General features: G+C 35.0%; 2 protein-coding genes and 1 long non-coding RNA gene across 4 annotated transcripts; 1 reads left to right on the forward strand and 2 right to left on the reverse strand.

The window, feature by feature from the left end:
- Positions 1–15,024: 15,024 nt before the first annotated feature.
- Positions 15,025–17,717, reverse strand: LOC119075850. Its single transcript, XR_005087485.1, has 3 exons — positions 17,570–17,717; positions 17,162–17,332; positions 15,025–15,316 (listed from the first exon to the last, which is right to left on the reverse strand). It is a non-coding gene; the product is annotated as an uncharacterized LOC119075850 (long non-coding RNA).
- Positions 17,718–21,028: 3,311 nt separating this feature from the next.
- On the reverse strand, positions 21,029–24,647 carry LOC119075852 (zinc finger protein OZF-like). Its single transcript, XM_037182405.1, has 9 exons — positions 24,484–24,647; positions 24,089–24,418; positions 23,978–24,027; positions 23,865–23,898; positions 23,520–23,795; positions 23,367–23,450; positions 21,822–22,106; positions 21,417–21,764; positions 21,029–21,358 (listed from the first exon to the last, which is right to left on the reverse strand). The coding sequence occupies exons 1-9, from the start codon at positions 24,500–24,502 to the stop codon at positions 21,108–21,110; spliced, it is 1,677 nt and encodes a 558-aa protein (XP_037038300.1). The 5' UTR covers positions 24,503–24,647; the 3' UTR covers positions 21,029–21,107.
- Positions 24,648–24,901: 254 nt separating this feature from the next.
- Positions 24,902–38,498, forward strand: LOC119075851 (protein kinase C). 2 transcript variants are annotated; one of them, XM_037182403.1, is made up of 12 exons: positions 24,902–25,875; positions 26,453–26,646; positions 31,637–31,691; positions 31,751–31,869; positions 31,931–32,004; positions 32,312–32,343; positions 34,537–34,607; positions 34,681–35,367; positions 35,429–35,656; positions 35,723–35,975; positions 36,052–36,191; positions 37,567–38,498. In XM_037182403.1, exons 1-12 carry the CDS (start codon positions 25,725–25,727, stop codon positions 37,726–37,728), a joined length of 2,166 nt encoding a protein of 721 aa, XP_037038298.1. In that variant the 5' UTR covers positions 24,902–25,724; the 3' UTR covers positions 37,729–38,498. The 2 variants fall into 2 exon arrangements, with proteins under 2 accessions (XP_037038298.1, XP_037038299.1); XM_037182404.1 differs by lacking the exons at positions 24,902–25,875; positions 26,453–26,646; positions 31,637–31,691; positions 31,751–31,869; positions 32,312–32,343 and having other exon boundaries at positions 31,935–32,004; positions 37,567–38,057.
- Positions 38,499–72,089: the final 33,591 nt, after the last annotated feature.

Here is a 72,089-nt window from a genome sequence, read left to right on the forward strand (position 1 = left end):
TAATCAAACCATATATCCAAAATTTCATGCGATTCTGAGAGAAAAAATTTTTAATTTTACTTTTTTGGCCATACATTATGACCAAAAAATGGCATTATTACAAAAAATTCTCTCCAAATTCCATGAAATTTTAACTGTATGTATGAAATGCTAATCAAACCATATATCCAAAATTTCATGCGATTCTGAGACAAAAAATTTTTAATTTTACTTTTTTGGCCATACATTATGACCAAAAAATGGCATTATTACAAAAAATTCTCTCCAAATTCCATGAAATTTTAACTGTATGTATGAAATGCTAATCAAACCATATATCCAAAATTTCATGCGATTCTGAGAGCAAAAAATTTTTAATTTTAACTTTTTTGGCCATACATTATGACCAAAAAATGGCATTATTAAAAAAAATTCTCTCCAAATTCCATGAAATTTTAACTGTATGTATGAAATGCTAATCAAACCATATATCCAAAATTTCATGCGATTCTGAGAGAAAAAATTTTTAATTTAACTTTTTTGGCCATACATTATGACCAAAAAATGGCATTATTAAAAAAAATTCTCTCCAAATTCCATGAAATTTTAACTGTATGTATGAAATGCTAATCAAACCATATATCCAAAATTTCATGCGATTCTGAGAGAAAAAATTTTTAATTTAACTTTTTTGGCCATACATTATGACCAAAAAATGGCATTATTAAAAAAAATTCTCTCCAAATTCCATGAAATTTTAACTGTATGTATGAAATGCTAATCAAACCATATATCCAAAATTTCATGCGATTCTGAGACAAAAAATTTTTAATTTTACTTTTTTGGCCATACATTATGACCAAAAAATGGCATTATTAAAAAAAATTCTCTCCAAATTCCATGAAATTTTAACTGTATGTATGAAATGCTAATCAAACCATATATCCAAAATTTCATGCGATTCTGAGAGAAAAAATTTTTAATTTAACTTTTTTGGCCATACATTATGACCAAAAAATGGCATTATTAAAAAAAATTCTCTCCAAATTCCATGAAATTTTAACTGTATGTATGAAATGCTAATCATACCATATATCCAAAATTTCATGCGATTCTGAGACAAAAAATTTTTAATTTTACTTTTTTGGCCATACATTATGACCAAAAAATGGCATTATTAAAAAAATTCTCTCCAAATTCCATGAAATTTTAACTGTATGTATGAAATGCTAATCAAACCATATATCCAAAATTTCATGCGATTCTGAGAGAAAAAATTTTTAATTTAACTTTTTTGGCCATACATTATGACCAAAAAATGGCATTATTAAAAAAAATTCTCTCCAAATTCCATGAAATTTTAACTGTATGTATGAAATGCTAATCAAACCATATATCCAAAATTTCATGCGATTCTGAGAGAAAAAATTTTTAATTTAACTTTTTTGGCCATACATTATGACCAAAAAATGGCATTATTACAAAAAATTCTCTCCAAATTCCATGAAATTTTAACTGTATGTATGAAATGCTAATCAAACCATATATCCAAAATTTCATGCGATTCTGAGAGAAAAAATTTTTAATTTTACTTTTTTGGCCATACATTATGACCAAAAAATGGCATTATTACAAAAAATTCTCTCCAAATTCCATGAAATTTTAACTGTATGTATGAAATGCTAATCAAACCATATATCCAAAATTTCATGCGATTCTGAGAGAAAAAATTTTTAATTTTACTTTTTTGGCCATACATTATGACCAAAAAATGGCATTATTACAAAAAATTCTCTCCAAATTCCATGAAATTTTAACTGTATGTATGAAATGCTAATCAAACCATATATCCAAAATTTCATGCGATTCTGAGACAAAAAATTTTTAATTTTACTTTTTTGGCCATACATTATGACCAAAAAATGGCATTATTAAAAAAAATTCTCTCCAAATTCCATGAAATTTTAACTGTATGTATGAAATGCTAATCAAACCATATATCCAAAATTTCATGCGATTCTGAGAGAAAAAATTTTTAATTTAACTTTTTTGGCCATACATTATGACCAAAAAATGGCATTATTAAAAAAATTCTCTCCAAATTCCATGAAATTTTAACTGTATGTATGAAATGCTAATCAAACCATATATCCAAAATTTCATGCGATTCTGAGAGAAAAAATTTTTAATTTTACTTTTTTGGCCATACATTATGACCAAAAAATGGCATTATTAAAAAAAATTCTCTCCAAATTCCATGAAATTTTAACTGTATGTATGAAATGCTAATCAAACCATATATCCAAAATTTCATGCGATTCTGAGAGAAAAAATTTTTAATTTTACTTTTTTGGCCATACATTATGACCAAAAAATGGCATTATTACAAAAAATTCTCTCCAAATTCCATGAAATTTTAACTGTATGTATGAAATGCTAATCAAACCATATATCCAAAATTTCATGCGATTCTGAGACAAAAAATTTTTAATTTTACTTTTTTGGCCATACATTATGACCAAAAAATGGCATTATTAAAAAAAATTCTCTCCAAATTCCATGAAATTTTAACTGTATGTATGAAATGCTAATCAAACCATATATCCAAAATTTCATGCGATTCTGAGAGAAAAAATTTTTAATTTAACTTTTTTGGCCATACATTATGACCAAAAAATGGCATTATTACAAAAAATTCTCTCCAAATTCCATGAAATTTTAACTGTATGTATGAAATGCTAATCAAACCATATATCCAAAATTTCATGCGATTCTGAGAGAAAAAATTTTTAATTTAACTTTTTTGGCCATACATTATGACCAAAAAATGGCATTATTACAAAAAATTCTCTCCAAATTCCATGAAATTTTAACTGTATGTATGAAATGCTAATCAAACCATATATCCAAAATTTCATGCGATTCTGAGACAAAAAATTTTTAATTTTACTTTTTTGGCCATACATTATGACCAAAAAATGGCATTATTACAAAAAATTCTCTCCAAATTCCATGAAATTTTAACTGTATGTATGAAATGCTAATCAAACCATATATCCAAAATTTCATGCGATTCTGAGACAAAAAATTTTTAATTTAACTTTTTTGGCCATACATTATGACCAAAAAATGGCATTATTACAAAAAATTCTCTCCAAATTCCATGAAATTTTAACTGTATGTATGAAATGCTAATCAAACCATATATCCAAAATTTCATGCGATTCTGAGACAAAAAATTTTTAATTTTACTTTTTTGGCCATACATTATGACCAAAAAATGGCATTATTACAAAAAATTCTCTCCAAATTCCATGAAATTTTAACTGTATGTATGAAATGCTAATCAAACCATATATCCAAAATTTCATGCGATTCTGAGACAAAAAATTTTTAATTTTACTTTTTTGGCCATACATTATGACCAAAAAATGGCATTATTACAAAAAATTCTCTCCAAATTCCATGAAATTTTAACTGTATGTATGAAATGCTAATCATACCATATATCCAAAATTTCATGCGATTCTGAGACAAAAAATTTTTAATTTAACTTTTTTGGCCATACATTATGACCAAAAAATGGCATTATTACAAAAAATTCTCTCCAAATTCCATGAAATTTTAACTGTATGTATGAAATGCTAATCAAACCATATATCCAAAATTTCATGCGATTCTGAGACAAAAAATTTTTAATTTTACTTTTTTGGCCATACATTATGACCAAAAAATGGCATTATTACAAAAAATTCTCTCCAAATTCCATGAAATTTTAACTGTATGTATGAAATGCTAATCAAACCATATATCCAAAATTTCATGCGATTCTGAGAGAAAAAAATTTTAATTTTACTTTTTTGGCCATACATTATGACCAAAAAATGGCATTATTACAAAAAATTCTCTCCAAATTCCATGAAATTTTAACTGTATGTATGAAATGCTAATCAAACCATATATCCAAAATTTCATGCGATTCTGAGACAAAAAATTTTTAATTTTACTTTTTTGGCCATACATTATGACCAAAAAATGGCATTATTAAAAAAAATTCTCTCCAAATTCCATGAAATTTTAACTGTATGTATGAAATGCTAATCAAACCATATATCCAAAATTTCATGCGATTCTGAGAGAAAAAATTTTTTATTTAACTTTTTTGGCCATACATTATGACCAAAAAATGGCATTATTAAAAAAATTCTCTCCAAATTCCATGAAATTTTAACTGTATGTATGAAATGCTAATCAAACCATATATCCAAAATTTCATGCGATTCTGAGACAAAAAATTTTTAATTTTACTTTTTTGGCCATACATTATGACCAAAAAATGGCATTATTAAAAAAAATTCTCTCCAAATTCCATGAAATTTTAACTGTATGTATGAAATGCTAATCAAACCATATATCCAAAATTTCATGCGATTCTGAGAGAAAAAAATTTTAATTTTACTTTTTTGGCCATACATTATGACCAAAAAATGGCATTATTACAAAAAATTCTCTCCAAATTCCATGAAATTTTAACTGTATGTATGAAATGCTAATCAAACCATATATCCAAAATTTCATGCGATTCTGAGACAAAAAATTTTTAATTTTACTTTTTTGGCCATACATTATGACCAAAAAATGGCATTATTAAAAAAAATTCTCTCCAAATTCCATGAAATTTTAACTGTATGTATGAAATGCTAATCAAACCATATATCCAAAATTTCATGCGATTCTGAGAGAAAAAATTTTTTATTTAACTTTTTTGGCCATACATTATGACCAAAAAATGGCATTATTACAAAAAATTCTCTCCAAATTCCATGAAATTTTAACTGTATGTATGAAATGCTAATCAAACCATATACCCAAAATTTCATGCGATTCTGAGAGAAAAAAATTTTAATTTAACTTTTTTGGCCATACATTATGACCAAAAAATGGCATTATTACAAAAAATTCTCTCCAAATTCCATGAAATTTTAACTGTATGTATGAAATGCTAATCAAACCATATATCCAAAATTTCATGCGATTCTGAGACAAAAAATTTTTAATTTTACTTTTTTGGCCATACATTATGACCAAAAAATGGCATTATTACAAAAAATTCTCTCCAAATTCCATGAAATTTTAACTGTATGTATGAAATGCTAATCAAACCATATATCCAAAATTTCATGCGATTCTGAGACAAAAAATTTTTAATTTAACTTTTTTGGCCATACATTATGACCAAAAAATGGCATTATTACAAAAAATTCTCTCCAAATTCCATGAAATTTTAACTGTATGTATGAAATGCTAATCAAACCATATATCCAAAATTTCATGCGATTCTGAGACAAAAAATTTTTAATTTTACTTTTTTGGCCATACATTATGACCAAAAAATGGCATTATTACAAAAAATTCTCTCCAAATTCCATGAAATTTTAACTGTATGTATGAAATGCTAATCAAACCATATATCCAAAATTTCATGCGATTCTGAGACAAAAATTTTTTAATTTTTCTTTTTTGGCCATACATTATGACCAAAAAATGGCATTATTACAAAAAATTCTCTCCAAATTCCATGAAATTTTAACTGTATGTATGAAATGCTAATCATACCATATATCCAAAATTTCATGCGATTCTGAGACAAAAAATTTGTAATTTAACTTTTTTGGCCATACATTATGACCAAAAAATGGCATTATTACAAAAAATTCTCTCCAAATTCCATGAAATTTTAACTGTATGTATGAAATGCTAATCAAACCATATATCCAAAATTTCATGCGATTCTGAGACAAAAAATTTTTAATTTTACTTTTTTGGCCATACATTATGACCAAAAAATGGCATTATTACAAAAAATTCTCTCCAAATTCCATGAAATTTTAACTGTATGTATGAAATGCTAATCAAACCATATATCCAAAATTTCATGCGATTCTGAGACAAAAAATTTTTAATTTTACTTTTTTGGCCATACATTATGACCAAAAAATGGCATTATTACAAAAAATTCTCTCCAAATTCCATGAAATTTTAACTGTATGTATGAAATGCTAATCAAACCATATATCCAAAATTTCATGCGATTCTGAGAGAAAAAATTTTTAATTTAACTTTTTTGGCCATACATTATGACCAAAAAATGGCATTATTACAAAAAATTCTCTCCAAATTCCATGAAATTTTAACTGTATGTATGAAATGCTAATCAAACCATATATCCAAAATTTCATGCGATTCTGAGAGAAAAAATTTTTAATTTTACTTTTTTGGCCATACATTATGACCAAAAAATGGCATTATTACAAAAAATTCTCTCCAAATTCCATGAAATTTTAACTGTATGTATGAAATGCTAATCAAACCATATATCCAAAATTTCATGCGATTCTGAGAGAAAAAAATTTTAATTTTACTTTTTTGGCCATACATTATGACCAAAAAATGGCATTATTACAAAAAATTCTCTCCAAATTCCATGAAATTTTAACTGTATGTATGAAATGCTAATCAAACCATATATCCAAAATTTCATGCGATTCTGAGACAAAAAATTTTTAATTTTACTTTTTTGGCCATACATTAACTGTATGTATGAAATGCTAATCAAACCATATATCCAAAATTTCATGCGATTCTGAGAGAAAAAAATTTTAATTTAACTTTTTTGGCCATACATTATGACCAAAAAATGGCATTATTACAAAAAATTCTCTCCAAATTCCATGAAATTTTAACTGTATGTATGAAATGCTAATCAAACCATATATCCAAAATTTCATGCGATTCTGAGAGAAAACATTTTTAATTTTACTTTTTTGGCCATACATTATGACCAAAAAATGGCATTATTACAAAAAATTCTCTCCAAATTCCATGAAATTTTAACTGTATGTATGAAATGCTAATCAAACCATATATCCAAAATTTCATGCGATTCTGAGAGAAAAAATTTTTAATTTAACTTTTTTGGCCATACATTATGACCAAAAAATGGCATTATTACAAAAAATTCTCTCCAAATTCCATGAAATTTTAACTGTATGTATGAAATGCTAATCAAACCATATATCCAAAATTTCATGCGATTCTGAGACAAAAAATTTTTAATTTTACTTTTTTGGCCATACATTATGACCAAAAAATTCTCTCCAAATTCCATGAAATTTTAACTGTATGTATGAAATGCTAATCAAACCATATATCCAAAATTTCATGCGATTCTGAGAGAAAAATTTTTTAATTTTACTTTTTTGGCCATACATTATGACCAAAAAATGGCATTATTACGTCTTATCTGTCACCCTACTTTGACCGTAAGCCTATGCGCCAGTTAAAGTAGTTAAACTAAAATTATTATGTAATGTGTACATCTTAGAAATTGCGCATAGCGCAATTACGAAGCCCCGTACGACGTTCCTTTCAAATAAAACAAAAATTTCAAATAGCCCTAAAATTTTAATTTATTGAGTATAAATACACATAGGGCCTAGTATCGGCCTCAGTCCGAGGATCCAATTTTTTTTTTTCAACTACATTCTATTCGGCCTTTGATTACCTTCCAAATGAAACAAAAAATACGGAAAACGGATGAAATTTGCTCGAGTTATATGTAAAATACACATAGGGCCCTAGTAGCGGCCTTAGTCCGAGGACCCAAATTTAATTTTTTTTTCAACAACATTCTATTCGGCCTTTGATTACCTTCCAAATGAAACAAAAATTACGAAAAACGGATGAAATTTGCTCGAGTTATATGTAAAATACACATAGGGCCCTAGTAGCGGCCTTAGTCCAAGGACCCAAATTTATTTTTTTTTTCAACAACATTCTATTCGGTGTTCGATTATCTTTCAAATGAAACAAAAATTACGAAAAACCGATGAAATTTACTCGAGTTGTATGTAGAATACGCATAGGGCCCTAGTAGCGGCCTTAGTCCGAGGACCCAAATTTAATTTTTTTTTCAACAACATTCTATTCGGCCTTTGTTTACCTTCCAAATGACACACAAATTACGAAAAACGAATGAAATTTACTCGAGTTCAATGTAAAATACACATAGGGCCCTAGTAGTGGCCTTAGTCCAAGGACTCAATTTTTTTTTTTTTGAACAACATTCTATTCGGCCTTTGATTACCTTCCAAATGAAACAAAAATTACGAAAAACGGATGAAATTTGCTCGAGTTATATGTAAAATACACATAGGGCCCTAGTAGCGGCCTTAGTCCAAGGACCCAAATTTATATTTTTTTCAACAACATTCTATTCGGCCTTTGATTACCTTCCAAGTGACACAAAAATTACGAAAAACGAATGAAATTTACTTGAGTTCTATGTAAAATACACATAGGGCCCTAGTAGATTTTCACTTCTAAGGCCCTAACTCACGGTCCACACACCCGATTTAAAAAAACTTTTTTTTCCTGGATTGATATTGACAATACCTATCATTTGCCGTGTCATTTACATTTCCATCGTTTATTTTGCCATAAATATCACCAAAAGACCTTAAATCAGTTAGGTGGCCCTAACTCACGAAGGGCCGACCCGAATATGCCCATCTTCGAACTTAGCCTCACTATTTTGACTATCTTTCAGGGAAAAAAAAATTTTGAAATCGGATTTGATTTACTCAAGATATCGACGTGACGGACAGACGGACAGACGGACAGACGGACCAAATTTTTATTGCGGACTCGTCATCTATGAACATAGGCAAACACTTTGCCCTTACCGTCTGCTTCGAATTCCATCAATTACACACGGCATCGTAATCCTATAAGCCCCTTCGTACTTCGTACGGGGCTAAAAACTAGTGATTATGCTACCTTTATACGGTCAAAATACCGCAGCCTTTTAAATTATTCAATGGGCAGGTTAGACTTTATATTTAACAAAAAAAAGACATGTTTTTGATAAAATTTCTATATTTTTTTGGATTTTTGGGAATTTTTTATATTTTTTTTTGGTTTTGGGATTTTCAGAATTTTATATATTTTTTTGGGTTTTTGGGATTTTTATATATTTTTTTGGTTTTTCGGGACTTTTATATATTTCATCGGTTTCTTGGTGGATAATATATGTTCACCGGTTTGTCGGACGCAAATACAATTCGAAACTTTGTGGTTCTATTGTCATAGACCCACAATTGAGCCTCATACCCGGCCTGAACGACGGCCTCCATCTTCAACTTAACATTGTCATCAGCGGTTACAGTAAACTTGGGTTTACATTCGTAAACAGTCGTTCCCACGTGGGCGTCGGGATAATATACAGCACTGTCCCCGTCAGTGTTTGTGTAAGGAATAGTCGGTAGACTATCCTCTACGATGATTTCATCTTCCGAGTGGCTTTTAAGTAAATCATCGTAGAGGTAGCTTTCCCACCCTTGAAACTTTGTAACTTTCCCGACGGCCAAGTGTAATCTTTGTATCGGTACGCCGATGCTTTGTTTTTCGCTCTGATTTCTGCGTTTTGCATCGGGTGGCGTACACCATACCGTTGCAAGTTTGTTGTTTCCCTACGCTTTTTCGTTAAGTTTTCGATGCAATTGCAATCGTACTGATTGGGGTCGTTGATGTTTGTGTTATTGAGCATTCTAAACTGACGAATGTGTGTCTTACCGAATTTGCAGACTGTATGTAACATCGAAAGTCTTAGCTCCGGATTGACCACTATCGATGCTTCCTTGACATACTTCGAACGTTTGAAAACGTTTTGGATGTACTGCTTTCGTTTGCAAACCGTGCACGTCTCAACGAAAGCAGAATGGTAGCAAACTGCACGGTCCGAATTGAGTGAGTTCCGTTTCCGTTTTCTAATCAAACTTTCTTTGCAACCACAATCAAATTGATCCGGCATTCCACGGTTGTATCGCCGTAATGTTTTAAAACATCGGACGTGGCTGTTTCCCGACGTACATACCGTCTGCAGATCGATTTCTTTCCTTTGTCCAACAGGCCGGAATCGAATCGACGCACTGACGATTTCCCTTGAGTGTTGCATCGCTTCTTCGATGTACTTTTTGTACAGACAAGACTCGCAAAGTCTATTAAATATGCTGTGGTTGCATTCGCTGTGGTCCATGATTATAATTTCACTCATGTTTTATTGACTGAGACTTACCTCTGAACTATATCTTGTTTGGTCTGTAGTCAACTTGCGACTACAATACAGATACATATTGCCACCGCCTTATATAGACTTTCTCACACACAATTGTATCCTCCGCGCAAAAGTCCATCCATACCACCAAAAATGTTTCATTTCTCCGCACAAAAGTCCACACTCGATACACTAAATGTTGCAAAGCCCATACGTTTGTGTATAGTCGAAATTTGGTGGCAAGAAATGTACCATTTTGTGTTGGTATGGACGATGGACTTTTGCAACATTTCGTGTATCGAGGATGGACTTTTGTGCGGAAAATGTAACATTTTTGGTGGTATGAGATGGACTTTTGCGCGGAGGATACATTTCTCCGTGAATCTTAAGAATGATCATTCAATTTTTGACTGGCTCACACATGGTGAAATCGTTACAAATTACTGGTTGGAAAATAATTAAACTCCTTTATTGATTTCACCGATTTATTTAATATAATTTCTCGCAACATTCTCCAATTTAATAAGTGCAACCTAATAAAATTCATGTCGCAATGATCGCATTCGAACGGTTTTTCACCTAAAACGATCAATGGTCGATATATTTAACAGGGTAGCGGGACATTTCAACGAAGGTTTTACACAGACATCGATATTATCGTTCAGACAACGATATTGATATTAACCGTGTAGAAATGTCACCTCTACATTTCCCTCATTTTTTTTTATTAAGTGTAGTGTATTGCTTCTTTCTGTGCAGAATGCGTACAGAGGCTTTCGTTGGGCCTATTGTTTGGTCAGACAATTGCAGTTTTTTGGGATCTGCCCAAGCTAGCAAAGTTTCCTCCGGTTGCAAAGATCTGTTTCTCCATCTGAGAAAGCATACGGCTTTGTCAACATATTGTTGTCATATTATTGATAATTAAAGCGTGACATTAAAAACGAAGTCATTGTGTTCCCGAACACTCTCAAAACAACCATGACCGTCATGCGAAGCTGATATACACGCAGCACAATATTATATGTAATTTTAAGCTGCATTGTTTTTCATGTAGAAAGGAAAAATAAATGTCCAAATCTGTAAAACAAAAGAAAAGTTCACATTCGAACCAAAGGCCCAAAGGCCAAAAAGTTCCTGGGAACATTAAAGTCGAACTTTGTGGAAGAAGTCTTCCGGCAAAAGTTCTTTCGAACCAATTGCATCGCATATTATATATATTATGCATCTGTTGCCAAGATTGGTGAGTGTCTGGCAATAGGTGCATATCATATTTTATCTGTCGAGAACATATATATCGAGATAAACAAAAACTCCCTAGAGGGATAAGCTCGAGATTATCGTTCTAGACAGATAAAACATCTTACAATGTTCTGAACAATTTTCATATACAATAATTGATTGCGCTTAAATTTGAAGTTTAAAACGAAAAAACCGCTCATTTAGATGATTTTGATGATGCGGTGGACCAATTTGCAAAGTGACGTTTTGACCGTTTTGACAGATAGAAAGGTAAACAACTTTTCCCTGTTTACATTAGATTAGATTCTCTATGCATATGGGTACCTAATACGCTTTAAAATATTGTTATCATCTAGAAATTAATCGATTGTTTGTGATACTTACGAACATGTTCTGATGTGAATTGGTAGTCAATTAGTAATCATTAATTTTATTCAAATAAACATATGGTGCTCTGAGTCACCTTACCGATAAAATCGTTACAGCTGAATCATTCCGAGTTTGTCACCTATTGTTCATGATCGGTTCAAATAAATATTTGTGAGAAGAGAAGAAGTAAGTTAAAATGTAAGTTACAATTGTTTCATCTGAAATTCCTTATTGTCGGCCTGCGTTACAGATATAATGGGTTCCAGAAGCCAGAGATTCACCAGTGACGGAAATGATTTCGTGACTGCAGCCGTTGATCCGTTAAGAAGTCAGAGATTCACCAGTGACGGAAATGATTTCGTGACTTCAGCCGTTGATCCGTCAAGAAGCCAGAGATTCACCAGTGACGGAAATGATTTCGTGACTGCAGCCGTTGATCCGTCAAGAAGCCAGAGATTCACCAGTGACGGAAATGATTTCGTGACTGCAGCCGTTGATCCGTCAAGAAGCCAGAGATTCGCAAGTGACGGAAATGATTTCGTGACTTCAGCCGTTGATCCGTCAAGAAGCCAGAGATTCACCAGTGACGGAAATGATTTCGCTACTACGTCTCATGAGCCTTCAAGAAATCAGAGATTTGTTGGTGACGGAAGTGACATCGTGACTTCAAGAAATCAGGCACGCACCAGTGTCGGAAAAGATATCGCCCATAAATTGCCTACGGATAAGCTGAGCGAACAAAAAGACTGAAGAGTTTTGTTATCTAATGTTAATAAATGAAATCTGAAATATGAATCGAAGTTTAACAATAAATTATCGAAATGAAATATTTGCTAACCAACCGAAACTATATAAATCTGCCACTTGTGACGCAAATTTCTTTTTGTAAAATTTTCTTTGACACATTTTTTGGGTCAATTTTTTGTTGATAAAACTTTTGCGTACGGCGCACAATGCGTCACCCTCAGCGATATCAGTTATTTTGTAAGTAAGATAAAGGACTTGCGTCACATTTACCCTTTAAGGGTTTTTTGACTGATATCACCACTTTTGTAAGTATGTCATTTCGACAACATCAAAAAACCTTTTGGAAGTTCAAAAATTCTAGAGAAATGAGCCTGAATCCCAAAAACCAATTTTGGAACACCTCACTCATGTCGAAACTAACCCAAATCCATCGAAAAATCCGATGGAAGTTAGGAAGTGCCAGAGGAATAATCTGTCATCCCGAAATTTAGCAACCAACCTAGTGGAAGTTTATACTTAATGATTCCAGGAATTTCCAACAAGAGACACATCTTAAAACAACACACACCTTTCACCATCACCACATTATCATCCATATCATGCACCAAAATACAAATACAAATTGGCTTTTATATGGCATTTGTATGGGGACTTTGGAGAGCTCCAACTTTTGAAAATTCCATACTTATTTTGGGGCCATTATAAGCCTACGACGAAAATTTCGGGAAAATCTTTAGAAACGTTTAGGAGTTGCTGGATCCACTTTTCCATAGGAACTAAGTAACTAACTAACTAACGTAGGCGATTTGCATTATCTGAAAATTCGAAATTTTGCTTATTTTCGTACAAACATCAATATTTCAAAGTTCAATATATCGACCAGTTTTGAAGCTGCAGTAACGTGTAATAGCTCGTTGAACTAGTATGGATTCCTAGATTGTAGATATCCTAGTCTGTGAAACATTTTCGGTAGTGGACTTGCGTCACGCCCGCTTACTAACGTGCGGGCATGATACAATGACTTCGGAAAAATGAACAAGGAGCTGAAATTGCTGCAAAAAATGCTTTTCCATCAAAAATTTCACGTGAACGAAATTTTTTGAGTAGTGATACTGACCATCAAACTTTCATTCCAAAACCACATTTATCGAAACACTACCCATGCATGCTTGGTATTATTGGAAAGCTAAGGCCAGTATCAAATAGGGAATAGTAGGTTACAGTGCATGCTGCGAAAATGAAGACAGAGGGAACAATTTTGAGGTAAGAGCAACCGCACAAGTGTGTTGTTGAGCAACAAGATTGTCAGTTGACATGTGTAGAGTTTACATATCAGAGCCGAAGGCAAGGTATGTAATTACTGTGGATTTACATAGCAACGTAAAAGTGACAGATGCAATGTTTTTAAATACTGCAACCCGAAATTTCATTCATAAAATTAAAATTATGAATGAAATTTCGAGTTGCCGTATGAGAAAATTTTTGCATCTGTCACTTTTACGTTGCTATGTAAATCCACAGTTACTGTCGAAACTAACAGTTACCGGAGCAAGTTGCTCAACAACACACAAGTGAGTTTGCGAGTATCTCAAAATTGTTTCCGAATTAAGGAATCATGCCAGCAGCATGCACTCGCACTGAGTCCAAATTGATATGAAAGAATCATTTTTCGCGTGGGGCAAGTAATAAAACAGTTTTTTTGGGTTTCTGCTTTTTTTCGGATGCACGGGAACCGTTAGAAGTTCGCAGAAATTATCCATTTTTTACCTATACTTTCAACTACTCATAACTCAGTGTAAATGAAATTTAAACCCAACAAGATCCAATCTTCCCGAATGTACATGCAATTACCTTTCTGATGACACCATACACGACCTTGTACATTTCGTGGCCTACGAGAAATTTCCACAAGAAAAGTGCATGTTTTTGGTTTTTGGTCACCTCCCACTCCAACTAGCCACACAAGCTTAGACGATTTTTTTTTGAAAGTTGTTTTGGCCTCTAGAGACCAATAGCTATCTAGGCATATATCAAAAAATACAATAGAAATGTTATATTGAAAAATTACAGATTTCGACCCATCATGATATGAGGGATTCTTTTGAAAAACAGCCTACCGAAATCGGACGCATTTTCCAGTGGACATTTTTATATGTGCCTAGAAAGGACTTCGACCCTAGAACTCAAAAAACTCAAAACCACTTTTAAAAAAATTCTTCGAAGCTTTTGTGGCTGGTGAAAGGTGGTCGAAAGCTGAAAATTTGCACTTTTCTTACCAAAATTTCTCCAATTACACGAACCGTACATGGTGGTGTGGGGTATCATTTGAAAGGTAATTTTATGTGCTTTTGGGCTAAATAGGTCTTCCAACATGATAGATTTCTAAATTCCACTAATAATACAAAAACTCCATGTCTCACCTCATTGAATTCAGCATAAAAATTAGTCAGACCAAAAGTTATCAAAGCCACATCATATTCCTCGACTCTAGCCCATTCGCCACCTTTTTTCTTTTTTTCAGCCAGCAATCCGACTGCCGTATACCAATCAATTTGTAAGTCCCTATTGGCTTTCAATTCGTTTTGAAGACCCTTAATCAGATTACTGTCGGAAACAGTAGGCATCTCAACGGCACGTAAAATTCTCAGGTATATGTCAACGCAATCTTTTCCCTCGCCAGGCTTGCCGACACAGCTTCCGCGGAGGCGAGGTGGAATTATGCTATCGTCAGAAGTCACAATATCCTTTCCATTACTGGTGAATCTTTGGTTTCTTGGAGCCTCTCTCGTCAAATATAGATTTGATAGAGTGTCGTTCCGTAAGTCATCAGTATTGTCAGAAATTTCGTTAGAAAATCGATAATGTAGCCTGGAAGAGTATCCAGAAAATAGAAATTTTTATTTCAATATTATTCAGTCAACGCACTTTTTTTAAGCATGAGTGGTACTCTAAATAGAGTCCCGAAACGGGACAGTGTAGCAAACAAATTTTGGCACTGTAAAAAAATCTCTAACAATTTTTCATACAAAATAGTACTCTATTTGGCAGCTGTCACTCGAAGCACTTTTGCTTGACGTGCGTTGGTTCACTGAACCGGGTTCAGTAAAATAAAACTGAATAGAATATGTTAACAATCAATTAGATCTTTACGGTGCATTAGCACCGTCTTGGTTCATGGGAAAATTTCAAATCCTAAGCGGACTAAGCGGGCGTGTTACATGATTGTAGGGCAAAACGAACAAAGTTGTTCACCGAAAAAATGCATTTGGGGCTCGCATAGTTCTTAATAGGGCTCACTAGTTGAACAAAATACATTTTTTGGTACATTTTCACCATTGATAAATATACATTTGGAGATTCCAAAATGATCAGGAGACTTTGAAAAAGTGACCTCTAGCGCCATCTACATCCGGTTGAAGTTTTAGATGTACCTCTGCACTTTGATGAATTTCTGTGTAGCGGCTATCGTAGCTGCGCAGGTGATATTGGGCTCAAACGAAAGCTAAAGGTTCAAAGTTTTTCTTTTGTGCAAAAAAATATCCAGAATTTTCCGTTTTTCCCGCAGTTTTACCGAATTTTCTTAAAAATGATATTTTAAAACTGAGGTGAAAGTTAAGTAATTTTTAAAATGGGTTCAAAAAAGTTTTTTTTCTTCGCTATTATCGTTGCGCGTTCAGTTTCCAATGTAACGATGAAAAAGTGTTTGGATGTTCCGCAACAGAGGCAACTAGTTTTTCGATGAAAACCCCTTTTGCATGGCGAATTTTTTTCGCAACAATTTTTTTTTCTTAAATTAATGATACTAGCACTGGGAGTGCTAGACATGATCTAAAAACTAAATAAAAATAGTTTTTCGATTTTAAAAAAAAGTTTAAGTTCCCGAAATCTGCTAAAATCTGCAAATTTTTCTCCTTCGGCGAACTTTGACAGACCAAATTTCATAAACGCCTCAAACCGCACCAAAAACTATTTTTATTTTGTTTTACAGTCGGAGAAAGATAGATTTCGGGATTTTAAGAGACATCATCGTTTTCATCGTTTTTCTGTATTCTCTCAATTCGCATGTTATTTCAAATGGCAATTGAGAGAATTAGAGAAATGATGACATCTCTAAAAAAACCCGAAAACTTTATTTCTCCGACTGTAAGATGATGTATAGCATTCCGAGTACTAGTCTCATTAAATTTACGAAAAAATTTCGGCATTCCAAGGGGGTCCAAATCTTCGATTAAAACTGAAACTAGTTGCCACTGTTGTGGAACATCCAAAAACTTTTTCGTCGTTAAAAGTTTGGAAACTGAGCGTGCGACGATAATAGCGAAGAAAAAAAAAACTTTTTTGAACCAATTTAAAAAATTATTTAACTTTCACTTGAGTTTTAAAATATCATTTTTCAGAAAAACGAAAAATTCTGGATATTTTTTGCACCCAAAAAAAACTTCCTTTAGCCTTTAGCTTTCGTTTGAGCCCAATATCACCTGTGTAGCTTCGATAGCCGTTACACAGAAATTCATCAAAGTTACCTCTGCATCTAAAACTTCAACCGGATGTAGATGGCGCTTGATGTCACTTTTTCATAGTCTCCTAATCGTTTTGGAATCCCCAAATGCATATTTATCAATGGAAAAAAATTCACGCTTCTACACCAAAATGCAGCTAGAGAACCCGACTATAATGTTAACAACAATACCAATAATGTCGCCTTTTACTTACAATTGTCCAGCATCTGCTGCATCAAAAAATATGGTCGCTGCCATAATAACAACTAAAATGTTACGAAGAAATGACATATTGATGGGCAGTGATTGTAAAGTTCCAGAATTCAGAAAATGTGTCGGTTATGCAGTAATTGTTGCCCTCCAATATGATTCAAACGAAGATTATCTGAAATAGCATTTTTTTCAATATTTTTTTTTTTTTAATTTAGTTAATTATCAAGTCAACTGAAAGTCAAGCTTGGCATGCAAGGTTCAGTAGCACTTGCTCTAAATTTTATGTTGATAGTGCATTAAAATTAGACCATTTCTAAAGCTGCGTTTATCAAAATATAGAAATATTGAATCTTTTCCCTGATTCATCAATATTTTTTTTTAAATAAATTGAACAGTTCTGCGTAACTACATTGATGTAATATTATCACTTATTGACTTTATTTTAAGTTTAAACTTTTATTTCGGAATTACTGTATACATACCAACTACAAATACTTACACTGTTGCTCACAGATAAACTCCACTGGTATACTTCTACCAGAATAATTATTTTATTCGGATTTATAAGCTATTTATAATCCAAATTTCATAGCGTCAGCTTTCGAACGATAACGAAAACGATGTGATTTCCTGTGTCAGTGTCACTGCTGACTAAGGTACATACTATCGTTGTACTAGGGAATTTGGACAAATCACACGTTTTGAAACGTACCGCATTAAATCCTCATCAAAGATTCCCGTGACAAAGTCAAATCGACAAAATTTTCTTAATTTAAATCGCCCAAAACCACTTGCAGTGGAGGTGTGACGCAAGTCCTTTTATCCACTTACAAAAGTACTGATATCGGTGGTGGTGACGCTTACAGCTTCGACTTGCTAAAAGAAAAGCACAAATTTTACCAAAAAAATTCTAGAAAAAAATATCAAAAAAATTTTGCGTCACAAAGTGGCAGATGATTCGGTTTTTCCGTTTTTCTTTTGTTTCAGGGCGTATTATTTTAACAATTTTCTGAACAGTACTTCCTTGTTCTAGACACCAGACATTTCTTACGTTTTTGGACATTTTTTCGACTACTAGGCCAGGTCCCTTGACTGACAATTTTTTCAATATATTTTTAATCAATTTCATTTTATTTTCCGTTGTTAATCTTCCGAAGCATCACAAATAACTGATATAAAACATTCGCTTGAGTACAAGTTCTTTGGAAAACCACTTTTTCTGTTCTCTATTTGCTTGTAAATTTGCGGCCAGATTTTTAATCAACAATACAAAAATAGACAAAGACTCGTGTGAATTACGGCCCTCGCTGCGCTCTGCCCGCAAACGTCCCACTCGTATAAGTCGTCTATTATTCAGTTTTATAGTCTTATTGTTAACGTAACGTTAAACAAAAGTAAAAGATGCGAATTTGGAACGATTAGAGGACTTTTCACTTTGGTACAATATAAAATAGTACGATAGACGTTCTTCCCTTACACTTATGTACAAAAAGGAAGCCCCCCGGTACTTTCTACATTCACAAAACCTTTAATCATGAAAAAACGAGCCATCAGAACAGTCGGAGCGTTTGCTGCGACTGAGCCCCGTACAAACCCGTATATCTATTGCGTACGTGACCCTAGTGCGTCTGTCACCCTACTTTGACCGTAAGCCTATTGCGCCGGTTAATGTAGTTAAAGTAAAATTATTATGGAATGTGTACATCTTACAAATTGCGCATAGCGCAATTACGAAGCCCCGTACGACGTTCCTTTCAAATGAAACAAAAATTTCAAATCGCCCTAAAATTTTATTTTTTTGAAGGGCCTAGTATCGGCTTCAGTCCGAGGACCCAAATTTAAATTTTTTTTCAACTACATTCTATTCGGCCTTTGATTACCTTCCAAATGAAACAAAAATTACGAAAAAAGGATGAAATTTACTCGAGTTCTATGTAAAATACACATAGGGCCCTAGTAGCATTTCACTTCTAAGGCCCTAACTCACGGTCCACTCACCCGATTTAAAAAAACTTTTTTTTTCCTGGATTGGTATTGACAATACCTATCATTTGCCGTGTCATTTACATTTCCATCGTTTATTTTGCCATAAATATCACCAAAAGACCTTAAATCACTTAGGTGGCCCTAACTCACGAAGGGCCGACCCGAATATGCCCATCTTCGAACTTAGCCTCACTATTTCGACTATCTTTCAGGAAAAAAAAAATTTTTGAAATCGGATTTGATTTACTCAAGATATCGACGTGACAGACGGACAGACGGACAGACAAAATTTTTATTGCAGATTCGTCATCTATGAACATAGGCAAACACTTTACCCTTACCGTCTGCTTCGAATTCCATCAATTACACACGGCATCGTAATCCTATAAGCCCCTTTGTACTTCGTACGGGGCTAAAAAATAGCTCGACTCGTGCGAATTACGGCCCTCGCTTCGCTCTGGCCGCAAACATCACACTCGTGGGAGTTTTAAAGTTTTCTGTTTGATTGTTTTTTTAGTGTCATTCCATACATTTGAATAACGATTCAGAAAATGGTTGTTCATAAAATTTTATAAATATTTTATGTCATGGCTAGAAAACTATCATGCGTGATAGCTGACTTTCACCTGACTGTCACTGACTATAACCAACTATCACCGTGATAGCTGACTATCACTGACTATAACCAACTATCACCGTGATAGCTGACTATCACTGACTATAGCCAACTATCACCGTAATAGCTGACTATCATGCGTGATAGCTGACTATCATGCATGCGTGATAGCTGGATATAACTAACCGACAAAATCAAATTCCATCAAAGTAATCTTATTCGATTGATTGAATTTTCCAACAGTGGAAAATACTGTTTTTCTGGAATAACTTCCAGATCCTTAATCCCACATAGCCCATCTTCGAACTTAACCTCAGGAATTGAATTCTGCGTCGATTAAAAAAATAAAATTGGTAATTGGTTGATAATTACTCAAGTTATCGTGTTATATATTGGGACAAACAATTCCGTTTTTCATAACATTTCATACAACCTTTGGTATACAAACATTCTAGGGTATTTTCCAACATAAGACCCTGACTTACAGTCAAGGGAATCATTTGGACTATTTACTATCTCGTACTATCTATCAAAGTGATCAGAGGTCGGTTCCTAAAAAAAAGTGACGACTTCATGGTAAACTGTCTTCCCAACCCTAGAACTAGGGAACTGCAGGGAATTCTGACGATTTTTCTGTTTCCCTCCTGGTCTTTTCTTATGAACTGGCCTGCTGTTACCTTAACCATCTAGAGAATCTAACTGTAGAAGAATCGTCAAAAAACCTAACTGTTTCCAAATTCAGTTTTTCTCTTAGACGAATTATAGTTTGTCTAAGGTTTTTCTTGATTCTTTTTCGCGATTCTTCTCACTTTGACGATATTTCTTGGCGATTTTTCACATTTTGACGATTCAAAAAAGACAAAATCAAATCGTCAATGTTAGAAGAATCGCCAAAAACAATCAAGGAAAACTAAATTTAGGTGGAAAGCACACGAGCAATTTTGCGTTGATGGGATCGACAATTATGCTGCGTTTTACATTGTGATGCAATATTCACCACAGGCAATGGAAAAAGCGACATAATTGTCGATCCCATCAACGCAAAATTGCTCGTGTGATTCCGGCCTTAGAAACAGATACGCTCTTTTGTTGGTTGGCTATTTGACTTTGAAGCTTTTTTAAATCGCTGAGAAATATCGCCAAAATGAGAAGAATCGCCTGAACAATTTTTGGGGATTTTTTGGGGACCATCATCAATGTGTTAGAAGTTAATTCGTCGATGAGTCAAGAGTCCATGATTAAGATTATAAATCGAAACATTTTTTGTTGTTGGCATTTTTAAGTTCAATTTTTATTACAATCAAGAAATCAAAATTCTTTTAATTATCGCTCGTACCCTTCGTACTCACAGATGAATATCCTTCATATGCTGCACCAATGGCTGTTCCTGATCGAAGGTAGCATTACACAGACTGCATCGGTATATTGCTATGTGCAGCTGTTTGTGTTTGCTGAGCGCCGAATCACGAGCAAATTTCTTATCGCATTCGTCACATTCGAAAATCAGATCGTCTCGGTGGGTCAATTTGTGCGGTTTGACGTGATGTTTCTGTTTAAATGTCTGACCGCACAGATCACATTCGAAGGGCTTTTCACCTGGATTTCGATTGACTGAATGAAAATGATTCGAAAAAGTGACGGGGGATACACTTACCTGAATGAACGAGTTCGTGTCGGATGAGACTTGACTTGCGCGGAAATGCCTTTCCGCATTCGCATTTGAACGGTAGCTCGCCGTGCGTTAGCTTGTGTTTGTTCAGTTCAGATTGGCTGGTGAATTTGGTGTCACATTCGACGCAATAAAATGACCAATCGTCCACAGTCAAACTTGTTTCGTGCATTTTCTTGTGCTTTGTCAATGCCGATTGGCACACGAATCTCTTGTCGCATTCGTCGCACGGAAATGGTCGATCGGATGGTGTGTGGGTCAATTTGTGCGGTTTGACGTGGGCCTTCTGTGAAAATCGCATTCCACAAATTTCGCATTCGAACGGTTTTTCACCTATCACAAATACGACGTTTCGATGTTTAAAAACAAGCTGATGGAAGAATAACAAACCTGAATGCATCCGCTTATGGCGGACAAGATGGTCATTCCGGAAAAATTGCTTTCCGCATTGGTCACATTGGAAGGGAACGTGGCCAAGGTGCTTCAATTTGTGCCATTTGAAATTATCGCGGCGATGGAATGTCTCTTCGCATTCGTCGCATTCGTAGATTTTACGTACGACGATCTCTTCTTCATAGCCGGCTATCAGATCGCGATGAGTTCTCAAGTGTTGTTTCAACGATTTTTTGTACATAAAATTCATGTCGCAATGATCGCATTCAAACGGTTTTTCACCTAAAACGATCAATGGTCGATTCATTTAACAGGGTAGCAGGACATTTGCACGAAGATTCTACAAGGTCAATATCGTCAGAGAACGATAGTATCGTTCAGTAAACGATGGTCGTTCAATAAACGATGGTCGTTCAATAAACGATGGTCGTTCAATAAACGATGGTCGTTCAATAAACGATGGTCGTTCAATAAACGATGGTCGTTCAGTAAACGATGGTCGTTCAGTAAACGATGGTCGTTCAGTAAACGATAGTCGTTCAGTAAACGATAGTCGTTCAGTAAACGATGGTCGTTCAGTAAACGATGGTCGTTCAGTAAACGATGGTTGTTCAGTAAACGATGGTCGTTCAGTAAACGATGGTCGTTCAGTAAACGATGTTCGTTCAGTAAACGATGGTCGTTCAGTAAACGAAATTATCGTTCAGTAAACGATGGTCGTTCAGTAAACGATGGTCGTTCAGTAAACGATGGTCGTTCAGTAAACGATGGTCGTTCAGTAAACGATGGTCGTTCAGTAAACGATGGTCGTTCAGTAAACGATGGTCGTTCAGTAAACGATAGTCGTTCAGTAAACGATAGTCGTTCAGTAAACGATGGTCGTTCAGTAAACGATGGTCGTTCAGTAAACGATGGTCGTTCAGTAAACGATGGTTGTTCAGTAAACGATGGTCGTTCAGTAAACGATGGTCGTTCAGTAAACGATGTTCGTTCAGTAAACGATGGTCGTTCAGTAAACGAAATTATCGTTCAGTAAACGATGGTCGTTCAATAAACGATGGTCGTTCAGTAAACGATGGTCGTTCAGTAAACGATGTTCGTTCAGTAAACGATGGTCGTTCAATAAACGATGGTCGTTCAATAGACGATGGTCGTTCAATAAACGATGGTCGTTCAATAAACGATGGTCGTTCAATAAACGATGGTCGTTCAATAAACGATGGTCGTTCAATAAACGATGGTCGTTCAATAAACGATGGTCGTTCAATAAACGATGGTCCTTCAGTAAACGATAGTCGTTCAGTAAACGATGGTCGTTCAGTAAACGATGGTCGTTCAGTAAACGATGGTCGTTCAGTAAACGATGGTCGTTCAGTAAACGATAGTCGTTCAGTAAACGATAGTCGTTCAGTAAACGATGGTCGTTCAGTAAACGATGGTCGTTCAGTAAACGATATTATCGTTGAGAAAAGTGAATCCTGACGAACACAGACGCCTTAATTTAACGTCTTTGGTCGCAAACACACGTCTCTGTCTCCTTACCAGTGTGTTTTCTCCTATGTGGCTTAACGTGTCCCTTCTGTGCAAATCGCATTCCACAAATGTCGCATTCGAAGGGTTTTTCACCTACCATAAACCAAAGAATTTTGCTTTCAATCAAATGACTACAGTAAAAGAGTGGGTGAGTGAGCTAACCGGAATGCATCAGTAGATGTCTGGTCAGGCTTGACTTTCGTGGGAATGATTTGCCGCACTCGGTGCACGAAAATACGGGCGCCTCACCAGCGTGCATCAGTTTGTGAATCTTTAGCGTAGCCCGTCTGGCAAACGTTTTCCCGCATTCGTCGCATTCATTTGATGGGTTCGGTTTTTCGCAGGTTCCTTCACGGCTGTGGGTTTGCAGGTGACATTGCAACGACTTTTTGTAGGCAAAGTGGATGCCGCATTGGTTGCATTCGAAGGGTTTCTCACCTAGAACGAATTTTTGCTCTTCATTTTGCTGATGCTTCAATTGCAAATAAAAATTTCATCAAATCGTACCAGTATGTGTCATTTGGTGCGGCTTTACGTGGGCCTTTTGGATAGAATAGATAAACGGAATAGATAAACGAGTTTTTTATACGTTGCGGTTCGGCAACGAGTTTTTTTTATACCTTTTGTGCAAATCGCATTCCACAAATGTCGCATTCGAAGGGTTTTTCACCTGAGGTTTCAATTAAATGGTTCAAAAAGAAGGAAAACAAAAATTTGATCGAAACTCTGACCTGAATGCATTTTCAGATGTCTGCTGAGACTGGATTTGATCGAAAATACCTTGCCGCATTCCTTGCAATCATGAATGTGTGACGTTGTGTGCTCCGTGGATTCGTCATTGTCGTTGTCATTGTCGAACCCGAATTCCGACTTAATAATCAAAGCTTCTTGCTCGTATAGCTCTGGACTGACATCAGTGTGGATGGTGAACGTAGTCGTTGCAGTGAATGGGTCAATTTCAGCGATATCGATTTCCTCCTCTTCACTTTTTATGCGACAGTCAGTGGTGGGTAAACAGTCATCAGTTGGCTCGGGTTTTATCCATATTTCTTCCACTAGACCTAATACAAATCGTAAGATTTTCTGCTAGTGTCATTGGCTATGCCGTTGCTTTATCCAATTTTACCTTCCTGCAGTGGTTCCATTTCGTGTCAACAAGATTTGATTTAAAAAAAGGAAAAGAAAGTTCAAGTAGCTTGTATGTGACAGACACTTTGACAGATATATTTTGTGTGTGTTTCTGAAATCGGAGATGGCGTTCTTCAGATGCGCACCGACACAAAACCGTATACTCGGTAACTATCTCTAAGTTGACGAAAGGCGATATAAGACGACACTGAGTGGTATTGGTACAGTGTTCTCTTCATGCGAATGATGTTGATGTCTCTGAAATTCCATATCGGGAAAGGACATCAAAAAGATTATGGCAATAAATCGGGACAGATGAAGACACCCGATTTTTTTGTAAATGAAGACCACTTTATGAACATTCCCCAAAGGCGGAGCCATCTATGTCCCACTTTATGTAAACCATGTAAACACATCGAAACGTCAGTTGATCCGTCAATCAAAAACAGTCAAAAAACAAATTTATTTTAATTTTGTTGTCGATATAATTTCAACAATGACATTCAACCTGTTACCAGACCTATTCGAGAATCAATAGTGTTTTTATGAATTAATTAATTAATTTGTAATTATTAACGAAAAACGTTTAGGTCTGCCAACTGAAATTTCTGAGTGATATCATCAAAACTGACGACTTATTTTTGTTCATTTATTTGATTGGGTTTTCAGTGAGTGATCAAAGTTTTAGATCGCAAGGGTAAAAGTAACATGTTTAAAAACAAAATTTTATAAAGAAGAAGTCAGAAATTAATTAATTTAAAAAAATCGCTGTGATTTACTAAAAATGCGAATAGCAGGTAACATTTGTACCGATACCAATCGCGCTTCAATTGTCATACGGTTTAATGAAGAAAAACCAGCAACCTAACAAAACAAAATTTGGTAAATCGTTACCATTATTCAGCGTTAGAAAGGAAAAACTGAAAAATTACCACTGAGAGAGTGAGAGCAATTTTTTTTTATTCGGTGTTCACGGAGTTTATTCGGAGTGTGGAAAATTGAAAGAAAATGGATAAAATTTGGTGAACAAAATTTTTTTTTCTTATGTCAAGTGAATTTTAACATATTAACCGTGAATTGTGTGTTGCCGTCCGTTTAAATAATAATGATAATCATTTATTGTTGATTTGCTAACGGAAACGGTCGATATAGTGCCCATTTGGAAAATCTGTGTGTTTTTTTCGGAATCATCGGAACGAAAAGCTAGTGTGAAAATTTTTTTGTGTGGTAGGAAAAACAATGTTCACGGGAACGATTCGTGTAAAAATATGCGAGGCGTGCGGTTTACGACCTACAGATTTTCAGAAAAGGCATAACATGACTTTTGGAAAACCAGATGAACAACTAATCGACCCTTATGTATCAATAGATGTTGATGAAAATCATTTAGGTAAAGGAAAATTGAAAGTAAAAAAAAAATGATTGAAAGACGAAAGAAAAAAAAAACGTCCCCGAGAATATTTCCCATTGCTTGCGATTGTGCAAAAAGTGATTTTCTCGCTTTTCCAATATGTCACCATTTTTTTTCCCAACGCAGGTGTGAAAGTTATGAGAAAACGATTCACCATTTTCCCGTCACTTTTCATTTAAATTATGAAAGCAAAGGAGAAAAGAAAATCGAGTAATGGCGGAAGTGTGTATTTTCATGAATAATTTTTCAGATCGAAATTTAACTCTGGAAAATGTGCAACATATTTTCCATCATGTCACTCTTTCCTACTAACAGTTCAAACCGATTCTCCGTTTCAATTAAATTCAATTTCGAAATAGTAATGTCATCAGACGAAAGAAATATAATAAACATTCACGGGGAACAATAATCGCTATAATATAAATTCGAATGATGCACAATCGTACTACCTACTCTTCGTTAAACTCAAAATGTTGTTTTGCATATGAATTCGGTTCATCTGAAAATTGGTGACATTGCAAAAGCATTCATTCCTCTCTTGTCTTTTCTATTCCAGACCGTTCGACAACTAAACCAAAAACCTTTGATCCTTGTTGGAATGAATATTTCATTCACGAGGTGCACAATGCTAAAAACATTAACCTGACGGTGTTCCACGATGCAGCCATTCCACCGGACGACTTTGTTGCGAACTGTGTTATACCGTTCGAGGATCTTGTGCATCGGGAAAAAGAGCAACAGGATTTTTGGGTGAGTCATGGTTTTTGTTTCGGGTTTTTTCTTTTTTGTTTTCATCATCATCATCTAAAATTATTATCTTGGACAACGACGACGACAACAATTAAAGTAAAAGATTTTGAAGATTAAAAAAATTATTTTCCAAAATGCATGTTAACAAGTGTGTCAAATGATTTACGCCGATAAAATAGGATACAATCACTAAAACAAAAAATTAAAAATAAAATATGTTAACCAAAACCATTGTTGTGCTCTGCATATTAAACATTTTATATTACGGATAGTTAGAAGAGATAAAAAAGATGTAAATTTGCGCTCGGTTAAATCGTTTTATTGTTTAAATTAAATGATAACAATGACGAACGAATGTAAACAAAAAATTTATTCTGGAAAATCATTGCAGCAATGATGTTAACACTGTGTTAGATGAAGTCTTTTTTTTTTGTGAAAAAGCTTTATACTTTATAGCCCCGCTATTTAGTGCTATTTTTAGGTGTTAAAGTTTTCAATTTGAAATTGTCTCTTCTTATTTCGCTCCGTATCTAAGCATTGATTACATATTACATATGAGCCTCGTACGATAGCAGCCGTAGATTGAGATCGGTATACGTTTGCTCTGTAGGTTTCTGAAGGATTCTTTTGAAAAACAGCCGACCGCAATCGAACCAACTTTCCAGTGGAATTTTTTTCATGTGCCCAGAAAGGTATTTCGACCCTAGAAGCCAAAGCCATTTTCGAAAAAATTCTTCGAAGCTTGTGTGACTAGTGGGAAGTGATCAAAAACCGAACACTTGCACTTTTCTTACAGAAATTTCTCGAGTTACACGAGTCGTACATGGTTGTGTGGGGTGTCATTAGAAAGGTAATTGCATGTACTTCCGGGACCAATAGGGTCTTATCGGGTTTAAAATTCATCCACAGTGAAATATCTGCAGTTGAAGTTTTGAACCGAAAAAGACTGAAAACTTACACTTTTCTTCCACAAACTGAACTACACAAACCGTACATGGCTGTGTGGGGTGTCATTAGAAAGGTAATTTTATGTTATTTCAGAGCAATTGAGTCTTACGACAGACTGGTATCAGCTACGATGAAATATGAGCACTTAAACATTTCAACTTCTCATATTTAATCGTAGATGTTTCCAAGCCCTCATAAGACCCTACTGGCCCTGAAACAACATAAAATTACCTTTCTAACGACACCCCACACGAATATGTACGTTTCGTGTACATCGAGAAATTTCTGTAAGAAAAGTGTAAGTTTTCAGTCTTGCTCCGGAAGTACATGCAATTACCTTTCTAATGACACCACACACGACCCTGCGTGGCTCGCACTGGAGAAATTTCTGTAAGAAATGTGCATGTTTTCGGTTTTTGATCACCTTGCACCAGTTACACAAGCTTCCAAGAAATTTTTTGAAATTGGTTTTGGCTTCTAGGGTCGAATAGGAATAGCTTTCTGGGCACACATAAAAGATTCCACTGGAAAATTCGTCGGATTGCTGTTGGGTGTTTTTCAAAAGAATTTCTCTCTCCATTTTGTCCAAGGATTTGAATTTGTGTTAGGTGAGCTCTTGTTTCGAAAAACCTTTAATTTGTCAATACCGTATTTCAAAGAACAAAAATCAACACCCACTCGAAACCGGTTGCGATCGACTTGTAAAACGACCGATACATGAACAAATGCAAAGTGTTAGCGGAGAGCAAAGATCAATTAAATTTAACTGACCTTGAGGGCAATGTCAAAAATCGGGTAATATTGTCTTTGGACATTGGGGTGGATCGGAATAATTTTTTTCCGGACATTACGGTGGATCGGTGCGGTTTGTATCAGTTGAAATGTAGCGCGAATATTTCAAATTTGAATTTGAGGAAAAGTTGATGAAATGTGTGACGTTCTCCTGACGATGTGTTCTGATGGTTGTGGTGTTCCGTGAAATAAATGTCGGGCAAATGGAAAGAAGTGTTTCAAGTTGTGGGAATAAAGTGAACGTGGGTTTGGTGAACAAAATTTTATTGCAGATTCGGATAGAGGATCTTCTGAAACGTGGAAAAATTACTTTTCTGGAAGAAGTTCGTTCGTAAAATTCACAGATTTCAGGCATTAATGGGTACAATTCTTCACACCTCAATAACTTCTCGGGTATGACTTTTGGAGCTTTGGCTGCCGAAGTAAGTTTATCTCTAGTTAATCGTCCTGAGGAGCTACAGGCCAAGGCAGTGCTCAGACTTGACAAAAAACGTTACAATTTCAGGGCTTTTTTGTAGGAACTACAGTCAATTCAGGAAGATTATCGTAAAATAATTTTCGCCAACTTCACTCCCTGTCGCTTCCACAGCAAGAACTCAAGAATTTATAAAGTTTTGGCCAATTTTTTTTTGGGGGGGGGTTCCTTCTAAACATTTCCAGCTTACAAAACATCTGATATCGCTGTTGTTGACGCATTCTGCGAGAGTACGCAAAAAATTTTGATCCAGAAAAACTTTTAAACAAAAATTTTACAAAAAAAAGATCTCCGTCGCATGTGACAGATAAAGTTTCTTAGAAGTGTGCTCCTCAACAGCAGCAACGTGACGCAGATTTTTTCTGTAAAATTTTTGTTGAAAAGTCAAAATTTTCTCGATCAAAATTTTTTCAAATGTTCGAAGATGGAAAAGATCGGAACTGCGTCACTTATTCCTCTTTAGAGGTTTATGTGGGAATAACATTAACTGGCATTAAAAGCAATGTAAAAAAAATTGCCTCGGAACCGCGGTTGTCTGCCTATGTACGAAAAGGTTTGTCTTAATACGGACTTTTTGTATGCACCTATTCTAGATCCGCGGCGATTTCGTTCGTAACTTTACGGATTGAAGAAAGGCTAGCGTCTTCTGCCTTCTACGCATAAGTATAATAATGACGGAGAGATACATGATCACTCGATCATTCCTTCATGGTATACGAAATCGCTACTAGTATGTCGTACGGGGCGCTCGTAGCATCTGTTGCTATCATTTCTGTTTGTTTAGTAAGCAACCTTGGATAACATGTATCTCTATTTGGTAACAAATGTGGCATTTCCTTTAAGCATAAAATCTGAATTCGTTTCTTAAATTTGTTATCATCGTAGTTTGAGCCACCTTGCTCTGTTAATTTTTTGTTGCAATTTTCACACATTTCACTTTCAATCTATTCAATAAAAACAAGAGAACGTGTGTACCGAACAACTTTGCTCATTAATTTGTGTATGCGATGAGCGTTTTTAGTTGTGTTTCGTGTTTACAAATGTTAATAAGTTGTCGGTCGTGTCGTTATTTCCTTTGGCTACTTTTTTTCAAACAATTCTATCATTTATAATCTGTATGGTCCATATAGGTTCATGGGTCCACTTAGTGATTAGCGATAAACTAGAAAATCCTCTGCAGACCAAAGAAAAAATCCTTGAAAAATTTGCGAGGAAAGTACAGTCGGCGACTTTGAAATAAGTGACGCATTTCGTCACCAACAAAATCCTTGGAAACATGAAAACCCAAGAAAATCTTCAAGACTTTAAAACGAAATTCAAAAATCGTCTCTACCTGGCAATAGATCGAATTGTCCTGTTAACCTGAACCTGTAGATGACTCGTTACATTGATCATGCGTAGTTTACCCCTTGAGATATTTAAGTTTGAATGGTACCGACAAAACGTGCAGCTAGGACACCGACCTATCATACCTATTTCGATCTATGGCCTAGGAAGTTAGTTTTGCATGCTCTGAATCTATCCTGTATTATTTTTGTCGTCGTTATCGATAACAGATGAATAGTCGTATGTGACAGAGGCTAAATTGCAGTTTAGTGGAACAACTCCGATTTGGATGAAAGTGGATGGTATCGACAGCGGAAGGTCTCCTGATGACGAAACAACAAGATTTGGGGCGCGGAAGCCCCTTCCATGGCCGCCAGGGCAATACAAAGTTTTCACACTTTTTCGAATTTTCGCGTGTTTTTTTGACGGAATCGACAGTAGAAGATTCACTGATAACAAAACAACAAGAATTAGGAAGCAATAGCCTCTCCCTGGCCGCCAGGGAGAATTTTTGCGTTTTTTTAGGGAAGCGTCATTTTTTGTGTTTTTTATGTACTGATGCCTTTGCGCATAAAATTACCTTTGAAATGATACCCCACACGACCTCGTTTTGTGTACCTCGAGAAATTTCTGTAAGAACAGTGTAAGTCTTCGGTTGAAAACTTCAACTGCTCATATTTCAGTGTGGATGAATTTTAAGACCATCAAGTCCCTATTCGGCTCAATAGTACATGTGATTAGTGATTACCTTTCTAATGACACCCCACACGACCCTGTACGGCACGTGTAACTGGAGAAATTTTTGTAAGAAAATTGCAATTTTTCGGTTTTTGCTCACCTTTCACCAGCCACCAAAGCTTCAAAGAATTTTTTTGAAAGTGGTTTTGGCCTTTAGGGTCGAAGTCCTTTCTAGGCACATATAAAAAATTCCAATAGAAAATGCGTCCGATTTCGGTAGGTTGTTTTTCAAAAAAATCCTTCTCTTAAAGTTAGGAAGGGAGATTTTATGCACCCAACTGTCAACTTACGAATATTTAATTTTATGACTTTGTGTTGCTAGAATATTTAGAGTTACAAAAATACGAGAATCGATACACTAAGTCTGAACTGAACTGACCTGAATTTAACTGGAATATGAAATTAAAACAAACTCAGGTAAATCTGGTCAGTTTTCAGATATACCTGAAAAATTTCAGATATACCTGAAATCTGACCTGATTTAACTGCATTGGTCTTCAGATTCCAGGTAAGTTCCGATCAGGTCAAAACTTTCAGTTCAGGTTCAATCCTAATCAGATTCAGGTAATGTGAGCTTCAGCTGTCAGGTCGAACTGATCTGTTCCGAGTCTTATTCCCTACCTGGCAATGAATTCAACTGAACCTTAGTCTCTGATCTACTGATATCACAAAATGAGTGAATTGTACAACAAAGTTTCATCATACTTTCAGGTTGATCTTGAACCGCAGGGTAAAATTCATGTGATCGTAGAGTTGAAATGGCAAGGTAACGGAACAACAGTCAACTCTTTTTTTTTCCTTTAAACTAACCGGAATTCATTCCAGAACAAAATATTTCGCAAAGCAGTGGTCCTGCACCTGCAAGTGCTGCACCCGGACGCGAATTCAAAGAACGAGCTGGATTCAATCGACGTCGTGGTGCTATGCGACGACGTGTTCACCAGGTTTTTTTTTATTTTTACGTTCTGTGTGCTTGAACGGGCATTTTCACGGTTTTCATTAAAGGTGAACGGACACAAATTCATGGCCACATTTTTACGCCAACCGACATTCTGTTCACATTGCAAGGAGTTTATCTGGTGAGTAATTCAGCTTGATAATGGAAATTTTTCGTTAGCTAGTTCTATTGGGGGACTTTTTTCCTTTCGTGTTTTATGTTGACAATTACATGAAGGTACTAATTGACCGTCACATCGGGCTATACTTGAAAGGCTAACCAAGCTAAATTTTAATTAAAAAAAAAATATATGAAATTGTGGGATGTTATTAACCAAAAACATACTGTTCACATCCCTAACAAACAACAGCACAACATTTTTTTAGTAAATTTAAACGAAAATTGATAAAATTTGAAATCACACAACGCACAATATTTTTAATTCACAGGGGAATTGGGAAGCAAGGCTATCAGTGTCAAGGTATGTTCTTGTGGCTCGTAAACAAGGAGTTAATTTTAAAGAGAAGAAATCGATGTTTTCATCAACTTTTTTTTCTATTCTTTTGTTTTCACTTCGACTTTTTCCTTATTTTTCATTTTTGCCGAACTAACCATTGATGGACGTTTTTTTTTGAAAACTGTGATCGTGAAGTAGCAATCTAACTTTGGTGCCGGTTTATGTGCTTTCGCTTTTTAGTCGGTGTTTGTGACAATTTAATTGAAATGGGGGTTTCCTCTACGGGACACATATTTAAGGATCCTGTTCTCCATAATGTAGTTAGAAATGGACTGCACTTATTGTCATAATTCTATGATGTCCTTTGCTATATCGTAGTTTTCACTTTTGAATCGAACTAGCGTCACGAACTCCGCTACCGCTCCGTTCATGATTCAAATCGCCACTCGGCGTTTAAAAAATACAAGAGGACGGAGGACATTTCCTGTCCATATACGGAGAGCACTTTCTGTCATTATAACGAATTCTGTACCCGAGAACATCTTACCGCACGAATTCGATTCACAATTTTCTAAAAACAGAACACTGGCTTACTAACTCGCTGTGTGCTCAATTGTTTGTTGATACATGTCCCATTCCAACAGGGAATTAAAAAATTTTACAGCGTCACTGGGCGGGTTAACAGCTTTGGTTTCATTAGTTCGGTAATAATTTTTCATTGCTTGCCCCATGCGAAAGTTGACCATTACGCAGCAGTATGTCGACTGCGAAATTCCTTGGCATTGATCAACTGTCGCATTGAGCAGGAAATAAACCAGAATACATTGGGTGCTCATTCGTAATTCGTTAATTCGGAAACAATTTGTTCATACTCGCAAGGTCACTCGTGTGCTTTTGAGCAATCTGTTTCGGTTAATGGTTTTTTTTGCGCTCGACAAATGTTGTTGTTGACAGTTACCTAAGCTGGGTTGCTGAAAAAGCACACTTGCGAGTTTGCTTAAAACTGTTATGTAATGAATTGATCTCGTGGGAGGTGCGGGAAAACAGTAAAAGTGGGAAAATATGTCATTTTGCTTGCTTTCTCGCCTATGGCTACCCGATTTTTTTCTAAAAATTTAATATTTTGATTCGTTTCGTCAATTCATTACATTTTAGCAAAAAAATCCGGAGGTATGCTGGAAAAACTAGTGAAAACCGGGCAAAACACGTTGTTTTGTCTGCTTTCTCACCAATAGCTACTGATCGACAAACCTGATTTTTCTAAAAATAAATATTCAGATTCGTCTCGTGAATACCTATCGCCCACGTTTTTTGAGCGGAACCACCAGAAAAATGCTTGAAAAACTAATGAAAAACAGGCAAAACAGAACACTGTTTCGGGAACTTGACTCCAGACTTCCGTCGCACTGAATTTGAAGCACTTCCCGTTGAGTCGCGGCAACGTGATTACGCTAAAAAGTTAGATGGACACGCAAAACAGAGGTAAACAACGTAAAAGTGAATAAAAAGATGCATGTTTGGTCTCAAAACAGTCAGCGTTGATGCCTGTTTCCCCCTGTTTTCCGACGGGAAACAAGCACATACGGCTACTGTTTTGAGACCCTACATTTCAAAGATTTATGACTTTTACGCTGTTTACCTCTGTTTTACGTGTCCACCCAACTTTCTAGCGTAATCACATTGTTGCGACTCAATATGAAGTGCTTCAAAACATCGACGGATGTTTGGAGTCAAGATTTTGATTTGTTTTGTTTCGAATGTTTTTGCTCAAAAATCGTGTGCGATACATTAAATGACATTGACGAGAGAACGAGCAAAACAGCGTGTTTTGCTTGTTTTGCCTGATTTTTCCACAGTTTTTTAAACAAATCTCTGAAATTTTTCACTCAAAAATCGTGTGTCAAATGTGAAGTATTGGCGACACGAAACCAAATATGTCATTCTCAAGACCAACAGTACCTATAGGCGATAAAACAAGCAAAGTTGCATATTTTCCTACTTTTTCTGTTTTCCCGCACCTCCATCAGCATCCAAGTAATCTACTGTTTTAGCCGCATGCTGACCAACCTAATTCACTGTTACATTTTCGATTACGTGTTCTCTGTTACCATTCATTTGTTTTATTCACTTCCATCATTTTCCATCTATATTTCATTTCGTGTCCAATCACAGACATTACATCCTTCCCAATATAATTACTAAAATTTCGATTTTTAGTCTGCACTTGTGTTGTTCACAAACGATGCCATCGATCTGTTGTAACAAAATGTCCCGGAATGCGTGACGAGGTAGGTTCAACAAAAAAAAAAATCCCTATCACGATATTGAACCGTTTCATTTCTAATCCCTCCCAAAAAAAAGGCCCTGCCGAATCGAGAGCCACCACAAGTTGTCGGTCAACGGTTCAGCGTAAACGTACCGCATCGATTTATGGTCCACACATACAAACGGTTCACGTTTTGCGATCATTGCGGTTCGCTGCTGTACGGCCTGTTCAAGCAAGGACTGCAATGCGAAGTGTGTAGCATGAATGTGCACAAACGATGCCAGAAGAATGTGGCCAACAATTGTGGCATCGATACCAAAAAAATGGCGTTGATATTAAATGAAATGGGCATATCGCCGGATAAACAGGGCGCGCCTAGGCGATCCAACAAATACAATCCGACCGGTGAGAGTTCGAATGCGGCCGAAAATGCGGAATGTGGCGCATTTACCAATGAAGGTCTAAGAAGTTTGGCCGAATGTGATGATGTCAAGAAAGAAAGCAGCTGCGACCAGCTGGTGGCACTTGCCGGCGACAATCGAACGGGTAAACTGGGTCTAAATGATTTTAATTTTATAAAAGTGTTAGGAAAGGGATCGTTCGGCAAAGTTATGTTGGCTGAAAAGAAGGGCACCGACGAATGTTACGCGGTCAAAGTATTGAAAAAAGATGCAATCATTCAGGACGATGATGTGGACTGTACGATGACTGAGAAAAGAATTTTAGCGCTTGCAGCTAAACATCCCTTTTTAACTGCACTTCATTCCTGCTTTCAAACACCAGTAAGTCATTTCCGTCTTTTTTTTCCCCGGCTCGCTAGTCTCATTTTTCTGCTCCAACTAGGATCGGTTATTTTTCGTGATGGAATATGTAAATGGCGGCGACTTAATGTTTCAAATACAAAGAGCCCGAAAATTCGATGAAGGACGAGCCGCTTTCTATGCTGCCGAGGTGACATTGGCTCTTCAATTTCTACATCGCCATGGCGTTGTGTATCGTGATTTGAAGCTAGACAACATATTGCTCGACCAGAAGGGTCACTGTAAATTAGCCGATTTTGGAATGTGCAAGGTATGTGTCGGAATATGCGATAGTGTCTCAGTTAGAATCCAATAAGACAAGCAACGTGTTTTGCAGGAGGGAATAATTGACGGCGTTTTGACATCAACATTCTGCGGTACACCGGATTATATTGCACCGGAAATTCTACAAGAACTGGAATATGGGCCATCGGTTGACTGGTGGGCACTAGGTGTTTTAATGTATGAAATGATGGCCGGTCAGCCACCGTTCGAGGCGGATAATGAGGATGATTTATTCGAATCGATTCTGCACGATGACGTTCTATATCCAGTTTGGTTAAGTAGGGAAGCTGTTTCCATATTAAAAGGTGAGCGGATCGACGATGTGCGAAATGTTTTTGTGGGTGGAAACGTGGAAATGAAATTCATTTTTCTGTTATTAAGGTTTCATGACTAAAAATCCGGCACGGCGGTTGGGTTGCACTGGCAATGAAAATCAAATACGGAGTCATCCATTCTTCAAGGAACTCGATTGGACAGCATTGGAATTACGGCGCGTTGAACCACCTTTTAGGCCTAAAGTGGTACGTATCCCATCCGTTCTTTTTACCAAGAGTAGATCATCTGGTAAAGCCGGCGAGAATAAAATCCTTCAGCACTGGTCTAGCTGATTGCTTCAGACCACCATCTTTTTGTTCAATCTAATTATCCATTTAGGTTCCATATTTTTGCCTTACGAAGGTAACTATGCCAAATTCTGACATGTGACACAGCCACAATTTCATCTTCCAAATGAGGTCCTTCAAATCTTCGACCTCATTCTTGTTTTAGTGAGGGTTCTTTGGGAGGTGCGGGAAAACAGGAAAAGTAGGTTTCCCGCATGTCCCACAGTTTCGTACATTTTAGTATAAAGGCCTGAGTTATTATTTGAAGAAAGCATTCCAAAACGATTGGAAGGCCTGCAGCGCCACTTATTCCCTTCCAAATTTTTCGATACATAAGCTACAACAATTGAAAAATATTTGTGCGCTTCACACCCTACATTTCTTTACAGTTTGATAGGAAATGTGACTTTATCTTCAACTAGCGCAGATTTTCTGTTCCCACACTAGGTTCCATTGACAAACTACTCATGGTTCATTGCTGCGAGTATTTTTATGAATGTGAAAAGTCCAAAACTCCTCATCCAGAGGGCACATTACTCAGAAAGTGGGAGATTTCGACATTTTTCTGAAGTTCTTTTCATGTTCCGTGTCAGCTCATGATTCAACTGTTATACGAAGAGTCTAAGGAAAGTTCTTGAATCGAATACACATCCCAACGATTCTTTTAAGGGATTCTTTTGAAAAACAGTCTACCGCATTTTTACCCAAAATGCCCTAGATACCTTTCTAATGACACCCCACGCGACCTTGTACGTTTCAGGTACACAAGTGTTGGGGATATTTTTTGAAAGTGGTTTTCGCTTCTAGAGTCGAATCAACGCACTTCAAGCAAAAGTGGCCATAGTCGACAGCTGCCAGATAGAGTAGCTGCTTGAAGTGCGTAGGTCGAACACCTTTCTTGGCGCATACAAAAGAGTCCATAGAACAAGATGAATCGTGAGGAGGCGGACTCAAGAGCTTTCCTTCGCAGCTGGTTGTGACACGATATGACACAACCAGTGACAAAAACTCACCCACTTCGCAACTTGTTGCGTAAGAGATAGATATAGAGCGTGGTGTAGAATCTACACTGTAGATGAACCAACACAAGTCATACGGACCGAGTTACGCAAATTCAAATGAAATTTTGTGTATAACAAAATAACAGACCGACTAGCCGGGCAGTGATGTACCAAAACGTACTGAAATGCGGCCAAGTACTGAACAAATTCCACAAACTATTCTATGGAACTGCGTTATTTACCACCAATCAAGTGAATTAAAACGATTTTCTTTTTTTTTGTCTGATCCGCAGAGAAATCCACGGGATGCTCTTAATTTTGATACTGAATTTACAAAGGAAGAACCAATATTAACGCCAGTACCTGGTGACGTAATACGCTGCATAAATCAGGAAGAATTTGCCGGTTTCTCATTCGTCAATGGGAATTTCGGACCGGAGCGTAAGATATGTTAATTTCCAACTCTTTTTTTTTAATCTCACTTCGTTATAAAAATGGCAACAAACAAACAAAAATCGCAAAAAGAGGTGAAAATGCTGATTTTCTTTTAAAACTAACTTTATTAGTTTCTTGGACGGCACGTTCTTCTTTCACATTCGACACATTCAAAGGTCAAAAGTTAATTGACAAATACAATGTTTTGCAAATTTAAGTTGAAATTTTTCTTTTTCTTTTTCTTTTTGAGAATCAAATAACTTTTTGGCAAATCAATAAAAAAAAATGAGAAAAACAATTTTAACGATAAGTATATTGAATGTAGCATCCATTTGAACAAAAACAAAAATTAAACAAACATTTTACTCAAGAAACAACCACAAGCTATCCACTGTGGTGAGAGAGATTCTCAATATATTTATAAACGAATCTGACCATCTCGTAAAATCTATATATAAACCGTACTCCAATAATGTCACCAAAGTCGATGGCGAACACATAACGTGTTTTAAATTGGTCAAAATGGAGGAATTTAACAAATCAAAAACTGCTGCCCCTTTAGATAAACGAATGAAGAAATGAAGTAAAATAATTTGGATTATAAAGATGAAAGTTTTGTTTTCTAGTCAGAGATTAGTTAATTTATATGGGATCCATATGGCCCTTTAAGGGACTACAGACAGTTAGGTGTTTTTTTGTTTTGTTTACAGAACCGTAAAAGTTTCAGATTTTCGATTCGTTCATGCATCTGATAATACTGCGTTAATCCATGAAGGAAACTCAAAGTTGTGCGACAAATTTTTTGGAAATTTTAATTCGGAGAAATTTTCCGATTTTTTTCCAAATTTTTAGAAATTTTCAGAAATTTTTAGAAATCAGAAATTTTCCAAATTTTTAGAAATTTCACGAATTTTTACAAATATTTTAGAATTTTTAGAAATTTTCCAAATTTTTAGAAATTTAAATTCCCAAAAATATGTTACGAGCGATGTACCTTTTTGCAAAGTAGCCTACATTTAGGCGGGAAAATATCTGCACCAAAAACTTTTCTTGAAAACGTAATATCATTAAAGCACGCAAAGTTACTTTTAAAGGAAAAAATGGTTTGTGGTTGATAACCTGACCCACTTGGAGAAACCTGTGCAGTTTACATAAATTTACAAAACCTTCAAAGGTTTCTCCAAGTGGAAAAAGTTATCACCCACAAACCAATTTTTCCTTTAAAAAGTAACACATTTTTGTGTGCTCCAATGGTTTTACTATTTCCAAAAAAAAAAATTGGTTCAGAAACAAATATTTTTCCGCACAAAATTAGGCAACAAAATTTCCAAATGGTCCATTTATGCAAGGTTCTGAGAGAACAGGTTAAGAGTAATCTACACATGGCTAAATTGTTGCCTACATTTCGGGGCAAAATTATTATTATTTTGATGAAAATTTTGGACTCACATTCTTTTTGGAAAAAGTACGACCACCGTTTGGTGTTAAAATGTGTTAGCTTTCAGTAAAAATTTAAATGTTTGTGGTGATGTAACCTCAGTCCGAGAAAACTCAATATTTCACGAAAATTGACACATATTAAGAGTTTTTTCGGAGTTAGGTTACATCACCATAAACATTTAAATTTTTGCTGAAAGCTAACACATTTTAACACCAAACGATGGTCGTACTTTTTCGAAAAAGGATGAGAGTACAAAATAATCATCAAAATAATAATAATTTTGCCCCGAAATGTAGGCAACAATTTAGCCATGTGTAGATTCGTCTTAAGACACTTTCGAATTGATCACGAAGGCGGTGTGATCAAAATTTTCCTGTAGCGCCAACTAGGTTTGGAAAATTTTATATGACGATTTCAACTTAACAAAAAAAAAATCAAGTTGACTTTTCAAACAGTATACATGTCTGAATTGCCAAGATTTGTGTTTCACCCGCCTTTGTAAGGGTCTTAACATGTTCTTTCAGAACCTTGCATTTATGGTAACAATTGTTTTCCTTCATTCGACTACGAACATTGACTGTGATCCATTTTGCATTATTGCACAACGGCACAACGACGATTCTCATATTTTCGCAACTCTTAATATTCGCTACTTGACAATTGCGTGTATAAAATCACATAAGAACTGTCAAGTTACGAATTCTTAAAGTTACGAACGCTATTGCTCAAAATAAACGAGGCATTGAAAACGTGTTTTGGTCTATTTTTCATGACGAAATTTTCGAAACTGTCAAATGAAGTTAGAACTTTTTCTTTTCAAAATCGCGACTACTGCATCTGTCAATGAAAACTAGGACCAAAACACGTTTTCAATGCCTCGTTTGTTTTGAGCATATGAGAATCGACGTCCAGCACTCTAAAAATCTGACCAAAATCGGGTGCCGTAAGAAATCTCTAATTTTTATGCCACTTTGCCTCCACGTAATATTGAGAATTTCATCTACTTAATTTACCGAAATTTACAAAGTTTTTTTTTGTAAATTTGCATAGGTAAATCTCAGAACATTTCGAAAGTTTTCAGTATTTTCAGTAAATAAAAATCCTAATTATATGCACTACCATGTGGTGGCCACCAGCTCTATTTCTATAAGATAAGAAGCGGCAACACGTAGAGTGTTGATTCTATTTGACACAAAGATTATTGTTGGAAATATTGTCGGTAAATTTCAGTAAATTCTCAGGAAATTTCGGCCGTCAATTTTCATTAATTTCAGTAAATTAAATTCCCAATAATCCGCGCATGGAAATTCTGTGGTAGCGTAGTTACCGGGAATTCTTTCGTTCGCCAAATTTGTGTACCGTGAAATTAAACCCTTGCAGAACAAACCTACCGGGAAATGTATGACCGGGAAGTCAATTCTACATTTTTGGTAACCGGGAAATTTTGACTCGGTTTGCCGGAAACAAATGATAATTGGAAGAATATAGGGAGAAAGTAGGACATTCCAACAGGACCGATCGTTCACTCGAGTTGGAATTTCCTATTTTCTCCTAGAGGTGAACACAAATTTACTGCGTGCATGGCGTGAATAACCCATCCACGAAATAAACACATTACATCATTTTTCAAAATCAAAACAAAGTGACAGTTCATGGTAGAAACTTTCTTGGAGAAACAAAAGGTGAGAAAATACAAATTTTCTCACCTGAACTGTCATCAGAGAGAGAGAGAGAGAGAGAGCGTCAACAAAACGCCATCTTTTCACCGCATTTGAGTGGAGAAACTAAGCTTATTAACGGCGCACGGATGAAAACATGCCCGCAATAATATGTCCTCTGACTTGTCGCTACAACTTGAGTGGTGCTATGATGCAAAACATCGATGTTTGGTGAATCGGAAATTTGTCAATTCAACAATATTTAGCTACTGATTTTTGTTCCTACTTATCAATTGTCTAGTATTTAGCAATCAGTATTAAGATTTGATCAGAATATTTCTATAATTTAAATTAACGAAAGAAAAATGGAGAAACTTTCATCTTTGTAGTAGGTATTATACAGAAATCAGAAATCTCGAATAGAAAATGGAGAAACAACTAAATGAAATCTAGTCAAATTTTTGATGCTATTTTTTGAAGTTTTTTTAAAAAATTATTTTCGATTTATTTTTTAAGGAATTATTATAATTTAAAAAAGTGAAGCATTTTTTGGATCTTTATATCACCAATATTTAATATTGTTCGGATTTTGATAAGTTTACGAAACTGATAAATGTATAGAAAAGAAGTGAATTCTTCTAATTATTATAATCTCTGTGCCAATTAAAAGAGGAAAACGACAACAACAACATAATCAGCTTAGATTGAAGAAAATAAAAGGAATACTGTAAAATATGGTAAAATATCGTTTTTACACTTATATGTTCTTGTTTTTACAATTGTTATTGATTCGATCTACACATCTAGCCAATTATTTCGTTCGGCTTGTTCGATGGTTTTGCAATAAAAAGTTATGTTTTCCAGAGGAAAGATGTTGTCCGAAGGGAAATAAACTACCATTCGATTTAAAATCAAACTTTTTCTAAAAACCCTTTGTGTCTCAGTTTCCTTCAACTGGTTTTCACGGATTTCATAGTCGCACGCGAAGTCGAGCTTATGCATGTGAATTGGAATTGTTTACGTTTACAGATAATAAGCCTTACAAATGTGATTGAAAACAGTTCAAGTGAACGGTATGTGAGACTATACGGGCTTTCAAATCACGATACACTCAGAATTGATCATTTTGATTTCAATTTACTTTAGGTCATTGATTTCATTGAAAAATGTCCTTTAAAAATGTGTAAAGATTTTCTATGACTCACTGTTTTTGGATGATTTTCAAGGATTTTCTTTTAAAAAAATATTTTCTCTCTTCAAGTTTTGAGGATTTGAATTTTCAAGAATTGGATGGAAAATGTGTCTGCCACGGTTTCGAACTGAGAGATGGTGTGATAAGCATCACTTACGATGCTTTGCATTAAATAATGCTGTTCAAAGATGAGCCACATCTCATCAGGCCACGACGACCGTTTCAAAGAGATGACCAACCTCTATGAAGTAGGTCATACCTTTTTGCATGTACAAGTCTAGTGAATCATAAATGAAATGAAAGTAAACTTTTATTAGAGTTCATTTCATCACCCGATTTGATGACTCATGCGGGTCTTGTACTCAAGAATTGTTAAAGATTTTCTGATTTCCTGGGTTTCAAAAATTTTCAAAATAATTTTCAGGCATGGACCGAGTCTTTTTTAATTGATAAACCATCGCACAAACCCGTTTTTTTTTCTATAGGAAATGAAATGAAATTATTTATATATTTATTCTACGAAAGTTTTTTAATTTTAAGAGACAGAGAATATAGGAAAATATTATTTAATCGATAGACGAGTCGATAGATAAAAAAGATAAAACCGCAGAGACGTATTTTACAATGGAAAAGTATTTGCTTTTATCGAAGAAATGAATTTAAATTAGAAATGAATCGGTGATCAAACACACTGTCAATTTATTATTGACTGGCTTTAATATTTTGTTTGTTCGTTCTTCTTCTTTTTCTTCTTTTTTGAAATTTTTACTTAAGAGCAATGGACCCTTTGCATATTTGTCGCCTACATTTAGGCGGAATTATATTCGTTTTTTCATGATTTCTCTGCACCAAAATCTTGTTTTAAAAAAGTGGAACTATTGGAACACTCAAAAATGTGTTACTTTTAAGGGAAAAATTGGATTGTGGGTGATAACTGTTGGTTTTACTTGTCTCATGTAATCCGAATTAAAAGTTTAGAGTCTCAAAAGTGAGTCTTTTTTCAATAAAAAACCTATTTATGACAGACTAGATTTAACAAATTCAACGAGGGCTGTGACCCACCCCTAACTAAAGTCGTTATTCCTCAAAATTGATTGCTTTTGAAACTCAGATCACACCAAACGACAATATTGTTCAATATTGGACATAATAAATTTTTCATCATTTTGGTGGCTTTGAGTAATATTTTAAGTCAACCGCTTAGTGAACTGTCAAAAGAACACAAGAAGCACGATTACGCACAAAATCTTAATCAAATCACATCGAAATCACCGAAATTATTTCATTTTTCACGACAGACACTAAATTTTTTGTTGATGACGGTAACGTTTCAAAAACAATACTCATGTTACGATTAACGACTTTCACGACGATTTTCTTCGTTAAACCATATTCGACTGAGTTTAAGGTGGATGTGATGTGGGTGTGAAATTGAGTGGGAAGTAGATTTTCTTTTTGTAAAATCTTTTCAATATGACAATAGTTTGAGAATGCCCGATGTACGAGTTTCTTATTTTTCGTATTTTTGCTGATATTTGACAAAAAATCGCGAAAAAAATCGATTTGTCCCTCCCTTATTGCTCCACGGCATACTAAAACTGAATGTTCAGTCAAGATATATTAAGATTACTAAACCAACAATAGCCTATCCCACTAGGAGAAACTTCGTGTTCTTGAGGCATTATTGTTTTGTTGCAAGAAGGGTCTACCTGAAAATTACAGACGAGTCCAAGTTTCGTCGAGGATGATGAAAATAAACTTTTCCAAATATTGTACAATTCAGACAAATTTTGTAAAATCCATTCTCGGCGTTTAATAGAGCATGGAATCCTCTACTAATATCGCCATTCAAAGAGATTCAAACTCTCTTCATCTTGGACATATCAACATTTAAATATGTCGAAATTTCGACTACAGCTGGCTGTGGCTACGTGGTCAGGTTGTCGAGGGAAGCCATTTTAACACTAGTTAGCTTAGAATTAGTCCCTCTATCTGATGCGATAACAATCTGTAATCAAATTGACTCGTCGGTCCCGCACGGCCGGTTCGAAGGATGGAAGGATCCGCGAACTGAATGTGGTTGATGATAGTACTCGAGTTCCTCAATAAGAACATGGAGAAAAATCATAGGTGGTCTCGCCACTCTATTTAAGCTTTGCTCAACCCCACCGTGCCTTTGCAGATTGTGTAAATTTATGTAATCTGCACAGGTTTCTCCAAGTGGGTTAAGTTATGACTGACAAACCAATTTTTCCTTTAAAAGTAACTTTGCACGCTTTGATGGTTTTAATTTTTCAAAAAAAGATATTCGTTCAGAAAAATCATCAAAATAACGGATATTTTTTCGACTAAATGTAGGCTACAAATTTGCAATGGGTAGATTGCTCTTAAAGTTACAAACAAATATTTTTATTTATCATAAATAACTTCTTACAAAGAAGAGAAAAAAAAACCATGCAATTCAAAGAATTCAAAGATAGCACAAAATGTAAACTCATCCAAATTCTTCAAAACTAAAACATCCTTCAAACCGATAAAAATAAATTTAAAAAATAAATAAATATTATACAAAATGCACAATATGAATATATATATATATATACAAAGATGTTTTAAAGAAATTAAATTTAAAAAATTAAATTATTTAAAAGAAAAGTATAAAAATTAAAAACTAGCTGTATACAAACAAGAAAATATTAATTATAATAACTATAAAATATGCAAATTATAGTACCAATATGTGAATTTGATGTATAAAGAAATTTCTAAAATAAATAAATAAATTAAATTTAAAAAAAAATTAACCAAAGAAAATACAATCGCTAAACCGAACTGGTGTGCATACGTTATTTTGCACCAGCTGGTCACATACAATCCCAAATGGGACCAGCTGGTGCAAAATAACGTATGCACACCAGTTCGGTTTAGCGATTGTATATAAAATATGGAACAGAAAAGTAAACTAAATTAAAATGCGACTAAATACAATCCTGATGTCGTCAAACTTTGCGTAAAAAGAACACAAAAAATAAAATAAAAATGAAAATTATTTACAAATTAAAGTCGAAGCATTATAATTTGATCGATTCTACTCATTTAATTCATTTTTAAATAATTGTAGTTTTCGAAGAAATCATTTCGAAAACATTACAGTATAAAAGCTTAGACACGTGCATTTGAACGGATTACCCGCAGGTATACCGCGAGTAAACAGCTCTAATGCGCATGTGTAAGCTTTTATACTGTAATGTTTTCGAAATGATTTCTTGAAAAACTAAAATTATTTAAAAATGAATAGAATCGATCAAATTATAATGCTTCGACTTTAAAAGCATAAAATTATAAAATGTTGTAGTGAAGTAAAGTGTGTATAAATAAACGGAAAAACATCTGTTGAAAAACAAAAATAATAATTTCCTAAAAAAAACTATTTATCTCATTCAAAATGAAGGACATACATAAATTGTTTAAAAATATATTTAAAGCCCAAGATAGTTTCTATTTATGTTTTAATTTCTTTGAAAATTAATTCGAATTAAAAGTCTATGTGAATGTGAACAATAGATAATGAAATTGTCACCAATTGTCATCAAAAATTATTTATAAATTTTACTGTCGATCGTTCAATGTGTTGCAATTTTTTTTTAGCACAACTAACCGGCATATCAAAATAATGAACCGGAAAAAATACTTTCAAAAAATAGTGCTAAGACGTAAGCAAAAGATTTTTGATTGGTCAAACCGAGGGAAGGATATTTGTAAATTTTGTTAACCAAGGACATTCAAGAAGAAAATCCCCCGATGATTTCCAATGATTTTCTGAGGATTTTCTATCATTTTTTCAAAAACAAATATTTACAATAAATAAAAACCATCTACTACGTCCCACAGTCCCCAAAATGCAACTAGCGTTTCTTCGTTGAATTGCAATGTAAACCTTTTGTAATAGGTAATCCATTGACGGTGGTTCGCTAGAAGCTTTTCCCATTAATGAACTTCGTTACAAATGTACTTGTTTCGGGATCCATGCAATCTAGTGATTCAAAAGCAATGGTCGTAAATAAATAATTTTCTTTTAAACGAATGTAATGATTATACTTGAATCTTTCAGCATTATCTGCAATTGATCCAGATTTTTTGGATGATTGATTTATATAAGATGGAGCTAGTGTGTCTCTAATGGTTACATCCCACAAAATCGGTTTACCGTGACTCCATGGAATTAGAGTCACACCGTCCGGCCTTATACCGTCATCTCTAGAAATGCCCGGAGGTTGTAATATATTCGGAAAACCTGCAGAGACAAATGCATGAGAAAAGATTTTATTAACTTCATCATGTCCTGGAATCCATCCTTCGCTTTTATTGCAAGATAAACTATGTAAGCTTCGCAACGTTCTTTCCACAAATACATTTATGTTCTTCGCATAATTGGCTACACAAACCAAGACCAACAGCAATTCTCGTTGTTATCTAATAGTAAGCCTAACTGACTCGATGAAACCACTTGCAGCCACTTGAAAAAGATTCTTTAGCTGATGACGCAAGTAGTCGAGCACGAGCAGTCGGCTCACTGAAATCAAACATTTCCGATACCTTTGATCCTCGGGAGATCCCAATTCTTTTGCTATTTCCTTAGGATATCGTTGTCTGGAATATAAACTTGAGGTATTGATTGCCTCAATCATAAGCAAAATGTTGTCCCCATTTATTTGTACATTGAATGTCGGAAGTAATTCATTTGACAAATCTGATGACAAATAGGCTGGTACTACGAAATCTTCTACTTTCCTAATACCTATACCACCAAAAGACAAAAGGAGATATGCTTGATCCTACGCAAATCGTTCACCCTCGTGTTAGTAATAGCTTCGAGCGTAGAACGGAAAATCTCGTCTACAGCTTTCAGCTTACCCTAGATTTGTAAAGAGATTTTGTTTATAAATTCATGGACAGTGGTTACATAATGGTAACCGTGGTGATGTGTATTTATGTGTCTGCTCTCGGACTGTAATTCAATCAACCGTATTTGCTGAACTCAAAACAAACACGAGAATTGGTTTAACCAAATTAAAAAGAATTACCAAAATTTTAAAGAAAAACAATTTTAAATTAACATGAAATTGTACATAAAACAAAACAAAAACAAGTAAAAAAATATGAAAATAAATAAAAAAGATTTATTATAAATGTGTTAATGAAGAACAATTTTTTTTTTCTTTGTAGAAGGCTCGATTACGGGATGAGCGTTCGATATAAATAAAAATAATTCAATTGATCCATACTCATTTAACATAGAAAAAAATGTAAAACAGAAAAAAAAAGAATTTAAGTGAACAGCTGTCAGATGATCCCGCATTAAGTATTTAGTAGGATTATGCAATAAAGTGTTTTTAATGAATACAAAAAAAAGGAAGCAAAGAGGAAATTAAAACATGGAAACAACTTTTTCAAACATTTTCATACATTAAAAAACTCTCAAACTGAATATATTATTATTGGACTATCTGAAAGTGATAGACCAGTACAACCAACAGCATTTCGATTTTCTTATCAAGGCCGCACAGTTTGAAACCTATTTTACATTATGACAGTGTCCCTTTTGGGAACTGGACTCTAACAAGGTTATTTCAGCTGCCAAACCGTCATCCATAGCGACATAGCCAAAAAATTATTGTTGGCAAAATGTTCACAAAAGTGTTGACGGTATGGTTGCTCTCGTTTTTTTTCGGAATTGTGAAATGTTATGTTGACAACATTAAACTACTGAACAAAAGATGACAACTAAAAAGAAAATTGTTGGAAATTCCGATTCACCAAGAATTTTAATCGTATATTTCGACAGTAATTTAGACTTTCTACTGTTTGTGACGTTCGAGATGTAACCTAGATCTACCCTTGCTACAGGACTTTTATGTGAATTTTTAATCTGAAAAATTATAAAAATTCCAAGAAAATTCCTAAAAACAGTAAGCTAGTTAGAACCTTTGTCTCTAAAATAGACCTCACAGAATAAACGTGTCAGTTCAGATCCAAATTCGGACTTTTCAATCTGTCAAAGCGACGTTTTAAACGTCAAACGATAAAATAATATTTGAAGTAGTCAGAAAATCGTTTATTTTACCTCAATTCTGTTTCTCTGTCAGACTCTCATGATAGGTGGGTGGGGGCCTAGTAATATGGCCCAATAGGTTTCCCATCTTGGCTGTGTGAATGACTCTAAATGCCGTGCGGTACTGGTCTACTAAATTTTAATTTATCGAAAAGAATACTCACAAGAAAATACAAAATGCTATACATTTGAGTGTGGCAGATCTAATTATATATATATTCCAACTTATGAATAATTGGATGCTTCAGTAAGTAAATTTAAAAAACAAAAATCATTTTTATGAAAATCATCTACGATTTCTTTATAAAAAAAGGAAAACAAAAGAAATGTCCTGCAAGAAGAAAGAAAATATTTTATAAACAAAAATAAAATTAAATTTATTTTAATTGATGAAAATGAGAAATTATATAAAATAAATAAATTAAAATATAAAAGAAGAGAAACCGTTATAAATATTGTTAGTGTAAACTTTAGTGTGCGTACATAAATTGTAATTAAATTAACAAAAACAAATTAAATAAAAACAAAAACCAAAAAATTTCAAAAATGATATACCTAGGAATACAACATATATAAATAAACAATAAAGCGAATCAATAATAATATTATTTAGTGCAAGAACGACAAGAAAATATCCTTCTACTGAGAACGTTTGAAAGGGCGGGATTTTATTTAAAAGGCTATGGAAACCCCATGTTCACCAAATCATATTCTATTAGAGGGTTTTAAGTATTTTGAAAGAAAACAAAAAAAACTCTTTTGAATTTGAACTTGATGGTGGACTCTAATTTTTTTTTTCTTGAAACATTTACTGCCAGAATTCGATTTCTACTAAAAGTTTACCGTTTTATTTAATTTATTATATTTGCATGCAATTTATTTAGACTGTGATATTTATGCAAACCGAATTGCATTTTTATCACATAACATTTCCTTTCTATTTTCCATAATGTTAGATCTATTGAATTAAAGACTGACCTACCGTTCAACACCCGCTCGACTTTTGTCTGATTTGCTTTTTTTATTTTTTAATGCAAACTGACTCAAATTAGCAACCGACATTTTTGACATTTCACTTTACTGAGCTTTGCTTTACTTGACTTTACTTAACATTTCATATTTTTCCGTATTAGTGAACATTTCAGCTGGAATACGTGCTCAGTCTGTTTGCAAAACATTTCACCCGTTTCCCATGATAGTTAAACAAAATTACATTCGCTAATATCACGGCAGAGTAAAATTTACCAGTCAGTGACTGTTCATTTTCGAAACGTCAATAAGGGACCCAATACACCGAATGATAATGAACTCAAATGCACACTGACATAAATTGAATTAATTTTATTTGCAAAATACATCATTTTCATGACCTTGTAAACGTCAAACACGATCCCAGCTGTCAGAAATGTCGAAAAATAACGAATGAATTGAACGAACGAATTTTATGTAAAAACCAGTGAATCGGACGCAGTTAATGTCAATTAGTTGAGGTTAAGGACTACTTGACGAAAAATTAAGTGGGGTGATGTTGACTAGTACCTTATAATGAAAAAGATCCTTACAAAGGCTACTAGATTATTCAGGTCCCTAGTCAAATCAAGCGCTCCTGCCTGGTTTACTTTACTCTGCCGTGCTAATATACTTTCATTTGGATTACTAAATTCTGCGTGATTTATGACGATAATCGATTTTCATTGATTATTTCAAACAAATTTTACATTTTCCTCTATGAAAATGAACTAACAAAGAAATCAAGTCAGTAGAAGGATATTTTCAACTTTGTTTTTGTTACATCAAGCTTAACACGTTTATTTTCAAGCGAACATTATATTTCCACACAAATATTTACTCGGCACCGCCTAGTCGGCAGAATAAACGCTTTTAGAGCGGTTCAATCATGTCTGCGGTATGTTCACTTTCATCCATAGTTGCTTGCGATGTAAACGTAACGATTTCAGAAAAGGATTTTGATTGGTATATCTGAGAAAATAATCGAAATTTCATTGCTAATTAAAGGAATAACGGGAACTACAAGGTAGACCTCACGAAAAAGATTTTTAGGCGGAATGCTGGAAAAGTGTTTTTTAAGAGAATTTGGAGTTTTTGTTGTAGATTTTCTTTTAACATATTTATTCAACTTAGTGAGTTTAATTCGAAATTATTTATTTTATGCTGTCAATTGCCATTGTCAACTATTTTGTTGCATAATTATTTCTGATTCGTTTTATTCGAATAAAAAAAAGAAAAATTATTTTAAGTAAATAAGAATAGTTAAAAAAAAACAAAAAAAAAACAAAAAAAAAACAGAAATATATTGTAGTTATTATAGCTAGTAATGATAAACATTTACATTGATGTAATAAATAATAAAAAAAAGCTAATACACAATCGTTACACTTCATTTTTATAGCATCGGAACTCGTTGAGGTTATGTTACAATATGCCATTAAAAATTGACTAATTTGTTATTGTGCTCAGGTCAATCAGTAGGTCATATGACTCATTGGAATACGCTGGAAATACCAAAAAAACGTTCCAGTTGTTTATATATGATTTAGCATATAGGTTTGTTCCAAGGCAACGCACTCCAATAACAGGCACAAGAACAGATTTTTTTAACGGTCATTTGTCCTCTTATTTTGTATGGAACGTCCGTAACGCAGTAGCCTATACTAACATAAAAAACCTGAATTTATATGAGAATTTTAGACTACTGCGTCGTGGAGGCCTCTTATTTATTTCTGTTCTCGTGCCTGTTCTTGGTGTGCGTTGTCCAAGGTCTAAATGTCAAATTTCATCCACAGAAGGCAACTTAACCTCAACTTTCAAGTTGACGAAAATTTTCACGAAAAAGTTACAAAGAAAGCTGACGTTGATATCTGTTGATGAAATCGTTGTCGTTCGTGTTGCCAAAGTTCGGGTTTACATTCACGCAGTATACAATTAAGAGTCAATTCGCCAATTTTTCGACCACTTGGAAAACATGCTATCTCCCATATTATTGAGTTATAGCTCATTCGATTCGTCGTCAAGAGGTGGTGAAAACACTTTTTTAGAAATAGGAAGGAGCAACCCAAAAAGTTAAAACTTTGTAGGATTGTTGGCCTGTCCTCGGCCGACAGTTTGATCACACTCTGACGTCCGTACTAACCATCCATGGCCAGCCATCAGTCAAAGTATGGTCAACTTTTAAATAGTTCTGTACCTCTGCAACATCATTGTTCTGAGGGGCCAACCACATATTATGGTAGCTGACCTCAACCACCATAACATGCCATAACTTGACCTCAGAAGCTTTGTGTTGCAGGATTTGCGGATCATTTGAAAAAAAGTTGACCTGTAAGGCTAGAATAAAAGAGTAAATTTGAATCAAATTCTTGTCCAAAATAGTTTTTTTTTTATTAGTAACGTGTCTGGGGGACCTTTCTAGGCCATAACCGATCGATTCCGAGGGACTCTGTCTGAAAAGACATTATATTTTTTACATTTTGCTCATAGTCGGGAACCTTCTTTGAGTGCAGGGAAATGGTGTAGAGATGCAGAGTGAACATAGTCTATCTTTAAAACATTTGCTAGGCACCCCAGAACTACACACATGCTGTACCTGTTGCAATTCAACAAATTGGAGAGGTTTTGCGCAAGGCTGTAGACTTTGGGGAGGTCACGCAGATGCAGATACGCGGGTAACACACCACGTTTCATACAAAAATTCACCACGCCATACAAATTCAATTTTGGTGAGTTTGTTTGTATGGAAAAGGTGTGTTTCCGCGTGTCTAATAAAATGGCGATCTGCGTGACCTCCCCAAAGTATACAGCCTTGGTTTTGCGATCATGTGCATATCGAAAATTTCACCTACGGCGTTACGCAAGTCCTTGTGTATACTTCCAAAACAACGGATATCGTTATAGGTGACGCTTTCTACGCTTGTACGCAAAAATTGTAAAATAAAAATTTTACCGAAAAAATTCTTTACCCTTTGACAGCCAATCACCGACTAAAATATGTCCTAGTTTTGGCAGCGATGTTTATTCTTTGACAGCCAATCATCGACTACAATATACCTTTTTTTGGCAGAGATGTTTATTCTTTGACAGCCAATAATCAACTGAAATATACCCTTTTTTGGTAGAGATGTTTGCTCTTTGACAGCCAACCATCGACTGAAATATACCCTTTTTTGACAGAGATGTTTACCCTTTGACAGTCAATCATCGACTGAAATATATGTTTTTTTTTGCAGAGATGTTTACCTTTTGACAGCCAATCACCGACTAAAGTATGTCCTTGTTTTGGCAGAGATGTATACTCGAAAAAGTCCGTAGAGAAATATGATCAATGCTTAGTTTCGTGTTGGCTTAAAATTTCTTAATCCTGCTTAAAAAGACAGTTGCCAGAATTTACTCAAAAGACACGTTACTGAGTTTTCTTTTATTACAAATGAATGACTTTCGCAGCATACAATGTAATCTACTATTCTCCACTGAATTATATCCATTCTTAGAGTGAGATTTTCCCAAGAAAAAGAGAATTTTCGCAGCGCATGCGCAAACAAGAAAATAAAATTATTTTACTCTGTAAGCATTTCCCCAACTGACATCCATATGAAAATAGAGAGTGTTGGTAATTCTGAATAAATTTATACGAGGGCGTTGAAATCGTATTGTTGAAAAATGAAAACTTTTCACGCAGTCTCTGCTTATCAAACACACGGATATCCGAATTTCCAACCCAACGGCCACGGGCACTACCACACAAGCGTTATAAAACATATTTGTTTTTCTTTTTTATTATAGATATTCCATCCAGAGAACGTTAAATCATCAATTGTGTCATCCATACGTGTTTATCCTTTTGTTTCTCTCATAACAAATGTTCGAAGATTATTCAACACAATCTGATTTTGTATTATACGTAACGTAAGAATAATAAAAAAAAATCAAAGGATTTTTTTAGATTTGTATATAAAAGTATGGAAGCTGTGAGCTAAGAATTTGATTGATGGAAAATGATTTGAGTTGAAGTGGAGTGTTCTTTCAAGATCTTAGCACACACATGGTGTGCGTTCAGTTGAATGATGGGATTTTTTTCATATATTTATATACATTCTCTTCCTCTCACACACATTCACACAGAGATATGCTTTAGATCCATGCCATAGGTAAATATAAAATATTTATCATTCTTTGCTTTCCATGTTGAGCTCGCAGAAGGTTTATTTTCAGGAAACATTTTTGCATAACAAACCTATCACTCAAGCGAAAACCAAAGTCGAATGTCGAAATCCGTAGGGTGGTTATATCTTATCGTTTTTTCTCTTTCTCTGTGATTTGAAAAACGAAAAAACTTCAATTCGATGGTAACCTGCACATGAGATAATGATGATCATTTATCTGTAAGACAGTCAGAAGTGCTCTTTGACGAAAATAACGCAATTCTTTTCTCTTTTCGTTTTTTTAAAACTTTTTTTTTTCAATTTGCTTTGACTGGGAGAAATGTATATAAAAAATACGAAAGAAGAAATGATTTCGTTTTGTTTCGCGGTAACGTTTAAGTATTTGGATAGCACATGAAAATGTACTTTACACTCGACTTTACAGGTTTTTTAAATCAGAATAAATTGAACGTAAAATTGAATGGATAAAAATTGGAAATTATACATTCGTTATATGCGCAATTTATTTGCATCTACGAAAAATGACTTTAAATTCGGAAAATAATAATTTAATGCACAGTGCACGCTGTACATTTGGTTAAACGACAACAGAAGTAATTACGTATCTTTTCTTCAAGTGACTTCGAGTGGCTACCTTTTTTTAAATGAACATTGAAACATCAAAACCGCATTGGTTTCCATTGTGAGATCAAAATTTCAAACATTTTTGTACTTTCATCCAGTTTGATATGAGTTCTCGGTCTCGTCAAGTTTTAGTTAACGTGAAGATATTGGCGATTTTCAAAATATCCAGGCGGCGTTGGCTTTCTATGTGAAACTTGGCACTTTGCCTGGTACAAAATATATTTACTATAATCTTCTGTCAGCACTTTCTATGTGAAACTTGCTGGCACTTTGACTGGTACAATTATTTTCCGCTATGCGTCGCACTTTTTCTGAAACTATTTTGAGCTTGGCCCCACCTCCATCGGGTCACTTGACTGATGAGACGTTCTTTCATTTTATTCTACTATAGCTGTTTTCACCTTACTGCAGCCCGCTTGAGCTTATGCATTCAAAGTCATTAGTATAGAAATTAAACATTTCACGCCAATTCCTGCCATAGTATCACCCAATCGATGCATTAAATTGGATTGTTTCTTTTTGCAGGAGTTGTCAGCTCACTGTAGGGTGTTTCGGAACATATATTTTAAGTCCACAAATTCACATTAGTGGGCACCATGTAGTAATTTAACATTCCACAGAGCGGGTAAAAGTACCGATTTGGATGTTTGTTTACTTTCTGAAACATTAATCTCCCAATCTATATATTCGATTTTATTGTTACTTTTTTAGAGAAATGACAACAGATAGCCTCACCGTCTGAGTCTTCGCAGTGCCATCTGTTATCATTTCTCGGACATTTTCACACAATAATCCATATGTTCAACAATTTTTGTATAAAATTCATGCATTGTCAATCACAGTGAACGTTTTTGGTGAAAAACGTATTGGAGTGATTTTCTGATGCAACCAAGCCTGAGATGCTGCCCATCTTTTTTTAATAAGCCAGCAGAATTTAATCTTACATAGAATGAGAAAGTTCTCGATAAAAGCATCCCAGGCGCGTAACTAGCGGGTCTTGGGGCTGGCATTGCCACCCCTGAAAATTTAATTTTTTTTTAATTTTCGCCATATAAATAGAAAATTATCTTCCATTTGCCCCTCCTGAGTTTCCCTGAGGTGTCTGGCTAGTTACGGGCCTGAAGCATCCTCACCTTATTTGGGAAACTCGTTTACCACCATTCAGGTACCTCCCATTGTCGAGCTTAACCTGTGTAATTGCTCAATTTGTCGTGCTAACAAAAACCCCAAAATCAAACTTTCAAATTAAGAACTGAGTACTAGAAAGAAAGAAATGAAAAGCGTTGCAAATTATACGCATCAAAACGCTTGCAATTTGATAGAAGTTGATGTACAAGAATTTTTTATCGAAATTATATACGAATGTACCTCAGATTTCTTTATTTTACTTTAATTTTAATAATTAAAAAAAGAACGTACGCTCTTTCACTCATGGCATAACGACATACTTTTCATTTTACTAAATTTATGACAAAATTTTCTTTTTCCGTTTTCTCTTTGATGAAACATTTCTCTGACACCATAATATGTTGACCTAGTCCCAGTCATAACTGTAGGCTCGCACGTAAAAGTAAGGGAAAAAAATCAAATCCTGATAGAAATACTTTTGCTTGGTTATGATAGCATTCCGGCGGAGTGGTTGTGCACTTTACAGCAAGCCTCCGGCTCGTGCTGAAAATCTCTCGTTCGCTAAACAATCCTCTTAGTTGATTTCTTCAGCACTAGACCCAAGTTTTCCTTACAAGCGGAGCAAGGCATTTTCTAAAACGAATGTTGTAATAACTCATACCATTCTATATCAACACTGCCTTGACATGTTCAGTGTTGTAATGACCCACACAAATTCCATAGCAACGCTTAGTTTTGTAATTTGGACTTTTCAATCTAGTTATCGGTACAAAAAAAAATCGTCGTATTTCGATTCTCGGTGGCACAAATAGATTTTGTGTCACCGATAGTCGAAATACACTGAAATGTCCAAAATTTCAAAACTTTCATTTGATATGTGTTTCGAAAGGCGGTAAAGTCAACTTACCGGACGCTGATGTGTTAAATGAAGGTGACACCGTATAGAACTGTAGAAAGGTTCAAAATTAAAATATTTGAGAATTAACTGGAAACTATTACAAAAACCCGTACATTCAATCGCTTCGTAATTGCAATGATCAACTACAACACGCGCATCGTCTACGTCTTACCGTTTCACGGTATATAAACGCGATGCCTTCGGAACTAAGAGCTCGTTCAGCAGCTATTCGTTAAGTTTCACTGGTAAGAATTTTAACACTTCTTTCATATAAAATATGTCAAAATCTTCACTTTGGGTAACGAATTTTTAGTTCCTAAAGGGAGTTGCGAAAGACGCAATAAAGTGCTAGCCAAAGTTTTACGATATCGCTGAAACGATTGAATGTAATCAAAAGAATCAGAAATACTGACCCGAAAGCAGTTACTTTAATCTTAATTATCAATTTTGAACCTTTACGTCTTTTGCAAAGATTCGTTAAGTACGATTATTTCGGCAAGCGTATTTAACGAGCATTCTTTCGACCATTCTACTCGCACAATGTTACCTCAACTTTGCGTGAAATGGAGAAACCTCGTTTTGCGTTCAGCAAATTGTATTGTTTTGTTACATGAAATGGAGAAACCTCGTTTTGCGTTCAGCAAATTGTATTGTTTTGTTACATGAAATGGAGAAACCTCGTTTTGCGTTCAGCAAATTGTATTGTTTTGTTACATGAAATGGAGAAACCTCTTTCATTATGCTCTTCTTATCAGTTGCCGAAGGCTTGAAGAGCATAATGATAGCGGCGTCCGCGTCACAGATCAGAAAAAAAAACACGCGCACATCCTTCTTCTCTGAGTTGCTGAATGCAACTGAGACAAAAGTGATTGTGTATCGGTCATATACACAAAAAGTCAATGCTACTGCGATCGAAAATGAAATTTGATTGTTTTTTGCGATGAGTGTTGTTCGTAGGTTTTGTTGTTTAGCGTTCATGATGATAGTGTTGTATAACAGGTGGTAACATGTAGGGACTTGGAATAAATTGGAAATTGGCCGATACAATTTTTTGTCATCCCGGCAATATGGCCGTCATACGGATGAATGAATGAATACTTTATTGAGCATTGCTATTTATAATACATTGTGTTAAGCTGCGAGCGCACTTACACCGTTTAGCTCTCCGTTTACGTTTTAACAATGGAAAGTGGGAGGAGCTTCCATTGTTCACTCGTAAACGGAGTGCTAAACGGCGTAAGTGCGCTCGCAGCCTTACGCTACTTTACATTTGAATCGATCGTAAGTGTCGGCAGATGTCATCTATGTACTTTTGCTTGAAGCGCGTTGCTTGTTTTCATACAAAAATTAAAATTAATCTTAACCTCGTATTTTTGAGATATTTTCGAGAAAATGGCAGCCATCTTGAAATTTTGTATTTTTGATATATTTCCGGCTATACGGCATGTAGAGTTGGGATAAAGTGTCGCTTGTGCAGTTTCGTTGGTGGAAAACTTTTTTTTCGATATTTCAAGAAAATGGCGGCCATCTTGAAATTTTTTATTTTTGATATATTTCCGGATATACGGCATTTATAGAGTTGGGATAAAGTGTCGCTTGTTCAGTTTCGTTGGTTTATCCCGGCTATACGGCATGTAGATAGTTGGGATAAAGTGTCGCTTGTGCAGTTTCGTTGGTGGATAATTTTTTTATCGATATTTCAAGAAAATGGCGGCCATCTTGAAACTTCGTATTTTTGAGATATTTCCGGCTATACGGCATTGTAAGTTTTCAGTCTTTTTTCGGTAGAAAACTTCAACTGTACATATCTCAGTGTGGATGAATTTCAAACCCAATAAAACCCTGTTTGCCCCGGAATTACATGCAATTACTCTGTACGGCTCGTGTAACTGGAGAAATTTTTGTAAGAAAAGTGCAAGTTTTCGGTTTTTGATGACCAGCCACACAAGCTTCGAAGAATTTTGAAAGTGGTTTTGGCTTCTGGGGTCGAATACCTTACTGGGCACGCATAAAAAATTCCAACGTTATCAGGCTCTAGATGTAATTCTGTCACGATGCAGTTATGAAACTCAGTAACATAATGTGAAAAAGGGCCTAGCAGTGTTAGCATGTCAAAAGGGCTAACTAAGGCGTATGATACATCATTCGAAAGGTCTTGGCTACGTTTAAGAGCATGAAACTCCGAAATAAATGATTTTCGTTTTTCATTTATTTCTCTCTAGCGTGTTAATGTAAATATTTGAAAAAAAAAATTTCAAAAAATGTTTGTTTGGAGGGTAGTTATGTGATATGTGATTTTTTTTCAGATTTCTTGGGCCCTTTATTTAAGTGTGAGAAAATTTCGGCCATTTTTTTTCATACCATTGACATACAGACCATTGAGTGGTCTTGTGGACATGTATTTTACAATTTTTTTTCCAGATTTTTCAAAATGGTAGAACTAGAGGTGTGCGCCGATCTTAAAATAGTCGGCGGCGGTGCGCCGACTGGTAAGGGATCGGCGGCGGCGCGCCGGAAGAAATTTATAGTCGGCGGCGGTGCGCCGATCGGCGCGCCGATAAATTTACAAAAAATCTAAACTTTCGAAAATAATGCAAAAACATTTGAAAAAGCGTGCGCAATCATTTTTCCGAACACTGAAATCTTACTATCTTGCAATCTGAAGTATCAACCACTTATACAAGGGGAATCAACTGAGGCGTATCTCACCTTTTATATTGTGTACAATGTACAATCACCTATTATTTTGAAAACATCTAATTTAATGAATCCAAGAATGATTAATGAGTTTGCGTAAATGACATGTAAGCTATAAGTCAAATTATAATTTAGAAATTTTAAGTCACATCTTCATACCAGATGTTCTGCAGGCTTCTTATTTCCAACTTATAATTTATGTCATTTACGCAAACTCACTACTATTATCTTTCGATTTATGCAATAACCGTTCCCGTTGCCTTTAGTCCATCTTCGATGAAGGAGTGAGATCGTAGTAGAAGGTTTTCGCAAATAAGAGATTTAGATAAACTTAAATTTATAAGTAATAAGTGCATAGACTACGCCAAAATGATTTTTTCCCCAAATTTTTTAAATAAAGCAGCTAAAAATTGAAAATAAAGATACCCGTGTCTCGTCTTTTTGACGAAAAAACTTGAAACCGGAAAGATTTTCCACTTTATAAATTCCTAAAACACATGATTTGTGCCATTTTCCACCCAAATTCCACATAAGGTCTTAAGTTTGCCCCTTTACAATTACAGTAGTTTTGACTGATTCACTGAATTTTTTTCTCCTTCTTCTTCCTCTTATATGCACAGAAAATAGAGTAACGTACCCAAGAGTTCACGTTAAGTGAGGATACAGAAAAGACAAATGCTGTTTCGACCTCGGGTATCGATGGCGGTCTCGGGCCAGCGTGATCTGACCATCCTCAGTAGTATCCATCGATACCCTTCCCAAGACAGCAGCCAACTTTTTCTTTGGACTAGTATTTATATGGCGACCATATAAAAGACGAGCTATAGGTAGACCACCAGAGAGATGGACAAACGGAATTAAGAATATTGCAGGTACAAACTGGCAGCAAATGGCAATGGATCGTACGAAATGGAAAGAAGTTGGAGAGGCCTACATCCAGCAGTGGATAGAAACAGGCTGAAAAAGAAGAAGAAGAAGTATTTAAAAATATGCATAAGACACTTGCCATCTACTGATGGAAATAGGATACGTTATAGAAAGCTACTTCGAAGATAACCCTATCGTAGCATCAGAAACAAAATCACCGTCGTACAGTGCAAGTAAGAAGAAAAACCCAAAGTTTCAACAAATTTTTTTAAACAAAAAACTCCTTTCTAGTAGAAAGTTTCTACGCATATAGAAACATAGCAGCATATAGAAACCTGACTTATAAATTAAGAGCGATAAACATTTGCTAAAACCTTGTACATGTACTCAGGCACACACTTTTGTATAGATTTTTCAATTTAAGTTTATATTTATTGTCGCCCATTAAAATTTCTGAAAGCACTAAACGTATAAAATTTCGGCGCGACGAAAATACAATCGGCGGCGGCGGCGGCGTGAGCTATTATTTTTCGGCGGCGTCGCGCCGAAAATTTAGCAAAAAATCGGCGGCGCGCCGGCGTAAAATCGGCGGTGCACACCTCTAGGTAGAACACATCAAATTTTTGAAACAATTTTTAAATGATTTTTTACACCAAAATATACGAAAAAAAATCATAGATATTTCCCCACAGACATTTTTTGACAATTTTTTCAGAATTTTTCATTAGAGCACTCAAAAGTTAAAAATTAGTAACAAAAATCACCCCTCCCCCAAAATATCACCGACCACTGAGGACTGATATGGTAACAACACCTTCTCCATTTGAAGTCTTTACGTTTGTGACGAATTATTGCCATACATACCCTAGACATTCCATTCGTATCTAGCGAGTCTGCCGAAACTGCCATCCCTTTACGTGTATTTAACTAACCAAGAGTTGGTTTAGTGGCTTGACGGGTGTGTCGCTCAAAAGCATCGGAATGTATAAGAGATATGGGAATGCAGTAAATGTGATAAAAAATATTATAATTTCTACCAACATACATATACGTATACGTACACATATATCACGCGCGGTATTTGAATTATATTTTTCATAAAACTCTCACATTTTGTTATGCTAAATACATAAAACCATCATGTAGAAGTCGCGGCACAGTTCAAAGTATACTTTTACAGTTTTATTTTATGGTTTCCCGACCCGTAAAGGGTGGAGTGAACAAAGTACGATCCATACTACATTATGGCTTGTAGTGAACATTGTGGGTTCCATCTTTAGCATTCGCTACTCGTTTCAATGAATGAAGACATATGATTCTAAAATTATTTTAACGATTGTCGTTGTTGTTGACTCAGTATTTACGTACTAGCCTTCCGCCAAAATGATCCGGGTTCGATTCCCATGTCAGACAATTCCATATGGCATTGCAACGGTTTAAATTTCACTCAATCTTCATAATTTTGGTAGTTGCAGTGTGTCATGTGTTTCAATATTATGGTTTACATGGTGGGCAATTAGAAAAATTTGGTCTCTTTCGGGATATGTTGGGCAGCTGGAAATATTTGGTCACTTTCAGGGTATGTTGGCCAGCTGGAAAAATGTGGTCACTTTCAGGGTATGTTGGGCAGCTGGAAAGATTTGATTGCTTTCAGGGTATGTTGGGCAACTGCAAAAATTTGGTCACTTTTGGGGTAGCTGATTTTTACCAAATTTTCGATTTTCATCATTTTTTTTTATTTTCGTCAAATTTTTGATTTTCGTCAAAATTCGTTAAATTTTGCCAAGTTTTGTGAAATTTCGTCAAGTTCTCTGAAATTTCGTCAAATTTTAGAATTTCTTCAAAAATCGTGAAATTTTGCCAAGTTTTGTTCGCAAAGTGGCAGATGTTCAGGAACAGACCTACAAGAAAATTTATCTGCCACATGTGACGCAATTTTTTTGGTAAAATAAATAAATAAAATTAGGAGAGATATTAGTTATAAGCACAGATTTGCATGCTTTGGGGTGTGGTTCGGAAGTGACGTTAAGCTGGTGGTCCAGACAGCACATGATATTGGCTGCGAAAATGTGGTAGTACGAACTTCTCCTTGGATTTAAGTACCGATGACGTCTCATTGTGTTACATGGTTGCATCGTGGGTAATGCCATTCAGTCAGTAAGCTAAAAGCCTGTTGACGGTGGGTGTTCTTTTTTAAAATTAAATGCTCAATAATTTCATTAGACAGTAACAATAAAACCACAAACACATGTGAAAAATTGTACATTCTTGTCGTCCATTATAACGGTTCTGTTGCAATTTTCTCATCATTTTCACTATTCCGTCTTCGTTCAGTCTTCAAATTAAAATATTCTAATGCTTGATTTCCAACTACCAAAAAAGTACTCCGTGTGAGAGGCAAATTGTATTTTTTCAATTTTTCCTTTGTTTACTTGACAGCTCGCTCTCTCACGAAGTACTTTCTGTTGAGTGGAAACCATACTAAAGAATCGGTTTCTCGATTTACAATTATATACAAAACTACATCACGTACGGCAGGGTATTTAAATCGGTACAAATCTGCTCTCACTCCTATCCTTGCTGAGAATTCTTAGGGCTACAAACGGCACATTAAAATGATCCCTAATACTTCCTACGGGGTTAAAATTCCATTGTTTACTTGTTTAACTGCGGTGCTGTGGTTCGAATATCGCATGAGTATGAAACTTATTGTATAATGTTTTAAAAACTCTATCTTTAGACTCGATATAAAAAAAAAGAGTTTTTCAACATCAACCATGTTAGGGTTGACAAGTTTATTTAAATGTTTAGCATTCTTATCTAGTTCATGTGCATATGGCAAGCTAATTTGAAAGTCAAGCCACTTTTTCAAACGTATTTTTGTTGCATTTATATTATTATATTGTGACGACATTGTCAGAAACAAACATGAGAGCAGTAGAAAAGAATTGGTAGAACTATACAATAGTTATTTAAGCAACTAGTTGCGAAAAGTTTTAGTTTTTGTCACTAGATATGATGACGTTTTCTGCAACAAGCTGCGAAAGATGAACTTTTGAAATGCAAAACATAACTCTACCTTTAACACTGTATCAACGACATATTGTATGAACGATCAAGTAGACTGCATTTATGTACGCTTCAAAAATTGGTTCACTGCGATTATATATCAATATATCTCAATGGTTAGAGGTGTTGCTCGATTGCATTGGGTTTTTTGTGTCGGTGGTTCGAAATTTGGTCAGGGCAGAATTTTTATTTACGGTCAATGGTTCAGATGTTCAGAAGGAGTGGTGAAAAGTAAACCCATTTCACAACTAGTGACGAAAAGCATATATGAAAATCCATTTCAGGAGTGGTGAAAAGTAAAACAAAGAAAACCAGAGAAAAATGACCCTTCGATCGCCCCCCAAATCACCCATGAAACAGTTCAGTTTTCGCAGCGCAGTTGCAGAAAATAGTTATTTATACAACCTACGGCCTCGAGTGACAATCTACACATCTAGTGCCTACAAAAGCATTTATCATGGAGTTGTACACAACATTTTTCGCACTAAAGGCAACGGAAAGCCCTACTTTTCGTCACTTTTTGCGAAAACGTTGTATATGAAACATAAATAGTAGAATCTACTTAGTATGCAGCTGTCGACTATGATCACTTGATCAATCGCTTTGCTCGTTTGATAACATCACCTCTACTGAAAAACGTCCACTTTTCGCAACTAGTTGCATAAATTACTATTATGCAATTCAGCGCGGATATAAACAAAACATAAAATCCAAAATTTTCATTGAAAAAATCTGAGACTACAAACAGACTTGTTACAACATTTGTTTCGACGGCGTTAATACAGCTGTTACAGCAATTGACAGTTTTGTTCCAGTAGTCATACGTCTATACTACCGTACAGCGTACCTTGGAGAGGCAAATTTTTGAGAGAAAATATATGAAATTCTCTCACAAATCCGCCTCTCTAAGGTTTTTATGCGTTGTAAGGTAGTGTAAGTATGATGCTAAGTGCAAAAAAACCCTTGTAAATCCTTTAATATACCACTGCGATAAAAAACGTTCACTGATAAGTGTATTGCGATTATAACTGCTGATTGAGATAGCAATGTGAAGTGAACGAATAATTTTTTTTTGTTTTCAGCCCCTTTTGCATTGTCATAAAATGTCAAAATTGCATTTGCTACCAAATTTCTTTGATTTCAATTGAGAAAAGTTAGCAGCAATTACAGTTTGACATTTTATGACAATGCGAAGAGAGCTGAAAACAAATAGCTATTTTGCTGACTAGTTAGCAAATGGGGTTGTTTTGCGCAATAGATGTGTGAAATTGCCGATACGAGCCGAAGGCGAACTAACGTACTAGCAACAAGATTTAATGTGGAGCAGTGAGATCCTCATTTTTTACAAACGTCAATTTACACACTAGTTAACATGAAAATCCATTTACCCACTATTTTTATCGCCCTGCTGTACACAAAGACCTTTTTTTTAACATCCTCAACATCTGCCACTTGAGACGCAAATTTCTTTTTCTAAAATTTTCTTTCACAAATTTGTGGGTCAATTTTTTGTTTATAAAACTTTTGCGCACAATGCATCACCCTCAGTTATTTTGTAAGTAAGATAAAGGACTTGCGTCACATTTACCCTTTAAGGGTTTTTTGACTGATATCACCACTTTTGTAAGTATGTCATTTCGACAACATCAAAAAGCCCTAAGGAAATCAAAAAATTCTAGAGAAATCAGTCTGAGTCCCAAAATTTACGAACCAACCTTGGAACACCTCACTCATGCCGAAAATAACCCAAATCCATCAAAAAATCCGATGGAAGTTAGGGAGTGCCAGAGAAATCATCTGTCATCCCAAAATTAACGAACCAACCTTGGAACACCTCACTTATGTCGAAAATAACCCAAATCCATCGAACAATCCGATGGAAGTTAGGTAGTGCCAGCGGAATCATCTGTCATCCCAAAATCTAGGAACCAACCTAGTGGAAGTTAATGATTCCCACAAAAAAACGAAATTTTGCTTATTTTCATACAAAACCCCAAATTTTGAAATTTAATATCTCAGCCAAATCGTAACGTGTGAACGCTCGTTGAACTCTTATGGATGCCTAGATTCCATTGTTTGGTGGTCGTTGGTATTAAGGGGGATAAGTCAAAAAGTTGCTACTCTCCGCCGTCCTCAATTTTTTTTTGGTAGTGAACTTGCGTCACGCTCTCTTACTAACGTGCGGGCATGATCGGTCTTTTTTTCGGAAAAGCTCCGCATTCGAAGCTTAATGAATGTATTTCCGAAAGAAGTCCTTCGAAGGAATTTGGTTAGCTTCTTCTCATTGCAAAATTCGGCTATTGTGTCTTTTTGGCATTAATTGAAAGTTAAAAACATTTTCAGTACATGAGTCTTATCTGAAACGAAGCAAATTGAGGCCATTTGTGTAAATATAAAACGGAATTCGATGAAAATCCAACTATGGAACCCAGTTTTATACTTTTACATTTAGCAATTCAACCACACATCAATTTCACTAAATACAAATACATTTGGCAACTGGACACACCGACCTAATAAACAAAGTTTGAACGGAAATATACCGAAATAAATTACGTTCGTTGTGTGTAATTGAAAAACACAAAATGATTAATAAAAAACAATTAAAAATACCAACCGGAAACCATCATGGCATAAACGACAATGGGAAAAACAAATTTATTGAAATTACATTTTGATTCGGTACAAAGTCCCTGCATATTCCCATTGCATCTACGTAATATTGTATATATATTACGGGAACTGTTTTCGAATAAAATGTATGGTTTTTGGCCATTACACTGGTCCCAGAGATATAGACCGAAAATCTACTTTATTGCGCGTTTCGTTGTATCTATAGATTATAACTCAATAATTTTATTGTTTCGATCCAGTTTCCGTTCAAAGTTTTGCATTTTTATTTGAAGATTTTTATTCACAAAAATTGCTACGAGAGAAAAAACGATACGAAACGACAAATAAAAATTGTGAATATGTTAATGGTGAAGCTTTTCCAACAATTCCCATTTAGAAATAGTGTAGAATCTACAAAGAAACAGCGCGCTTAGTTACAATATTCCATCTTTATTCCATGCGAAACAAACTAGCAAACAAAGAAACATAATATAACTAAAGCAATAAACGTTGAAGTCGGTCCAGGCCACAGCCAATATTAGTTATGGTTTTTAGACCCGTACGAAGTATATAAAACACTGAAGGTATAATGCAAAATATCTTCAACGGATCACAAAAACACACCAAACCTTAGTATCGGGTGAACTTCGGGCTGGATTTCGACTTATCAAAAAAGTACTCAGTGTTAGAGACAAAATTGATTTTTCTCAATTTTTGCTCTGTTTATGCTTGATTTCCTCTTACGCCGTTTAAACAATAAAAACAAACTCTCTCTCTCTTTCACTGAGTAGTTTTTGTTGAGTGGAAACCATACTAAAGTGCAGCGTCATATTTAGTTTAGTGTAGCGCTAGCGAATTTTATAGCCCCTAGCGAAAATTTTTACAGTCTTAGAACATTTCAATATGATAAAATGTTGGAAATATATTTCAACTCTGCAAAAATTCTATTGAAAGTGATGCGATGAAGTGAATTTGCGGTACATTCAGCTGAAACCAGAGAAATGATAAGCGCGGCCCCTCACGGCTGGGATAGAACACGCCTGACTGTTTTCTTTTCTTCATAGAACGGTTGAACTGTCAAACTTTTTTACATTTGTATGTAAAATTTTGATAGTTTGGTTTTAATAACGATATATCTCGTTTTCGTTAACGACATTTATAGCTTGACTATATGATTGACGTTCTGGTCGCATCGTCTTCAAATTTTTCAAAAAAAGGACGTCAGGCGTGTTCTATCCCAGCCGTGAGGCGCCGTGCTTATCATTTCTCTGGCCGAAACGAATATAAAATGTCATGCTTGCATTTGCTACCAACTTTCTGCGATTTAGAGAATATTTAGCAGCAAATGTTAGTGTGACATTTTATGACAATGCGAATAGAGAAATTTTTCGTTAATTATTGGCACTTTAGGTGTAAAAGCTGGCAACACAATTAGCAAAGATCATGATACGTCAAGAATATATGAAAAAAATAAGAGAGAGAGAGAGAGAGAGAGAGAGAAATGAGATGACAACTCGTGATCTTTCATTTTTTATAGAAAAATAACGCCCTCTATGCTCAAAACAAACGAGGCATTGAAAACGTGTTTTGATCCTAGTTTTCATTGACAGATGCAGCAGTCGCGATTTTGAATAGAAAAAGTTCTAACTTCATTTGACAGTTTCGAAAATTTCGTCATGAAAAATAGGACCAAAACACGTTTTCAATGCCTCGTTTGTTTTGAGCACTACAGTGCAGCTCAAATGCCATATTGCTATGTACATACCTAAATCAACAGTTCCGAAAACAAGCCGGCTTCGATCGACCATTACCGAGTTTTCCATTGTAATTCGATATTCACCGCATACAAAACAATTGAAAACGCCCGAATAAATTGTCGATCAGCGCAAAATTGCTCATTTATTTTCGGAGTTACTTTCAGTGGTTTAGATACTTTAGGAATGCTTAGCCGATTTTGGTATTTTTGTTGACAATATGTACACATGGATGAGCAAGAGATTCACAATTTCCATGCACTCCAATTATATGAACAATTGATAGTCTACAATCACTACAAAACTCAAAACAACAATCAATTTAACTAGGTTCATGCATCGTACGTGTCCCGACGTAGCTTACATTTTTTTTACAAAATTTTATTTTTCGTACGATAAAGTTCTGTAAAGCCGGAGATTATCTGCAATATAATGTGGAGAAGTTGAGATTTTTCTCCGTCTTATTATAGCAAAGGTTTAGAGAATAGTGATGTCGTCTGGTTTCACTGTTGTGGTCGATCTTATTATCGGGGTGGTGCGTCACAACGAATTGGAAAATATACGATTATGTCAATTGAAAAGCTCGAGCGACAGGTTCATCTTTGCTGCTTCTGTTGTCTTTCGATGATGTATTCATTACAGAGAGATGCTAATATGACGACTGGGTCGTTTCGACAGATAGAGGGAATATGTCGAATGATTTTGAAATTGGTTGAGCGAAAATGTATTGAATTCTCTCTCAAAAACCCAACTGTCATTCGACATATTCCCAACAACCCATTCGTCAAATTAGCAACTCTCTGATTCATTATATTTAAAAAAAATATTTCTTAATGACTTTAAAAATGTGCATGTCTCATTCATTGCGAGCGGACTATTTTTGGTAGTAGCTGACTATATTATGACAACTCACTGGGTCGCTAAATTACAATAATCAAGATCATACGGACCCTTTCTTTCATGGCAGCACCAGCAAAAATCAGCAAAAAAAAATGTTGATTGCAGATGTGCATCGAATAATGGAAAACGCAGCAAAATTGTCGATCCTATTGCTCGTGCTTTTTCGGTCCTATTGAATTCTCGGTGTAAATACGCTACAATTTAGCCAATTTCTCCACTCAAAGTGTAACGAAAAAATCCGCCAAGATTTAACACACTGTCCGCTGGTGTTTAGGAGAAAAAGCTTTGTGCCATTCAACTTAACGAAAATGATATTCTAAGTTATTGTCTACCACAGAATTATTCTTTTCTTTTCTTCGTTACCTTGGTACATTAAATGTACTACATTTGCACACATGGGTACTATGAAATATAACAATGTTTGGCGAATGGTTAAATTTAGGGCATTCTGTAATCCGAAATGAACATATAAAATAACTTTCCGACTGTAATTTACAACCAAACATCATGCATATCACAATTTTACAAATTAAATAAATTCTTGATATATTTCTTTGGAATGAGCAAGTAGATATGCAGCGCGCACAGATTTGATTTGAAATGGTAGAAAATATACACATTAATGTAACACACCACATGCATTTCACAGAACACTATATGGTATAAAGCCTCGATTGTGGCTCATGGCAAGAAATAAATTATTTTCCCTTTGAATAATAAGAAAAGAATTCAATTTCATTTTTATATATTTACACGGTAAGCACAAAATAACTTTCATCATTTTGTTCTGGTTCGATCGGTTTCATTCTGTGCTACACATACTTCACTTTACCATAAAAATTGTCGTAAAATACCGTAGAAATACCATCGATTTTAGGCAATTGCCGAGACAATTACTATAACAGAAAATCGTTGTTGCCGAAAACTATAACATTCAGAAAATTAAAAAACGAGTCGATGTTTTTGAACGACATTCAGACAGGGCTGGTACAAAAATCAAAAATGTACTAGGCAGCGACAATAAAAATTGTTCTAAGTTACACCCCTGTGACATGCTTGAAGAGACACACCACTCCAAATTCATGGCACTGTTGCAGCACTCGCGACTTTTGAATCTTCGTTGTGTTGAAATACTTTTCCAGCATTCACCCCATCATAGGCATCATAGTCACCACATTCCACCAAAACTAGTGAAATCGTAAGCGCTTCACCAAACGAAATATGACGATGTAAATAAATTCACGTGAAATACGAAAGAAACACTTGTGTACATGCTCCAGATGTATTTTGAAAAATTTGTTTCTAACTATTTCACACAAATGAGTATGCCAATCGATAAAACTCCATAAAAGATGCAAACCTAGCAAAATCTGGCTCTTATTCTTCAAAAACAACGGAGATATCAACGTTTGAATGTGAATTCACATACAAAAATTCAAAATATCGGATTCGACCGCTTTTTTTGTGCAGCGCTTTCTACCATACCACTAAACGTGTGAATTGAACTGAAATTGCGCTACAATTTTGCATGAAAATTACAGCAGAATTCAGTGGATCTTCAGCAACCTCCCTAATATTAAACCTTGGAAAAGCGAAAGGCAAACGTCGACGAATCTAAAGTTTTCTTTTGCGGCAAGTGTAACTCCGAAAATTGTGTCTTTGATGAATAATGTATACGTGGCTGTGTGGCTCTATGGGGTTTTCGTTCGTTTTTTCGTTTAAATAAAATACTAAATTGCATATCGTTCGTTCAATTATCATAATATGTGCTCCAGTCATTCATATCGTCTGGCAAAAACATTGAAATAGTAAAAATTTTCTCGAGACTTTTCCTCTGATGTACCAATTTTGTGTTTCTGCACGCTGTAGAATTGGAGAGAATTTTTATTTTATTTTACTAAAAAATAATGGCCACGCTATGTTCGACTGAAATGAAAATACTTTTTTTTTTGCTATTTTGTCGTTTTTATAGAAATAGAAATTGATGAGCACGCCATTTCGAATGGAAGATGACTATTATAGACACATTTATTCCAATTTATGTATTTTTCAATTTTTGTCGTATTGCATGTAAATATGCAAAGATTCAGGGAGAGGGAACGTCAGCTCGAAGAACTTCTCAGCAATGCAAAACGGTAAATAAATGGTTTAGTGGACTTTGAAGCTGGAAAATATAATTGTTGTCTTGCGGTTAGAAAACGATTCAATACCACCTCACTCAAAACCATCAATATAATATACTGTAGATAATGAGACATGAAGAACGAAATTTCGGAAACATAACACACATACAAGTGCAAAAAATACGAATCACAACACAAAACGAAGAGAAAAAGTAAATTGAGAAATACAGAGTTTCAATTATTTTCAAATATTTGGATGACATTATTTCGCGCGCTTTCTCAAAACGTGAGTTACGTTACACATAACATCCATGTGATCCATGTGATCTTTCCGCAAAAAGTTGCTTTGACATTACTTATCTACCCTATATTATATCGACGAGTTTTCGACATGAGTGCAATGTTCAAAGGTTAGTTCATAAATTTTGGGATGACAAATGATTCCTCTGGCACTTCCTAACTTCCATCAGATTTTTCGATATAAGTGGATTGGTTTCTAGATTATGGGATTAGGACTGATTTCTCTAGAATTTCCATAAGGTTTTTTGATGTTGTCGAAATGACATACTTACAAAAGGGGTGATATCAGCCAGAAAACCCTTAAAGTGTAAATGTGACGCAAGTCCTTTATCTTACTTAGAAAATCACTGATATCGCTTTTCGATTCGGTTTTCTTCCGTTAAAATTTTTTTGTACATTTTTTAACCATTCCCCTAACAAGAGGTTCCTCAACATCTGCCACTTGTGACGCAAATTTCTTTTTGTAAAACTTTCTTTCACAAATTTTTTGGGTTAATTTTTTGTTGATAAAACTTTTTCGTACGGCGCACAATGCGTCACCCTCAGCGATTTAAGTTATTTTGTAAGTAAGATAAAGGACTTACTTCACATCGTGGGGCAAATCACTCAAAAGAGTTGCGAATGAGTTACAAAAGAGTTACAAATGAGTTGCAAAGAGTTGCACGCGAAAGAAAAGAGTTGCACCGGAGGTTCACGCTCAAAATGAGTTGCAAAGGAGTTGCATTCAAGAATAAAAAAAGAGTTGCACGCAGAAGAAATAAATAATAAATGTTATTCAAACGATTACTTGAACTACAAATAGGGAACACTGTTCACTGTTCAATGTGTTAAAAGAGCGAAAAAAGAGAGAAAATAGAAAATTATTCAACAAGTCTTGATATGTCAAAATTTGTATGTAAAAGTCCAGTTTACTAGGAATAAACCAGTTCATTTGAGTGAGGTCAATGAGGGCACACTAGTTTCTACATTCTCTTTCACCACTGCAAAATTTTTTGATCAAATCAACACACAAATCAAGCAAAAGTATTTCGAGTGACAGCTGTCAGCCTGTCACATAGAGTACTATTTTGTATAGAAACGCTTTCTAAATTTTTTTACAGTGCCAAAATTTGTATGATACACTGTCCACTTTAAGTGTTCTATTGAGAGTATTGCTCATGCTTGAAGTGCCTTGAATATATGAACGTTTTTGACAAAAATAGAACAATCAAGATGAGAAAAATTGAATTTGAATGACCGCCCATTGATTTTGCAATCCACATCGTTGAAATCAATGGGATTTGCCGATAATTTACCGATAATCGTTGTAAATTTTACCCTTATCGGTTCCATTGAATATTTTTGTCGCTGCTTAGGAACATCAATATCTCTATTAGGAACGTTTAACGTTTTTGTTTTGTTTTTAACAAATATCGTTCATTTTCTTTACATTTTTTGGATGAAAACAAGTTAAATACGAAAAGAGTTGCAAGAGTTGCAAAAGAGTTGCACAGAAAAAGAGTTGCACGTGAAAAAAAAAGAGTTGCAAATTGAGTGGTTTGCCCCTCGCGTCACATTTAAGGGTTTTTTGACTGATTGTGCTTATACAATAGTTCACCAACAGATGACAAATATCTAGAAAATGAATCAAATTTGTTGTAACTTTGCCCAATTTGCATCAGAAGATTCTTTGCTTTGATATAAGTATTCGCAAACACGTTTCCAAAATGAATCTCGGTGCAACGTACTTTATTAGGTTCACAATGTGTATTAGCCTAGTGTCATAAATAACTATTTCATGTTTCGAGAAAAGTTTTTCATTTTTATAATGCGATTGACCTTTACTGTC

Source organism: Bradysia coprophila, unplaced genomic scaffold (genome assembly GCF_014529535.1).
Source record: "Bradysia coprophila strain Holo2 unplaced genomic scaffold, BU_Bcop_v1 contig_232, whole genome shotgun sequence".
Taxonomy (NCBI): domain Eukaryota; kingdom Metazoa; phylum Arthropoda; class Insecta; order Diptera; family Sciaridae; genus Bradysia; species Bradysia coprophila.

Excerpts from the sequence above, each read along its gene's own strand:
- LOC119075852 (XM_037182405.1), bottom strand. Across the intron at positions 24,028-24,088 it reads ACATCTGAAAATGCATTCAG|GTGAAAAACCCTTCGAATGC; the intron begins GTCAGAGTTTCG and ends TTGAAACCTCAG. Across the intron at positions 23,451-23,519 it reads ACATCTACTGATGCATTCCG|GTGAAAAACCCTTCGAATGC; the intron begins GTTAGCTCACTC and ends GGTTTATGGTAG.
- LOC119075851 (XM_037182403.1), top strand. The coding sequence starts at position 25,725 with ATGTTCACGGGAACGATTCGTGTAAAAATATGCGAGGCGTGCGGTTTA. Across the intron at positions 31,692-31,750 it reads CGTAGAGTTGAAATGGCAAG|AACAAAATATTTCGCAAAGC; the intron begins GTAACGGAACAA and ends AATTCATTCCAG. Across the intron at positions 35,657-35,722 it reads CCGATTTTGGAATGTGCAAG|GAGGGAATAATTGACGGCGT; the intron begins GTATGTGTCGGA and ends CGTGTTTTGCAG.